This window comes from Oncorhynchus gorbuscha, linkage group LG15 (assembly GCF_021184085.1).
Source record: "Oncorhynchus gorbuscha isolate QuinsamMale2020 ecotype Even-year linkage group LG15, OgorEven_v1.0, whole genome shotgun sequence".
Lineage (NCBI taxonomy): Eukaryota > Metazoa > Chordata > Actinopteri > Salmoniformes > Salmonidae > Oncorhynchus > Oncorhynchus gorbuscha.
In genome coordinates, this window is record NC_060187.1 from 82,032,172 (window position 1) to 82,104,260 (window position 72,089).

At 43.5% G+C, this 72,089-nt stretch overlaps 3 protein-coding genes and 1 pseudogene across 4 annotated transcripts; all 4 read right to left on the bottom strand.

Annotated features, from left to right (window-relative positions):
* Positions 1-10,882: 10,882 nt before the first annotated feature.
* LOC123996416 lies at positions 10,883-12,050 on the bottom strand (annotated as a pseudogene).
* A 3,873-nt stretch (positions 12,051-15,923) lies between these two features.
* On the bottom strand, positions 15,924-20,130 carry LOC123998219 (protein S100-A1-like). Its single transcript, XM_046303251.1, has 3 exons — positions 19,972-20,130; positions 18,481-18,640; positions 15,924-16,192 (listed from the first exon to the last, which is right to left on the bottom strand). Exons 2-3 carry the CDS (start codon positions 18,619-18,621, stop codon positions 16,028-16,030), a joined length of 306 nt encoding a protein of 101 aa, XP_046159207.1. The 5' UTR covers positions 18,622-18,640; positions 19,972-20,130; the 3' UTR covers positions 15,924-16,027.
* Positions 20,131-39,687: 19,557 nt separating this feature from the next.
* On the bottom strand, positions 39,688-47,080 carry LOC123998220 (protein S100-A1-like). Of its 2 annotated transcripts, none has more exons than XM_046303253.1 (3): positions 47,043-47,080; positions 40,293-40,454; positions 39,688-39,997 (listed from the first exon to the last, which is right to left on the bottom strand). In XM_046303253.1, the coding sequence occupies exons 2-3, from the start codon at positions 40,431-40,433 to the stop codon at positions 39,833-39,835; spliced, it is 306 nt and encodes a 101-aa protein (XP_046159209.1). In that variant the 5' UTR covers positions 40,434-40,454; positions 47,043-47,080; the 3' UTR covers positions 39,688-39,832. The 2 variants fall into 2 exon arrangements, with proteins under 2 accessions (XP_046159209.1, XP_046159208.1); XM_046303252.1 differs by lacking the exon at positions 47,043-47,080 and adding an exon at positions 46,316-46,460.
* Positions 47,081-69,056: 21,976 nt separating this feature from the next.
* Positions 69,057-70,678, bottom strand: LOC123998222 (protein S100-A1-like). The gene is made up of 3 exons (XM_046303254.1): positions 70,532-70,678; positions 69,518-69,704; positions 69,057-69,361 (listed from the first exon to the last, which is right to left on the bottom strand). The coding sequence occupies exons 2-3, from the start codon at positions 69,656-69,658 to the stop codon at positions 69,197-69,199; spliced, it is 306 nt and encodes a 101-aa protein (XP_046159210.1). The 5' UTR covers positions 69,659-69,704; positions 70,532-70,678; the 3' UTR covers positions 69,057-69,196.
* Between the last annotated feature and the right edge of the window lie 1,411 nt (positions 70,679-72,089).

Here is a 72,089-nt window from a genome sequence, read left to right on the forward strand (position 1 = left end):
AGTAGTACTACTATTAGTATGCCTGCTCTAGTAGTACTATTAGTATGCATGCTCTAGTAGTACTACTATTAGTATGCCTGCTCTTATAGTACTATTAGTATGCATGCTCTAGTAGTACTACTATTAGTATGCATGCTCTAGTAGTACTACTATTAGTATGCCTGCTCTAGTAGTACTATTAGTATGCATGCTCTAGTAGTACTACTATTAGTATGCATGCTCTTATAGTGCTATTAGTATGCATGCTCTTATAGTACTACTATTAGTATGCCTGCTCTTATAGTACTATTAGTATGCATGCTCTTATAGTACTACTATTAGTATGCCTGCTCTTATAGTACTATTAGTATGCATGCTCTTATAGTACTATTAGTATGCATGCTTTTATAGTACTACTATTAGTATGCCTGCTCTTATAGTACTATTAGTATGCATGCTCTTATAGTACTATTAGTATTCATGCTCTTATAGTACTACTATTAGTATGCCTGCTCTTATAGTACTATTAGTATGCATGCTGTAGTAGTACTATTAGTATGCATGCTCTAGTAGTACTACTATTAGTATGCCTGCTCTTATAGTACTATTAGTATGCATGCTCTTATAGTACTATTAGTATGCATGCTCTTATAGTATTACTATTAGTATGCCTGCTCTTATAGTACTATTAGTATGCATGCTCTTATAGTACTAATAGTATGCATGCTCTTATAGTACTACTATTAGTATGCCTGCTCTTATAGTACTATTAGTATGCATGCTCTAGTAGTACTATTAGTATGCATGCTCTAGTAGTACTACTATTAGTATGCCTGCTCTTATAGTACTATTAGTATGCATGCTCTTATAATACTACTATTAGTATGCCTGCTCTTATAGTACTAATAGTATGCATGCTCTTATAGTACTACTATTAGTATGCCTGCTCTTATAGTACTATTAGTATGCATGCTATAGTAGTACTATTAGTATGCATGCTCTAGTAGTACTACTATTAGTATGCATGCTCTAGTAGTACTACTATTAGTATGCCTGCTCTAGTAGTACTACTATTAGTATGCCTGCTCTAGTAGTACTACTATTAGTATGCATGCTCTAGTAGTACTACTATTAGTATGCATTCTCTAGTAGTACTACTATTAGTATGCCTGCTCTTATAGTACTATTAGTATGCATGCTCTAGTAGTACTACTATTAGTATGCCTGCTCTTATAGTACTATTAGTATGCATGCTCTAGTAGTACTATTAGTATGCCTGCTCTAGTAGTACTACTATTAGTATGCATGCTCTAGTAGTACTACTATTAGTATGCATGCTCTAGTAGTACTACTATTAGTATGCCTGCTCTAGTAGTACTATTAGTATGCATGCTCTAGTAGTACTACTATTAGTATGCCTGATCTTATAGTACTATTAGTATGCATGCTCTTATAGTACTATTAGTATGCATGCTCTTATAGTACTACTATTAGTATGCCTGCTCTTATAGTACTATTAGTATGCATGCTCTTATAGTACTACTATTAGTATGCATGCTCTAGTAGTACTACTATTAGTATGCCTGCTCTAGTAGTACTATTAGTATGCATGCTCTAGTAGTACTACTATTAGTATGCATGCTCTAGTAGTACTACTATTAGTATGCATGCTCTAGTAGTACTACTATTAGTATGCATGCTCTAGTAGTACTACTATTAGTATGCCTGCTCTAGTAGTACTATTAGTATGCATGCTCTAGTAGTACTACTATTAGTATGCCTGCTCTTATAGTACTATTAGTATGCATGCTCTAGTAGTACTACTATTAGTATGCCTGCTCTTATAGTACTATTAGTATGCATGCTCTAGTAGTACTACTATTAGTATGCCTGCTCTTATAGTACTATTGGTATGCATGCTCTAGTAGTACTACTATTAGTATGCCTGCTCTAGTAGTACTATTAGTATGCATGCTCTAGTAGTACTACTATTAGTATGCCTCCTCTTATAGTACTATTAGTATGCATGCTCTTATAGTACTATTAGTATGCATGCTCTTATAGTACTACTATTAGTATGCATGCTCTAGTAGTAGTACTATTAGTATGCCTGCTCTAGTAGTACTATTAGTATGCATGCTCTAGTAGTACTACTATTAGTATGCCTGCTCTTATAGTACTACTATTAGTATGCCTGCTCTTATAGTACTATTAGTATGCATGCTCTTATAGTACTACTATTAGTATGCCTGCTGTTATAGTACTATTAGTATGCATGCTCTTATAGTACTATTAGTATGCATGCTTTTATAGTACTACTATTAGTATGCCTGCTCTTATAGTACTATTAGTATGCATGCTCTTATAGTACTATTAGTATGCATGCTCTTATAGTACTACTATTAGTATGCCTGCTCTTATAGTACTATTAGTATGCCTGCTCTTATAGTACTATTAGTATGCATGCTCTAGTAGTACTACTATTAGTATGCCTGCTCTTATAGTACTATTAGTATGCATGCTCTTATAGTACCATTAGTATGCATGCTCTTATAGTACTATTAGTATGCATGCTCTAGTAGTACTACTATTAGTATGCATGCTCTAGTAGTAGTACTATTAGTATGCCTGCTCTAGTAGTACTATTAGTATGCATGCTCTAGTAGTACTACTATTAGTATGCCTGCTCTTATAGTACTATTAGTATGCATGCTCTTATAGTACTATTAGTATGCATGCTCTTATAGTACTACTATTAGTATGCATGCTCTAGTAGTAGTACTATTAGTATGCCTGCTCTAGTAGTACTATTAGTATGCATGCTCTAGTAGTACTACTATTAGTATGCCTGCTCTTATAGTACTATTAGTATGCATGCTCTTATAGTACTACTATTAGTATGCCTGCTCTTATAGTACTATTAGTATGCATGCTTTTATAGTACTACTATTAGTATGCCTGCTCTTATAGTACTATTAGTATGCATGCTCTTATAGTACTATTAGTATGCATGCTCTTATAGTACTACTATTAGTATGCCTGCTCTTATAGTACTATTAGTATGCATGCTGTAGTAGTACTATTAGTATGCATGCTCTAGTAGTACTACTATTAGTATGCCTGCTCTTATAGTACTATTAGTATGCATGCTCTTATAGTACTATTAGTATGCATGCTCTTATAGTACTACTATTAGTATGCCTGCTCTTATAGTACTATTAGTATGCATGCTCTTATAGTACTACTATTAGTATGCCTGCTCTTATAGTACTATTAGTATGCATGCTCTAGTAGTACTATTAGTATGCATGCTCTAGTAGTACTACTATTAGTATGCCTGCTCTTATAGTACTATTAGTATGCATGCTCTTATAGTACTATTAGTATGCATGCTCTAGTAGTACTATTAGTATGCATGCTCTAGTAGTACTACTATTAGTATGCATGCTCTTATAGTACTACTATTAGTATGCCTGCTCTTATAGTACTATTAGTATGCATGCTCTAGTAGTACTATTAGTATGCATGCTCTAGTAGTACTATTAGTATGCATGCTCTAGTAGTACTACTATTAGTATGCATGCTCTTATAGTACTACTATTAGTATGCCTACTCTTATAGTACTATTAGTATGCATGCTCTAGTAGTACTATTAGTATGCATGCTCTAGTAGTACTATTAGTATGCATGCTCTAGTAGTACTACTATTAGTATGCATGCTCTAGTAGTAGTACTATTAGTATGCATGCTCTAGTAGTACTACTATTAATATGCATGCTCTTATAGTACTACTATTAGTATGCCTGCTCTTATAGTACTATTAGTATGCATGCTCTTATAGTACTATTAGTATGCATGCTCTAGTAGTACTATTAGTATGCATGCTCTAGTAGTACTATTAGTATGCATGCTCTAGTAGTACTACTATTAGTATGCATGCTCTTATAGTACTACTATTAGTATGCCTGCTCTTATAGTACTATTAGTATGCATGCTCTAGTAGTACTATTAGTATGCACGCTCTAGTAGTACTATTAGTATGCATGCTCTAGTAGTACTACTATTAGTATGCATGCTCTAGTAGTAGTACTATTAGTATGCATGCTCTAGTAGTACTACTATTAATATGCATGCTCTTATAGTACTACTATTAGTATGCCTGCTCTTATAGTACTATTAGTATGCATGCTCTTATAGTACTATTAGTATGCATGCTCTTATAGTACTACTATTAGTATGCATGCTCTAGTAGTACTACTATTAGTATGCATGCTCTAGTAGTACTACTATTAGTATGCCTGCTCTTATAGTACTATTAGTATGCATGCTCTAGTAGTACTATTAGTATGCATGCTCTAGTAGTACTACTATTAGTATGCATGCTCTAGTAGTACTACTATTAGTATGCCTGCTCTAGTAGTACTATTAGTATGCCTGCTCTAGTAGTACTACTATTAGTATGCCTGCTCTTATAGTACTACTATTAGTATGCCTTCTCTTATAGTACTACTATTAGTATGCCTGCTCTTATAGTACAACTATTAGTATGCCTGCTCTAGTAGTACTACTATTAGTATGCCTGCTCTAGTAGTACTATTAGTATGCCTGCTCTAGTAGTACTACTATTAGTATGCCTGCTCTTATAGTACTACTATTAGTATGCCTTCTCTTATAGTACTACTATTAGTATGCCTTCTCTTATAGTACTACTATTAGTATGCCTGCTCTTATAGTACAACTATTAGTATGCCTGCTCTAGCGGTACTACTATTAGTATGCCTTCTCTTATAGTACTACTATTAGTATGCATGCTCTAGTAGTACTACTATTAGTATGCATGCTCCAGTACTACTATTCGTTTACCTGCTCTAGTGGTACCTTTATTAGAATGCCTGCTCTAGTGGTACTACTATTAGTATGCCTGCTCTAGTAGTTCTACTATTAGTATGCCTGCTCTAGTAGTACTACTATTAGTTTCACTGCTCTAGTTTTACTACTATTAGTATGCATGCTCCAGTACTACTCTTCGTTTACCTGCTCTAGTGGCACCTTTATTAGAATGCCTGCTCTAGTGGTACTACTATTAGTATGCCTGCTCTAGTAGTTCTACTATTAGTATGCCTGCTCTAGTAGTACTACTATTAGTTTCACTGCTCTAGTTTTACTACTATTAGTATGCATGCTCCAGTACTACTACTACTAGTACTACTACTTGTGCAGCTTAACTAGGTATTTCCTTGCAGATCATCTCTTTATTATGGCTAGACCTCTAACCATCTTTCCAAACATAGAATCTAAGGTATCGCCAAGTAATTTAGTCTCCTCAACTTGCTCAGCAACCACACCATTCATTTCCAGATTCAGCTGAGGTCTAGCACTTAAGGAATGATTTGTACCTAATACTATGCTCTTCGTTTTAGAGATGTTCCCACAGTTGATTTCTTCAGTTTCAGTTTCAGTTTCAGATTCAGTTTTCCCAGCCTGGTGCAGGTCTACAATTTTGTTTCTGGTGTCCTTTGACAGCTCTTTGGTCTTGGCCATAGTGGAGTTTGGAGTGTGACTGTTTGAGGTTGTGGACAGGTGTCTTTTATACCGATAACAAGTTCAAACAGGTGCCATTAATACAGGTAACGAGTGGAGGACAGAGGAGCCTCTTAAAGAAGAAGTTACAGGTCTATGAGAGCCAGAAATCTTGACGTCATAGGTTATAAAACGTCCTTTCTCCCAACAGTTCAAAGGTTTATTCCCACCCCTTCTCTCTCTCACTCCAGACACACAGTTAAATCGAGATTAAACTTGTGAAGTCTTCATCCATCACCATTCAGCAGACAGTTCCAGCTAATGGAAAACCTAAGAAAACACACACTGCCTTATCTAAACATCCAAGAGCTAAGTTGAGTCGTTTCGGCCATAGGTTAACGACCCTTTTTGCTTACTTAAAAACCCACAATTCCAGTCCTCTACAACCTGGCTGGAATGGTATTTATTGTATTTAATTACCCCCTGTTTCATGCTCCACAATCCCTTCCTTATGAATTAATATTATTCATCAGATATAATAAAACAGAGTACAGTTTAATTAGTTATAGTTATATTTAAAATGTAGATATTGTTTAGTCATTATTCATAAAATTCCTAACATGCAGTCAGTCTCTCCTCGACTCTTAGCCAAGAGAGACTGGCATGCATAGTATTTATGTAAGCCCTCTGATTACGATTAAGAGCAAAACATTCTGGGCCAGCTGCAGCTTAACTAGGTATTTCCTTGAGGAGCATCTCTTTATTATGGCTAGACCTCTAGCACTTAAGTAATGATTTGTACCAAATACAATGCTCTTAGTTTAAGAGATGTTCAGGACCAGTTTATTACTGGCCACCCATTCCAAAACAGACTGCAACTCGTTGTTAAGGGTTTCAATGACTTTACTAGCTGTGATTACTGATGCCTATATGATTGAATCATCAGCATACATGGACATACATGGTGTGTTTAATGCCAGTGGCAGGTCATTGGTAAAAATAGAAAAGAGTAAAGGTGCTAGACAGCTGCCCTGCGGTGCACCACACTTTACATGTTTGACATTAGAGACACTTCCAATAAAGAAAACCCTTTGAGTTCTATTAGATAGATCAGAATCCACATTATAGGTTGAAAAGACACAGCATTGACGTTTTTTCAACAACAGGTTACGGTCAATAATATCAAAGGCTGCACTGAAATCTAACAATACAGCGACCCAGAATCTTCTAATTATCGATTTATTTCAACCAATCATCACTCATTTGTGTCAGTGCAGTACATGTTGATTGCCCTTCTCTATAAGCATGCTGAAAGTCCGTTGTTAATTTGTTTACAGATAAATAGCATTGTATTTGGTCAAACACTATTTTTTCCAACAGTTTGCTAATAGCTGGCAGGAAGGTTATAGGTCTGCTGTTAGAACCAGTAATGGCAGCTTTACCACTCTTGGGTAGAGGAATTATTTTGGCTTCCCTTCAGGCCTGAGGACAAACACTTTCCTCTAGGCTCAGATGAAAGATGTGACAGATAGGAGTGGCTATAGAGTCAGCCACCATCCTCAGTAGCTTTCCATCTAAGTTGTCAATGCCAGGAGGTTTGTCATTAATGATGGATAACAATAATTTTCCCACCTCTCCCACACTAACTTTACAAAATTCAAACTTGCAATGCTTTTCTTTCATTATTAGCTTTTTTATGCATGAATACAATTGCTCACTGTTCGTTGCTGGCATTTCCTGCTTAAGTTTGACCACTTTGCCAATGAAATAATCATTCAAATAATTGTCAACATCAAATGGTTTTGTAATGAATAAGCCATCTGATTAGAAGAAAGATGGAGTTGAATGTATCCTTCTGTCCATCATTTCATTTACAGTACTCCGTTTCTTTACCATCATTCTTTATATCATTGATCTTGGCTTCATGAAAACCCTAAAATACACAGAATCATTTTAATACCAAAAACCCAAATACACATATATTTGGACCCAGGTCTCCTCTCTACAAACTGTGGTCTACAAGTTTTTACTTCAATTTAGAAATTATGTTGTTTAATTGAATTGCATTGCTGGCTGTACAATTGACCCTTGTGGGATGAATAAAGTACAGGGTACTGTCACGACTTCCTCTGAAGTTGGTGCCTCTCCTTGTTCGGGCGGCGTTCGGCGGTCGACATCACCGGCTTTCTAGCCTCCACCGATCAACATTTCTTTTTCCATTTGTTTTGTCTGTATTGTACACACCTGGCTCCCATTACATTTGAATTATTTCCCTATTTAACCCTCTGGAGCCATCATGGTTTTGCACGCGTTTATTGTTGTCAGTTGTCTCGTTTATGTGATTCTGGATTTTCGTTCTTCATGTTGTGTTGGAAGTTTATTTTTGAGTACAGTTACTATTGTGTCCTGCGCCTGACTCCGCCTTACCCACATCACCTAGACTCTGACAACAAGAAGGAACGACACAATCCATTTTGTCAAGGGCCTTTTCTCAATTGGGTTTCCTAATTCCTCCGTCCTCTCGGATCCTTTTGAAAAAGGTCAAAGGTAAATCGAGGAGAGGGGGCGAGGCGAAGGAACGTGGATGGAAACAGTCGATTCAAAGGGGGTGTGGCAGATATCAACACTATTCTGTGGTAGGATCCCCTTGCGTTTCCTCGCAAAAGGAGGCTATCGAGGAGGGAAGAACCATCTTCTGCTTGCTTACTAATTAATTGACATACTCCTCGACTACTTATCAGTTTCCGGGACACAGAGGAAAGGACAGAGGAGAGAGGACAGAGGAGAGAGGACAGAGGAAAGGACAGAGGAGAGAGGACAGAGGAGAGAGGACAGAGGAAAGGACAGAGGAGAGAGGACAGAGGAAAGGACAGAGGAGAGAGGACAGAGGAGAGAGGACAGAGGAGAGAGGACAGAGCAAAGGACAGAGGAGAGAGGACAGAGGAAAGGACAGAGGAGAGAGGACAGAGGAAAGGACAGAGGAGAGAGGAGAGAGGAGAGAGGAGAGAGGAGAGAGGAGAGAGGAGAGAGGAGAGAGGACAGAGGAAAGGACAGAGGAGAGAGGACAGAGGAAAGGACAGAGGAGAAAGGACAGAGGAGAGAGGACAGACGAGAGAGGACAGAGGAAAGGACAGAGGAGAGAGGACAGAGGAGAAAGGACAGATGAGAGAGGACAGAGGAAAGGACAGAGGAGAGAGGACAGAGGAGAGAGGACAGACGATAGAGGACAGATGAAAGGACAGAGGAGAGAGGACAGAGGAGAGAGGACAGAGGAGAGAGGACAGAGGAAAGGACAGAGGAGAGAGGACAGAGGAAAGGACAGAGGAGAGGGGACAGGGGAGAGAGGACAGACGAGGGAGGACAGAGGAAAGGACAGAGGAGAGAGGACAGAGGAAAGGACAGAGGAGAGGGGACAGGGGAGAGAGGACAGATGAGAGAGGACAGAGGAAAGGACAGAGGAGAGAGGACAGCTCAAATAAGAAAGACCCTTTGAATGGAAGGGAAGCAGTGATTGCTGAAGCTTTCTCACCCTCTAGTGGACAATATACAGTACTGAAAGCCCTCACATCCACAAAAGAGGATGGGAATGTTTCCAACTACTCATCATTGTCCTCAATATAGGCCTTTTTGGAAGATGGTTTATCAGAACAGGTCTGCTGTGATTACAATCCTGCAGGATTAATGAATAATGATAACACGGGCAAATACAGTTGTTTCAGCCAGAGGGCTCTGGGGTTGTATATATAAAGCACCTCAGATTAATAGTGCTGATCTAGGATCAGGTCCCACTGTCCATGTAATTTCATTTATTGTGATCTAAAAAGGCAAAACTGATCCTTAAATCACCACTCCTAACCTAAGACACTTGAAACACAGGACCCACTACGAGGAACTTTGAGCCAGTGATAATAACACTCCTATGAAACAGACAAGGCTTTTTTGAACAGTTTAGATTTACAGCTGAACCGAGACATGACAGAGACAATGCTAATCATATGATTTTTTTTTCTTCATTTTTTGAAATGTAAAACATTTTATTTCTGAAAACACTCAGTGCAGCATGCCAAATACAGGGTGTGTAAGCTACTGTGTAGTTATTCAAAGAATACAAATACATTTGTAAAAAACAGACAAAATGTCTGAATGGGATTCAAGTTTCAGGTGATAGACTGATCCATAATTACACAATATTTTACAAAAACATTCATATATATATATACACACACACTTACTTATTCACCCAGATTTTGTGTAAATTCACACACTCATCAACTACGTAGAGCATGCAGACAAACCTTAGAATCTAAACGATATTTCCATCCAAACATCCAAATTTCACAAAGTTTCCTTTTCAAATCGTCATCAAAAGGGGTTCTGGTCATTCTTATTTTCAGTCACCAGGGAGAGTATGACCCCCGGATGAAAATACTGGTTTATTTACAGGCACACTGTCTGGGCCGTGTCCCCTTTGCTTGAACATGTGTAGAACAGAAACTCAAATTTATACAAATCTTCCATTGCTTTGAATAGAATATTTGCCATTGAGTAATGCAAGCATAAAGCAAGCTCCTGGGTGGCACAGCGGTCTAAAAGGCACTGTATCTCAGTGCAAGAGGCGTCACTACAGACACCCTGGTTCGAATCTAGGCTGTATCACACCCGGCCGTGATTGGAAGTCCCATAGGGCGCCGCACAATTGGCCCAATGTTATCCTTAAGCTGACTTGCCTAGTTAAAAATTATTTATTTATTTATTTTAAAGCAAGGAATGTGACTCTCAGATGTAACTGAAGAAAAACAAATACAGAAATAGAATGAGTGGAAAGGACATTCACATTCAAGTCAATGGTTGATGGGTGGCATTCTATTCTATAGATCTATATGACTAGACTACTACCTCACAATCCAGCTATAGGATCTGTACTGCACGTCAAAATATTGCTGTCAAGCTAAATAATAAATACCCTAAAGTTTGTTGGAAGCGGACCAGGTTAATTCACATTGATGCTCCAGTGCGTTTGTGAAGTCCCAAGGTGTTCGCCTGTGGCAGTGTTGGAGCAAAGTTCTGCAGGAGTAAACAACAACATATCTAGACGCTAGAGCAGAGTGATGGCTGCAGCACAGACAGAGGGACAGAGGCAGAGGGTGAGAGGAAAGGGAGGGAGGCTGGCTGGCCCTTAGCACCAGTCTGTTTGTACAACTCCTTGTCACTCGTTGTCATGACAAACATGGTTGGCTTGACAATGACATCACTGGAGTTGTCAAGAGCACAAAATGATCTGGGACCAGGCTTGTTTGTCCTGTACTCCACTGATGGATAGGGGTGGCTGTGTTCGTATAGGGCAGACTGTTCGTCGTGTGTCTGTGACCTTCCTCCTCCGTTATCACTTGTCCCGTAGAAGGTAAAACACCATGGGCTTCAGGTAATGTCCACAGGCGCAGGCAGCAGACATCAACCAATGGGAGCGGAAGCTGGGTGTCTGTGTTCACCACGCACTTTGTGATATGAGCCCATCCTCCTCTCCTCTTCAACCAGGAGACCAAGCTCTTGCAGACAAGCTTCCCCATGCAGTCTACGATGGTGTGGACCATTGCTGGGTGACCATGCCTCACGCAGTCCACGGCCAGGGCACCGGCTACCGCATACAGGGATACCACCTTCCCCCACGTTATACCAGTGGAGAACATCTCTGCAGCCACAGCCAGGAAGGCATCAGAAAACACCATACTCAACGGTGATGTTCAGCTGACGAGCTACGTTAGGGTAGATGTTGGGCTGCAGGTACTCCAACTCATCAACTAACCACATGAGGACAGAGGATACCTGTCCAAGCATCCCACCAGATGTTCAGCTGACGAGCTACGTTAGGGTAGATGTTGGGCTGCAGGTACTCCAACTCATCAACTAACCACATGAGGACAGAGGATACCTGTCCAAGCATCCCACCAGATGCTGACAGCTGATGCTTAGGTTTGGACCACCCTATCCCGGTTCGGTTCAGCCTGGAATGGATGTAGTCCCTGTATAGAGCCTTCGCCTGTAACACCAACTCCTTGTCTGTGGGGGAGAGGTCAAATACTTCCATCACTTCAGCCGCGAATACTGAGGAGCGACGCAACATCTCCATACCCCAGTCCCCAGCAGCAGTTAATGACATCTCCATACCCCAGTCCCCAGCAGCAGTTAATGACATCTCCATACCCCAGTCCCCAGCAGCAGTTAATGACATCTCCATACCCCAGTCCCCAGCAGCAGTTAATGACATCTCCATACCCCAGTCCCCAGCAGCAGTTAATGACATCTCCATACCCCAGTCCCCAGCAGCAGTTAATGACATCTCCATACCCCAGTCCCCAGCAGCAGTTAATGACATCTCCATACCCCAGTCCCCAGCAGCAGTTAATGACATCTCCATACCCCAGTCCCCAGCAGCAGTTAATGACATCTCCATACCCCAGTCCCCAGCAGCAGTTAATGACATCTCCATACCCCAGTCCCCAGCAGCAGTTAATGACATCTCCATACCCCAGTCCCCAGCAGCAGTTAATGACATCTCCATACCCCAGTCCCCAGCAGCAGTTAATGACATCTCCATACCCCAGTCCCCAGCAGCAGTTAATGACAAACAACCCGCCTGGCACTGGCCCTGATCCACCTCAATCTTCAACCTCGGTCACCGTGTGTGGTCCTCTTTGTCACCAGAATGCTACTTCTCTACTGCCCTCCCTCGGACTGAGGGCTTTAGAAGAGACTTTCGATTCCAGTCCTGTAGTCTACAGGCACACGGTCTGCGCCGACGGGATTATAGTCTACAGGATATCCACGTCTACCACTTGGTCATTACGCATATATTAAAACAGTTCATTCTCTGTTCAAAAACAAACAACTGCTGTGAAGTCTTCATGGTGTCAGTTCCTTACTGATAATAATATGATTTAATAGGATGTCGGTTCAGGTTCATCAATCTGAACCTGGACACATGGACAAGCAAACAACATTTAAGTAGAGAAGGAAGTGCACCCCAAACCCAATGGGGACAGTCCTAAATGAACCAATGTAGCTTACTGACATACATGGGGATGGTCCATATTAGAGAGAAATATTGTAGGAATATTGAACTATTGTCCAATCATTTGAAAAGGCTGTGTGATGAGCTGTAATAATATACATCCTGGAAACTTCATGTTGTTTTTTTCTTGCTGGTAAACGAATCACATTGCAGCACAGTACAATAGAGAAAAGGTACTACATGACTGTCAGTGACAAGAACTAAAATAAGTTGAATCAGATTCGCACACTCAGAAATGAGACTATCGTATGCGATGACCGGGGAACACCTTTTCAAACGTTCTCTTCTTGATTAGTAATTAAGTAATAGCGTTATTCGTTCGTCACCGATATGTCCCCCATGGCCAGAGGAGGAGGGCACACCATCAACCTACAACACAACCGTCCATTGATTACCATCCGGAACAAACACAAACACATTAGAATTCTACTTATGACAGGGTTGTTTGTATTCATTAGGGCACACCGAAGCAAAATGCTTTGCAACAGAAAATGAAAACGAGCGTTTCTTATTGGACAATTTCAGATAATCCCGCCCTATTTCAGTCATTTTTTCTGTTTGGTGCCCAATGAACATGACCCAGGACTAGGAGATAGATAAACCTCATACTTTACGGTTGGTCCAGTGAAGATGGGTTGGAGCTCAGCCATAATATCGTCTCCGTCATAAGAATCTTGGTGAAGGGATTGTTTAAAATAAATTGTTAGTTGAAAATCTGATTTCGAAGAAAGTAACAGGCGCAACTAATTTTGTTAGCTAGTCTCAAAAGGCTCTAAGATGCTAATCTTCCATGGAGAGAGGGCTCACCCTTTCTTTTGTTGCTTTGTTATAGTTGACCAATCTCCTGGCAGCTTCATCAAATGAGTTTGTTGGGGAACTTGTTGACATTTTGTTGAACGTGAGGTAACAGACTTGGTTTATTTAGCAAAAATATATGACAGAAAGGATTCTCCAAACAGAGAGTCGATGTTGATAAGTTTTGTAAACAAACATTCATCCATCTATGAACAGACTACTGATGTTAGTAACTGGCATGGGTTGTTCACAGTTTGACTGACACCTGTATGTAGAGCGTCTGCAGGCCTCGTACCTCCCCCGTGGTGGGTCATTTTGAACTAGGTGGGGAGCGGCAGACATTCCTCTGGGCTGGTCTGGAAGAAGAGAACGGGCAGCTTCCTCAAGCTGCAGCCTCACCTTCTCCAGAGTGTCCCCCTCAGGACTTGGGTAATAAAGCACTAGAACATCACATACTGTTAGGTTGGCTAAATTCCAGTAACTTTTGTAAAATTCCAAGGTTCTCCTGAAAACACAGTTGGAAGATTCCAGAAAACAGGAGGGGATAAGCAGGAGTATTACAATGACCAGCTGGGTCAGCATCCTGCCAAGAGTCCCTATTCTCACACTACTACAGTCCAGGATGATGCGGTCTAACTTGTAGCGAAAGATCCTGTGTTTTTTCCTGAGTGTTGAGTCATCGGGTATTTGGTCTCCAAACTGTACTTGACTTGCCAACACCACCTGATTCCTCCTCAACTGGTCATTTAGATTCAGCTGCCTAATTCATTTTTCAGCTAGATGTCAGGAACAGTATGTTTCTCAAAGGTAAACTTTATGATCCTGAACACACAAAAAGTAAGAGGGGACTTAGTCACAACACCCGACAAAAACAACTTAAGAACCCTATCTTGTTGAATACAAAACCACCCAGTAATGTAATTTTCTGCCTAGCAAAACAACCCACAAGGTTAACTTGAGAGAGCCGATCAAGTTGAGTCCTCAAAGACATTGTGACAGACTCAATAAAGCCAGAGTCCATGTTCTTTATAAGTCACTATCCTAAGGTGGTGTGTATAACAGCTCAGGATAAGACCCAGATGCAGACCGTTCAAAATAACTAGTTTATTTACACACAGGGTGCAGGCAAACGACAGGTCCAGGGCAGGCAGAGGTCAGTAATCCAGAGCAGAGTCCGAGAGGTACAGAACGGCAGACAGGCCCAGGCTCAGGCTCAGGGTCATTGTCAGGCTCAGGGTCAGGCTCAGGGTCAGGCTCAGGGTCAGGCTCAGGGTCATTGTCAGGCTCAGGGTCAGGGCAGGCAGAGGTCAGTAATCCAAAGCAAAGTCCGAGAGGTACAGAACAGCAGACAGGCTCAGAATGTTCAAAACTGGGAAAACTGCAAAACAGGGACTAGAGTGAAAACAGGAGTACAGGAAAACCGCTGGTAGGCTTGACTAGAGAAGACGAACTGGCAACAGACAAACAGAAAACACAGGTAGGAATGCACTGGGGTTAACGGGGAAGATGGGCAACACCTGGAGGGGGGCGGAGACAATCACAAAGACAGGTGAAACAGATCAGGTTGTGACAGTGGGTTTTTCCTTAAAATGTTATTTTCTAAGGAAAATCTAGCGGGCATCCTTTGTGGGTGTCTTTTAGGACCCTGTTTTAGTTGCTTTGCCAACTTTCAGTGTCTTTCATGGGTGTCTTTCAGTACCCGTTTGAAACCCATTCTCTTTTGGTTCGGGTGTTTAAGTGCCACCTTTCCGAATGTTATTGTGTTACAGCGTTAAAATTGATTACATTTAGATGTTGTGTCACTGGCCTACACACAATACTCCATAATGACAAAGTGGAATTATTATTTATAGAAATGTTGACAAATGAATTAAAAATGAAAAGCTGAAATGTCTTGAGTCAGTAAGTATTTAACTCCTATGTTAAGGCAAGCCTAAATAAGTTCAGGAGTAAAAATGTGCTTAACAAATCATAATAACTTGCATGGAATCTGTGTGCAATAGTGTTTAACATGATTTTTGAATGACTTCCATCTCTGTACTCCACACATACAATGACCTGTAAGGACGGGGGAATAATGGGACATTGTCTGATTGTCATGTTTTGTTGATGATTGTTAAATTGTAAAAATATATATATATATACAATTAGCTATAAGTTCCCTCAGTCGAGCAATGAATTTCAAACACACATTCAACTACAAAGAGGTTTTCTAATGCCTCGCAAAGAATGTCACCGAGTGGTAGATGGGTAAAAATAAAAAAGCAGACATTTAATATCCCTGTGAGCAAGAAGTTATTAATTACACTTTGAATGGTGTATTAATACACCCAGTCACTACAAAGATAAAGGCGTCCTTCCTAACTCAGTTGCCGGAGAGGAAGGAAACTGCTCAGGGATTTCACCATGAGGCCAATGGTGACTTTAAAACAGTTACAGAGTTTAATGTCTGTGATAGGAGAAAACTGAGGATGGATGGATCGTGACTGACACTGTCTATTCTGTCTTACACGTACGGGACAAATTACAGGCCAAATACAACACATGTGACAAACAGAGATACAGAGTGGGAAAGCCAGTGTTTATTCACAACAAGACTTATTTATAAAAATGACACATATACAAACAGATCTCTGCTTGTCTTTGTCCTTGTCCTGTCCTCCTTCACTTCTTGGCAGAAGCCTTCATGGTGTGGAGCTGGTAGATCTGTTCACAGGCGATGGAGAGGCCCACCACCAGGGAGACAAACTCCTCAAAGTTTACCTTCCCATCACCATTCTGGTCCAGATCCTTCATGATCTTGTCTATGGCGGCTGGGTCCTTCTGGGACTGAGAGGGAAGGAGAGATGAAGGAGATGAAGTGAGTGAGTGAGTGAGTGAGTGAGTGAGTGAGTGAGTGAGTGAGTGAGTGAGTGAGTGAGTGAGTGAGTGAGTGAGGGAGTGAGTGAGTACGTGAGTGAGTGAGTGAGTGAGTGAGTGAGTGAGTGAGTGAGTGAGTGAGTGAGTGAGTGAGTGAGTGAGTGAGTGAGTGAGTGAGTGAGTGAGGGAGGGAGGGAGTGAGTGAGTGAGTACGTGAGTGAGTGAGTGAGTGAGTGAGTGAGTGAGTGAGTACGTGAGTGAGTGAGTGAGTGAGTGAGTGAGTGAGTGAGTACGTGAGTGAGTGAGTGAGTGAGTGAGTACGTGAGTAAGTGAGGGAGTGTGTGAGTGAGTGAGTGAGTGAGTGAGTGAGTGAGTGAGTGAGTGAGTGAGGGAGTGTGTGAGTGAGTGAGTGAGTGAGTGAGTGAGTGAGGGAGTGAGTGAGTGAGTGAGTGAGTGAGTGAGTGAGGGAGTGTGTGAGTGAGTGAGTGAGTGAGTGAGTGAGTGAGTGAGTGAGTGAGTGAGTGAGTGAGTGAGTGAGTGAGTGAGTACGTGAGTGAGTGAGTGAGTGAGTGAGTGAGTGAGTGAGTGAGTGAGTGAGTGAGTACGTGAGTGAGTGAGTGAGTGAGTGAGTGAGTGAGTGAGTGAGTGAGTGAGTACGTGAGTGAGTGAGTGAGTGAGTGAGTGAGTGAGTGAGTGAGTGAGTGAGTGAGTGAGTACGTGAGTAAGTGAGGGAGTGTGTGAGTGAGTGAGTGAGTGAGTGAGTGAGTGAGTGAGTGAGTGAGTGAGTGAGGGAGTGTGTGGGTGAGTGAGTGAGTGAGGGAGTGTGTGAGTGAGTGAGTGAGTGAGGGAGTGAGTGAGTACGTGAGTGAGTGAGTGAGTGAGTGAGTGAGTGAGTGAGTGAGTGAGTGAGTGAGTGAGTACGTGAGTGAGTGAGTGAGTACGTGAGTGAGTGAGTGAGTACGTGAGTAAGTGAGGGAGTGTGTGAGTGAGTGAGTGAGTGAGTGAGTGAGTGAGTGAGGGAGTGTGTGAGTGAGTGAGTGAGTGAGTAAGTGAGGGAGTGTGTGAGTGAGTGAGTGAGTGAGTGAATGAGTAAGTGAGGGAGTGTGTGAGTGAGTGAGTGAGTGAGTGAGTGAGTGAGTGAGTGAGTGAGTGAGTGAGGGAGTGAGTGAGTACGTGAGTGAGTGAGTGAGTGAGTGGTGGTGAGTGAGTGAGTGAGTACGTGAGTGAGTGAGTGGTGGTGAGTGAGTGGTGAGTGAGTGAGTGAGTGAGTGAGTGAGTGAGTGAGTGAGTGAGTACGTGAGTGAGTGAGTGAGTGAGTGAGTGAGTGAGTGAGTGAGTGAGTGAGTACGTGAGTAAGTGAGGGAGTGTGTGAGTGAGTGAGTGAGTGAGTGAGGGAGTGTGTGAGTGAGTGAGTGAGTGAGTGAGTGAGTGAGTGAGTGAGTGAGTGAGGGAGTGTGTGAGTGAGTGAGTGAGTGAGTGAGTGAGTGAGTGAGTGAGTGAGTGAGGGAGTGAGTGAGTACGTGGTGAGTGAGTGAGTGAGTGAGTGAGTGAGTGAGTGAGTGAGTGAGTGAGTGAGTGAGTGAGTGAGTGAGTGAGTGAGTGAGTGAGTGAGTGAGTGAGTGAGTACGTGAGTGAGTGAGTGAGTACGTGAGTAAGTGAGGGAGTGTGTGAGTGAGTGAGTGAGTGAGTGAGTGAGTGAGTGAGTGAGTGAGTGAGTGAGTGAGGGAGTGTGTGAGTGAGTGAGTGAGTGAGTGAGTAAGTGAGGGAGTGTGTGAGTGAGTGAATGAGTAAGTGAGGGAGTGTGTGAGTGAGTGAGTGAGTGAGTGAGTGAGTGAGTGAGTGAGTGAGTGAGTGAGTGAGTGAGTGAGTAAGTGAGGGAGTGTGTGAGTGAGTGTGCTAGAGGCGTCACTACAGACACCCTGGTTTTATTCCAGGCTGTAGAGCGGCCCACATTTGGCCCAGCGTCGTCCAGGTTTGGCCGGTGTAGGCCGTCATTGCAAATAAGAATTAGTTCTTAATAACTTGCCTAGTTAAATAAAGGTTCAATGTAAAAAATAAAAATAAAAATAAAAAAGAGAGATAAGAGGAGGTTTGATTAACTTTGGGTGCTTTTTATTCTAATATAGTGACAGAGAAAAATCTGAAAGAAAGTGAAAGGGGGACAAGAAATACAGGGAAAGTATAGAGGGACAGTGAGATAAAAACAGAGAGAGAGAGAGAGAGAGAGAGAGAGAGAGAGAGAGGGGTGTCAGGGTTACCTTCAGGAAGCTGGCCAGTTCTGTCTGCATCAGTTCTTTCAGCTCCTTCTTGCTCAGTGTGTTGCAGTCACCGTCCTTGTCGGCATAGCGATGGAACGCCGTGATCAGGGACTCCATGGAGCGCTCCAACTCAGACGGCATGGCTACAGAGAAGGACACACTGAGGAGGGGAGAGAGGAAGGGGAGATGAGAGGGGAGATAGAGGGAGGTGGGAGGGGAGGGGAGAGAGGGAGGGGAGATGGGAGGGGAGAGAGGGAGGGGGAGATGGGAGGGGAGAGAGGGAGGGGAGATGGGAGGGGAGAGAGGGAGGGGGAGATGAGAGGGGAGATAGAGGGAGGTGGGAGGGGAGGGGAGATAGAGGGAGGTGGGAGGGGAGGGGAGAGAGGGAGGGAGGGGAGATGGGAGGGGAGAGGGAGGGGGAGATGGGAGGGGAGAGAGGGAGGAGAGATGGGAGGGGAGAGAGGGAGGGGGAGATGAGAGGGGAGATAGAGGGAGGTGGGAGGGGGGGAGAGAGGGAGGGGAGATGGGAGGGGAGAGAGGGAGGGGGAGATGGGAGGGGAGAGAGGGAGGGGAGGGGAGAGAGGAAGGGGAGATGGGAGGGGAGAGAGGGAGGGGGAGATGGGAGGGGAGAGAGGGAGGGGGAGATGAGAGGGGAGATAGAGGGAGGTGGGAGGGGAGGGGAGAGAGGGAGGAGGGAGATGGGAGGGGAGATAGAGGGAGGGGGAGATGAGAGGGGAGATAGGGAGGAGGGAGATGAGAGGGGAGGGGAGATAGGGGGAGGGAGGGGAGATGGGAGGAGAGGGGAGAGAGGGAGGGAGGGAGGGAGGGGAGATGGGAGGGGAGGGGAGATGGAGGGAGGGGGAGATGGGAGGGGAGATAGAGGGAGGTGTAAATTGAAGTAGCAGATACATATTCAGTACAGTGAGTGTCTTGATATCACTAATATGTTGACTAATGGTGAACTATCCCTTTGCAGAAAACAAATGAACAATGCACATTTAGGGAGGATGGGAGTTGGCTTTCTTTGTCTGTGTAAGCAGTCTTTGGCTGGTGTTACTTCCTGGCATTTAAACTGTGATCTTCCACTCCTTTACACATTCCTTCTATCTCAGACCCCTCCTCTTTCTTTTGGTGCCTCCCACATTCTTTGGTAACATCCAGCTAGGTCTAATAGAGTTCTAAAATGAAAACATTGCTTCAATGTTCAAAGGTTTTCTTAAAAATAGACTACATTATGTCTTCATCAGTAAATAGTATGGCCCGTCATCCTGCATAGCAAACCATAGAAGAACTGATTTTTGAATCAAAGCAAGCGAAGACTAATGAACATTATAGCCTACAAGTCTGCCTGACGAGACAGATCAGTAGCTAGTCACACTTGGAAACAGTTGTTACAGTTGTGTGAGACCTGTTTATTACACTAGATAACCGCCTCTGTTAAACCAAAGACACCAATAGTAATAGTAGAATAGGTGAAGAACGGTTACTTACCAAACAGAAGAGAGATGCTAACAGAACAGGGTGGGGAAGTAGGGTTCTGCTGAATATATACCAATGATGCTGAATCTACTGCACACGAACTGTGGGAAAGATTGTTCAGGAATGTATAAAGAACAGGCAACGCCCTTCTGATTATGAGTGTGTGTAGCCTATAGTGGAGGTGTGTGTGTGTGAGAGGGAGGGAGGGAGGGGGTTCGAGTTTAGACTTGATGTCTTTCAGTCCTCATCCTTGATTTCAACATGATAAAATAGACATGGATCACCTAGAATGTTTTCATAAGGCATTAACACACGGATCTCATTCACACAAATCTATACCAATGATGCTGAACACAGACGGATAGAGGCGTGACAAGAGTACTTTGGTCATGTATATTGGTCATGTTTGGCATCATCAGTTTAATACAGCATACAGTAGTCCTCCTGACCAGAAGAAAAAGTAATTGGCAAAGCATGTGTTCTTCTGACACCATTGTGATGGATATTCCAAGCTGATGTTCTGTTGCTCCCCGTCATTTAGTAGGTCGTCATGGTAAATAAGAATTTGTTCTTAACTGACTTCCCAAGTTAAATAAAGAAAGTATATATAACATAACAGCCAGTCACTGATAGTCATGAGACTCTCCTTCTTCTGGGTCTTGTGTTACACACAGTAGTATAAGTAGCCTTTCCTGCAGTCAAATGAACAAAGGCGCCCTCTAGTGGTCTCATGGGTGAAATGTTATTAATCATTTTCATAATTTCATAATTGATCAGAAATAAATACAAATTAAAACACAGAAAGTCTGGTGTTTCAATGTCAAACGGTGTTGTTATATTTCAATCTTATATGATGTATAAAAAGTGTAATATAGGGATGGAAACTCAAAATTGAATACATTTTAACTCTATTTCTGACACAAGCCTATAACCATGTGTGTTAGGTATATACTTTTGTTTCAAAGTAGATTTGTTTAAGACCACCAAGAAACAGTCTTGACCCTGATGTATCCCAGTGCAGTAATGGGCTGCCCCTTACCTCTTTCTATATCCAGATATTATTGACCTCTTCTTCTATCTTTCTTTCATTCTGCAAAATACACATTAACTAGTCGACTGTATGTGACTGTATTACAACACTCAAGTGTTAAAGAACAAGAAACATATGTATTTAAATTCTTACTAAATTATCAGTAAACTCATTAGTAAAGGTGTCAAGCATGACAAATAGCATATCAACTTCAAAGTCATTTCAGTGCCTGGGGACATCCTGTGGATTATGTAAGAGCGTACATCCCAGCTCCTCTTGGAGTATGTGGAGGTCTGAGATTCCTCCCCACCCTCCCTGCTTCTCTTACTGGACTGGGACAGCTGGTCCTGACAGATCTCTCTGGATCTCTCCATGTGTCTGTGGTAGGAGGGGTGGGTCTGCTGGTTCTCTCTGGATCTCTCCATGTGTCTGTGGTAGGAGGGGTGGGTCTGCTGGTTCTCTCTGGATCTCTCCATGTGTCTGTGGTAGGAGGGGTGGGTCTGCTGGTTCTCTCTGGATCTCTCCATGTGCCTGTGGTAGGAGGGTGGGTCTGCTGGTTCTCTCTGGATCTCTCCATGTGTCTGTGGTAGGAGGGTGGGTCTGCTGGTTCTCTCTGGATCTCTCCATGTGTCTGTGGTAGGAGGGTGGGTCTGCTGGTTCTCTCTGGATCTCTCCATGTGTCTGTGGTAGGAGGGTGGGTCTGCTGGTTCTCTCTGGATCTCTCCATGTGTCTGTGGTAGGAGGGGTGGGTCTGCTGGTTCTCTCTGGATCTCTCCATGTGTCTGTGGTAGGAGGGGTGGGTCTGCTGGTTCTCTCTGGATCTCTCCATGTGTCTGTGGTAGGAGGGGTGGGTCTGCTGGTTCTCTCTGGATCTCTCCATGTGTCTGTGGTAGGAGGGGTGGGTCTGCTGGTTCTCTCTGGATCTCTCCATGTGTCTGTGGTAGGAGGGGTGGGTCTGCTGGTTCTCTCTGGATCTCTCCATGTGTCTGTGGTAGGAGGGTGGGTCTGCTGGTTCTCTCTGGATCTCTCCATGTGTCTGTGGTAGGAGGGGTGGGTCTGCTGGTTCTCTCTGGATCTCTCCATGTGTCTGTGGTAGGAGGGGTGGGTCTGCTGGTTCTCTCTGGATCTCTCCATGTGTCTGTGGTAGGAGGGGTGGGTCTGCTGGTTCTCTCTGGATCTCTCCATGTGTCTGTGGTAGGAGGGGTGGGCCTGCTGGTTCTCTCTGGATCTCTCCATGTGTCTGTGGTAGGAGGGGTGGGCCTGCTGGTTCTCTCTGGATCTCTCCATGTGTCTGTGGTAGGAGGGGTGGGTCTGCTGGTTCTCTCTGGATCTCTCCATGTGTCTGTGGTAGGAGGGGTGGGTCTGCTGGTTCTCTCTGGATCTCTCCATGTGCCTGTGGCAGGAGCGGGGTCGTTCCCAAGTTAATTTACTGCATTTCCATACAGTTAGAAAACTTTCAAATGCTATTTAGAGAACAGCAAAAACAAGCAAAATGACCCCAGCCATTATCACCTTGGCTGCTGTAGGTTCATTCAGCTCAGTCGATCTACAAACACATAGTCTATTAGCTATACAATTGATTTAGTCAGAGTCAGCAGTAGCCTATAGGTCCATACTAACCTGTCATTTTTGTCATATAAAAACATATTTTTTGCTAATGTCTCCAGTCATATAAAGTGTCGTAGAATTGCATGAAATGTGTTTATAAACACAGAAAGAAAGGAGAAGAAAGGTACCTGACATAGCCTATAGCGTAGGCCTCCTCTACGCCAATACAGGGGCAGCCATGCATTGAACACTGCAGTCTTTTAACACAAACAGTGATTGAGTTGTATTATTAGCCTAAATGATCTAATCCTCTCATCACATTAGGAATAGTAGGCTTACTAGGATATTTTACATAAGTCTGCAAAAGCGATGACAGACAGATGCATGGAATGCTTTATTATAAAGGTGTATTTTTATGGTGAACATTAGCTTCCCAAAACCTGAAACACACGCGCTGCCTATAAGAGAGGGGAGAAGGACAGAGAGAGAGAGAGACCTGATTTAACTCAAACTAAACTGTCCATTGTACAGCAGAGTGGGTGTCCAACTCCAAACCCCCATAACTGAATAGATAGGAGCATGTCATGAGCGCACCACTTACATAACAGCGCTGAGAGCTCTCCGTACAGAACAGGGACCATATACACTGCTCAAAAAAATAAAGGGAACACTTAAACAACACAATAACTCCAAGTCAATCACACTTCTGTGAAATCAAACTATCCACTTTGGAAGCAACACTGATTGACAATACATTTCACATGCTGTTGTGCAAATGGAATAGACAACAGGTGGAAATGATAGGCAATTAGCAAGACACCCCCAATAAAGGAGTGGTTCTGCAGGTGGGGACCACAGACCACTTCTCAGTTCCTATGCTTCCTGGCTGATGTTTTGGTCACTTTTTTAATGCTGGCGGTGCTTTCACTCTAGTGGTAGCATGAGACGGAGTCTACAACCCACACAAGTGGCTCAGGTAGTGCAGCTCATCCAGGATGGCACATCAATGCGAGCTGTGGCAAGAAGGTTTGCTGTGTCTGTCAGCGTAGTGTCCAGAGCATGGAGGCGCTACCAGGAGATAGTCCAGTACATCAGGAGATGTAGAGGAGGCCGTAGGAGGGCAACAACCCAGCAGCAGGACCGCTACCTCCGCCTTTGTGCAAGGAGGAGCAGGAGGAGCACTGCCAGAGCCCTGCCACAAATGTGCATGTGTCTGCTCAAAAGGTCAGAAACAGAGGGTGGTATGAGGGCCCGACGTCCTCAGGTGGGGGTTGTGCTTACAGCCCGACACCGTGCAGGACGTTTGGCATTTGCCAGAGAACACCAAGATTGGCAAATTCGCCACTGGCGCCCTGTGCTCTTCACAGATGAAAGCAGGTTCACACTGAGCACATGTGACACAGTCTGGAGACGCCGTGGAGAACGTTCTGCTGCCTGCAACATCCTCCAGCATGACCGGTTTGGTAGTGGGTCAGTCATGGTGTGGGGTGGCATTTCTTTGGGGGGCCGCACAGCCCTCCATGTGCTCACCAGAGGTAGCCTGACTGCCATTAGGTACCGAGATGAGATCCTCAGACCCCTTGTGAGACCATATGCTGGTGCGGTTGGCCCTGGGTTCCTCCTAATGCAAGACAATGCTAGACCTCATGTGGCTGGAGTGTGTCAGCAGTTCCACCAAGAGGAAGGCATTGATGCTATGGACTGGCCCGCCCGTTCCCCAGACCTGAATCCAATTGAGCACATCTGGGACATCATGTCTCGCTCCATCCACCAAAGCCACGTTGCACCACAGACTGTCCAGGAGTTGGTGGATGCTTTAGTCCAGGTCTGGGAGGAGATCCCTCAGGAGACCAGGCTACGTGGCAGGGTAGCCTAGTGGTTAGAGCGTTGGACTATTAACCGGAAGGTTACGAGTTCAAACCCCCGAGCATGCAAATCTGTCGTTCTGCCCCTGAACAGGCAGTTAACCCACTGTTCCCAGGCCGTCATTGAAAATAATAATATGTTCTGAACTGACTTGCCCAGTTAAATAAAGGTAAAAAAATACAAATTAAAAAAAATCTGCCACCTCATCAGGAACATGCCCAGGCGTTGTACGGAGGTCATACAGGCACGTGGAGGCCACACACACTACTGAGCCTCATGTTGACTTGTTTTTAAGGACATTACATCAAAGTTGGATCAGCCTGTAGTGTGATATTCCACCTTAATTTTGAGTGTGACTCCAAATCCAGACCTCCATGGGTTGATAAATTTGATTTCCATTGATAATTTTTGTGTGATTTTTTTGTCAGCACATTCAACTATGAAAAGAAAAAAGTATTTAATAAGAATATTTCATTCATTCAGATCTAGGATGTGTTATTTTAGTGTTCCCTTTATTTTTTTGAGCAGTGTATAAACATCCCATGTTTTTTCTCTCTCCTAACCCAATCCCATGGTCATTTATATCAATAATGCAATGGCAAAACATTTAATAATTTTTATACAACCCAAATTCTTCCTATTTTCCTATTTCACTACCAGGAGTTTTATGCACATCCAAAATGACAACAAATGCTGCCTAAAATAATGTAGAATAGAAAGATAAAATAACGTAGAATACATAGATAAAATAACGTAGAATACATAGATAGAATAATGTAGAATACATAGATAAAATAATGTAGAATACATAGATAAAATAATGTACAACAATACATATATAAAATAATGTACAAAACACAGATAAAATAATGTAGAATACACAGATAAAATCATGTAGAATACATAGATAGAATAATGTAGAATACATAGATAAAATAATGTACAACAATACATAGATAAAATAATGTACAATACATAGATTAAATAATGTACAATACATATGTCACGCCTTGGTAATTGTATTTTGTGTTTTCGTTATATATTTGGTCAGGCCAGGGTGTGACATGGGTTTATGTTGTTGTATTTCGTATTGGGGTTTGTAGTATTTGGGATCGCGGCTGATTAGGGGTGTTGTATAGGCTTGGCTGCCTGAGGCGGTTCTCAATCAGAGTCAGGTGATTCTCGTTGTCTCTGATTGGGAACCGTATTTAGGTAGCCTGGGTTTCACTGTGTATTTCGTGGGTGATTGTTCCTGTCTCTGTGTAGTTTCACCAGATAGGCTGTTATTAGGTTTCACGTTCCGTTTGTTGTTTTGTATTTTGTATAGTTATTTCATTTGTCACTTTTTCCATTAAAGTCATGAGTAACCACTACGCTGCATTTCGGTCCGACTCTCTTTCTACAAACGAAGAACGACGTTACAACATAGATAAAATAATGTAGAATACATAGATGAAATAATGTACAATACATAGATAAAATAATGTAGAATACATAGATAAAATAATGTACAATACACAGATAAATAGGGATGTCCACTCAAGGGCGCCGACTGAGATGGCCGCCTCGCTTCGCGTTCCTAGGAAACTATGCAGTTTTTTGTTTTTTTACGTGTTATTTCTTACATTAGTACCCCAGGTCATCTTAGGTTTCATTACATACAGTCGAGAAGAACTACTGAATATAAGATCAGCGTCAACTCACCATCAGTACGACCAAGAATATGTTTTCCGCGACGCGGATCCTGTGTTCTGCCTTACAAACAGGACAACGGAATGGATCGCATGCAGCGACCCAAGGAAACGACTCCGAAAAAGAGGGAAACGCGGCGGTCTTCTGGTCAGACTCCGAAAAAGGGCACATCGCGCACCACTTCCCAGTATTCTTCTTGCCAATGTCCAGTCTCTCGACAACAAGGTTGATGAAATCCGAGCAAGGGTGGCATTCCAGAGGGACATCAGAGACTGCAACGTTCTTTGCTTTACGGAGACATGGCTTACTGGGAAAACGCTATCCAGGGCGGTGCAGCCAACGGGTTTCTCCACGCATCGCGCCGACAGAAACAAACATCTCTCTGGTAAGAAGAGTGGCGGGGGCGTATGCCTCATGACTAACGGGACATGGTGTGATGAAGGAAACATACAGGAACTCAAATCCTTCTGTTCACCTGATTTAGAATTCCTCACAATCAAATGTAGACCGCATTATCTTCCAAGAGAATTCTCTTCGATTATAATCACAGCCGTATATATCCCCCCCAAGCAGACACATCGATGGCTCTGAACAAACTTTATTTAACTCTTTGCAAACTGGAAAACATTTATCCGGAGGCTGCATTCATTGTAGCTAGGGATTTTAACAAAGCCAATCTGAAAACAAGACTCCCTAAATTTTATCAGCATATCGATTGCGCAACCAGGGGTGGTAAAACCTTGGATCATTGTTACTCTAACTTCCGCGACGCATATAATGCCCTGCCCCGCCCCCCTTTCGGAAAAGCTGACCACGACTCCATTTTGCTGATCCCTGCCTACAGGCAGAAATTAAAACAAGAGGCTCCCATGCTGAGGTCTGTCCAACGCTGGTCAGACCAAGCTGACTCTACACTCCAAGACTGCTTCCATCACGTGGACTGGGACATGTTTCGTATTGCGTCAGATGGGAATATTGACGAATACGCTGATTCGGTGTGCGAGTTCATTAGAACGTGCGTCGAAGATGTCGTTCCCATAGCAACGATAAAAACATTCCCTAACCAGAAACCGTGGATTGATGGCAGCATTCGCGTGAAACTGAAAGCGCGAACCACTGCTTTTAATCAGGGCAAGGTGTCTGGCAACATGACTGAATACAAACAGTGCAGCTATTCCCTCCGTAAGGCTATTAAGCAAGCTAAGCGTCAGTACAGAGACAAAGTGGAATCTCAATTCAATGGCTCAGACACAAGAGGCATGTGGCAGGGTCTACAGTCAATCACGGACTACAAGATGAAATCCAGTCCAGTCACGGACCAGGATGTCTTGCTCCCAGGCAGACTAAATAACTTTTTTGCCCGCTTTGAGGACAATACAGTGCCACTGACACGGCCTGCAACGGAAACATGCGGTCTCTCCTTCACTGCAGCCGAGGTGAGTAAGACATTTAAACGTGTTAACCCTCGCAAGGCTGCAGGCCCAGACGGCATCCCCAGCCGCGCCCTCATAGCATGCGCAGACCAGCTGGCCGGTGTGTTTACGGACATATTCAATCAATCCCTATACCAGTCTGCTGTTCCCACATGCTTCAAGAGGGCCACCATTGTTCCTGTTCCCAAGAAAGCTAAGGTAACTGAGCTAAACGACTACCGCCCGTAGCACTCACTTCCGTCATCATGAAGTGCTTTGAGAGACTAGTCAAGGACCATATCACCTCCACCCTACCTGACACCCTAGACCCACTCCAATTTGCTTACCGCCCAAATAGGTCCACAGACGATGCAATCTCAACCACACTGCACACTGCCCTGACTCACCTGGACAAGAGGAATACCTATGTGAGAATGCTGTTCATCGACTACAGCTCGGCATTCAACACCATAGTACCCTCCAAGCTCGTCATCAAGCTCGAGACCCTGGGTCTCGACCCCGCCCTGTGCAACTGGGTACTGGACTTCCTGACGGGCCACCCCCAGGTGGTGAGGGTAGGCAACAACATCTCCTCCCCGCTGATCCTCAACACGGGGGCCCCACAAGGGTGCGTTCTGAGCCCTCTCCTGTACTCCCTGTTCACCCACGACTGCGTGGCCACGCACGCCTCCAACTCAATCATCAAGTTTGCGGACGACACAACAGTGGTAGGCTTGATTACCAACAACGACGAAACGGCCTACAGGGAGGAGGTGAGGGCCCTCGGAGTGTGGTGTCAGGAAAATAACCTCACACTCAACGTCAACAAAACTAAGGAGATGATTGTGGACTTCAGGAAACAGCAGAGGGAACACCCCCCTATCCACATCGATGGAACAGTAGTGGAGAGGGTAGCTAGTTTTAAGTTCCTCGGCATACACATCACAGACAAACTGAATTGGTCCACTCACACTGACAGCGTCGTGAAGAAGGCGCAGCAGCGCCTATTCAACCTCAGGAGGCTGAAGAAATTCGGCTTGTCACCAAAAGCACTCACAAACTTCTACAGATGCACAATCGAGAGCATCCTGGCGGGCTGTATCACCGCCTGGTACGGCAACTGCTCCGCCCTCAACCGTAAGGCTCTCCAGAGGGTAGTGAGGACTGCACAACGCATCACCGGGGACAAACTACCTGCCCTCCAGGACACCTACACCACCCGTTGTTACAGGAAGGCCATAAAGATCATCAAGGACATCAACCACCCAAACCACTGCCTGTTCACCCCGCTATCATCCAGAAGGCGAGGTCAGTACAGGTGCATCAAAGCTGGGACCGAGAGACTGAAAAACAGCTTCTATCTCAAGGCCATCAGACTGTTAAACAGCCACCACTAACACTGAGTGGCTGCTGCCAACACACTGTCATTGACACTGACCCAACTCCAGCCATTTTAATAATGGGAATTGATGGGAAATGATGTAAATATATCACTAGCCACTTTAAACAATGCTACCTTATATAATGTTACTTACCCTACATTATTCATCTCATATGCATATGTATATACCGTACTCTACATCATCGACTGCATCCTTATGTAACACATGTATCACTAGCCACTTTAACTATGCCACTTTGTTTACTTTGTCTACACACTCATCTCATATGTATATACTGTACTCGATACCATCTACTGTATGCTGCTCTGTACCATCACTCATTCATATATCCTTATGTACATGTTCCTTATCCCCTTACACTGTGTATAAGACAGTAGTTTTGGAATTGTTAGTTAGATTACTTGTTGGTTATCACTGCATTGTCGGAACTAGAAGCACAAGCATTTCGCTACACTCGCATTAACATCTGCTAACCATGTGTATGTGACAAATAAAATTTGATTTGATTTGGTTTGATTTGATTGATTTGATTTGTTTTTCTGCTCCCAAACTTGATATTTTAATAAAGCTTTGGTGATTAAGATTTATTTGGGGAATGCATTGGGCATGACAAAAAAAGGGCTTCATTGAGACTGATCTTGTTTTTTTAACCAAATGAAACTTAATGGCAAAAAAACTATTGTTATTTTTTTTCTAAATACGAGGTTTACGGGCACAAAAAATGTGCATATTGGCACTGCGCATCACAGCTGGATAGGCTGCTCTTCCGCTGTCAAAATCCATACCATAACCAACCGTGTTAGGACCGCAAAGTGTTTAAGGACACTCATCAGATATTGCCAGCCCTCCCACCTAAGCGAGAGCGAGATCACATGAGACAGGTCAATTATCAATCCAAGCGTTAGAAAATAGAAGAGTGCCTGCTTTAAAAGGTCGAAATGGCCAAGCATGTGTTTGACACCTGCACTGACTGAAAGTCAGCCCAAAATAGAGCCCATAGTGCCGTGCTTCCCAAACTAGGTGTCACTACCCCATGTGGGGTCACCTGATTTGAAAATGGGGAGAAAATGTGCACTTGGTTCATAGAACCGAGGTTACATCTTCCTTCAAGTGTTGCTCTACCTTTTGAATGGTTTAAGCCACAAAGTATTGTGATGCCATCACTGAATATAAGACTCTCAGGAACACGTTGGCAGGGTTGGGGAATAACAGATTACATGTCATCTGGAATAACAGAATAACAGATTACACGTCTATCCTGCAATAGATGTTCAATTGGTAACATAAATGTTGTCTTCTGCTAATGCATTTTAAACAGAAAGTAATCTAAATGGAATGTAATCAGATTACGTCACTGATTTTGGGTTATCCAGAAGTTATGTTACCGATTACAATTTTGGACAGGTAACTTGTAACTGTAACAGATTACATTTAGAAAGTAACCTACCCAACCCTGCATGTAGTTACGTACTATTTATCTTTACTATGACCACAAGTCGTTAGCACCAAGTTGGCAAGATGGGGCAATAAATCAGATTGAGGTGAAAAGATAATCAATGATGTTCTTTTCTACACAGAAAATCATACAACATGATTGCCTAATGATCTTTGGAACTTCCCAATACCTTTCTGATGCATTTCAGTCACTTCAAACCATTCTGTCTTCAGATTTAATTACTGTCAAAAATACTGTCAGACAGATTCGCAATAGACTGTCATAGTCCAAAATAACAAACAAACAGAAACTGTGGCATAGCGATGTCATCATTGAGGGAGAAAGGAAAGAGAGGGAGGAGAGATGGAGGACAAGCAGTACTTTAAGAGTTCTCATGACATCTAGTGGTGAGTTTTGGATTATTTTGATCTCCACAATCAACACATTGAACATTGATGATATCAACTTAAACCACAGAGCTGCAGACAGACAGACAGACAGACAGACAGACAGACAGACAGACAGACAGACAGACAGACAGACAGACAGACAGACAGACAGACAGACAGACAGACAGACAGACAGACAGACAGACAGACAGACAGACAGACAGACCTGCAGACGGACAGACGGACGGACGGACGGACGGACGGACGGACAGACAGACAGACAGACAGACAGACAGACAGACAGACAGACAGACAGACAGACAGACAGACAGACAGACAGACAGACAGACAGACAGACAGACAGACCTGCAGACAGACAGACCTGCAGACAGACAGACAGACAGACAGACAGACAGACAGACAGACAGTCAGACAGACAGACAGACAGACAGACAGACAGACAGACAGACAGACAGACAGACAGACAGACAGACAGACAGACAGACAGACAGACAGACAGACAGACCTGCAGACGGACGGACGGACGGACGGACGGACCGACCGACAGACAGACAGACAGACAGACAGACAGACAGACAGACAGACAGACAGACAGACAGACAGACAGACAGACAGACAGACAGACAGACAGACAGACAGACAGACAGACAGACAGACAGACAGACATGAAGTCACCCTCACAAAGATACAATAAAGTATAAATAAAATTATTTGTGTATCATGAGTTAATATTACAGGGAACAAAGGGATATGTGTAATCTTGGTTAACCCAGGTAATTGTTCACCCAGGTAATTGTTCAGCTGCTCGCTTACTAGAACGAGGAGGAGAACCGGAACGAGGACCTCCAACCTCTCTTTTTGCAAGTTACGGGCAGAATATCTCCTCCCCTTCAAAATTCGAAAGATGCTGACACCTGTGAAATCATGATTTGTCCAAATAAACAGTGAGGAAAAAACCCAAAAGCAGAACTACTGCTGCTCGTTATCCTACACTTCCTGTTCAGCCTCATACAGATTCTACGGTACCAGTAGATCTGTCCATGAGAGATTAGACTATGTGTGACATGTCATGTTAAGTATTCCCTGATGAGTTTGTTTAAGTTTGTAACTGTTTACAGCCAGATCATTTCAACGTGGAGAACTGGGTAATATTTGGTGTATATGTTGATCAATAAGATTACCACCTATTTTCACCCACTAAAAATAATAGCCAAAATCAAATGTTATTGGTCACATACTCATATTTAGCAGATGTTGTTGAGGGTGTAGAGAAATGATTGTGTTCCTACCTACCTCCAACAGTGCAGTAGTATCTATAATTCACAACAGTACACACAAATCTCAAAGTAAAAGAATGGAATTATAAATATTACGTTGAGCAATGTTGGAGTGGCATTGACTAGAATACAGTATATACATATGAAATGATTAAACAGTATGTAAACATTATTAAAGTGAACAGTGTTCCATTATTAACGTGACCAGTGATTCCACGACTATGTACATAGGGCAGCAGACTCTGAGATGCAGGTGTGAGTGACCAGGTGGTAGCTAGCTAGTGACAGTGACTAAGTTCAGGGCAGGGTACTGGGTGGAGGCTGGCTAGTGATGACTATTTAACAGTCTGATTGCCTTCAGATAGAAGCAGACTTTCAGTTTCTCTGTTCTCTGTTCCAGCTCTGTACTCACCTTTCCTTCTGGATGATAGTGGGGTGAACAGGGCATGGCTCGGGTGGTTGATGTCCTTGATGATCTTTTTGGCCTTCTTGTGACATTGGGTGCTGTAGGTGTACTGGAGAGCAGGTAGTTTGCACCATCTTGAGAGCCCTGCGGTTGCCGGCGGTGCCATTGCCGTACCAGGCTGTGATACAGCCCGACAGGATGCTCTCAATGGTGCATCTGTAAAACTTGTGAGGGTCTTAGGGACCAAGCCTTATTTCTTCAGCCTCCTGAGGTTGTAGAGACACTGTTGCGCCTTCTTCACAACACTGTCTGTGTGGGTGGACCATTTCAGATTGTCAGGGATGTGTATGCCAAGATACTTGAAGCTTTTCACCTTCTCTACTGCGGTCCCGTCGATGTGGGCGTGCTCCCTCTGCTGTTTCTTGAAGTCCATGATCAGCTCCTTAGTTTTGTTGACATTGAGGGAGAGGTTATTTTCCTGGCACCACTCCACCAGGGCACTCATCTCCTCCCTGTAGGCTGTCTCGTCATTGTTGGTAATCAGACCTACAATGGTAGTGTTGTCTAAAAACATAATGATTGAGTTGAAGACGTGCGTGGCCACAAAGTCATGGGTGACCAGTGAGTACAGGAGGGGCTGAGCACACACCCTTGTGGGGCCCCTGTGTTGAGGATCAGCATAGTGAGGGTGTTGTTTCCTACCTTCACCACCTGGGGGCGGCCCGTCAGGAAGTCCAGGACCCAGTTGCACAGGGTGGGGTTCAGACCCAGGGCCCAGCTTAATGACGAGCTTGGAAGGAACTATGGTGTTGAAGGCTGAGCTGTAGTCAATGAACAGCATTCTTACGTAGGTATTCCTCTTGTACAGATGGGATAGGGCAGTGTGCAGTGCAATGGCAATTGCATCGATTGTGGATCTATTGGGGCGGTATGGAAATTGAAGTTGGTCTAGGGTGTCAGGCAAGGTGGAGGAATTTGGAATTTTATTAATATTCCCAAAAGCAGCAGCTACTCTTCCTGGGGTCCACACAAAACATGAAACATAATACATAATGACATATTACAGAACATCAATAGACAAGAACAGCTCAAGGAAAGAACTACATACATTTTTTTAAAGGCACACGTAGCCTACATATCAATACATACACACAAACTATCTCGGTCAAATAGGGGAGAGGCGTTGTGCCGCGAGGCGTTGCTTTATCTGTTTTTTGAAACCAGGTTTGCTGTTTATTTGAGCAATATGAGATGGAAGGGCTCTATATAATACTATATAATACTATATGTTTTATTGAATTTGTTCTGGATTTGGGAACTATGAAAAGATCCCTGGTGGCATTTCTGGTGGGATACGTGTGTGTGTCAGAGCTGTGTGTAAGTTACCTGTGCAAACAATTTGGGATTTTCAACACATTAATGTTTGAAGTGATGCAGTCAGTTTCTCCTCAACTCTTAGCCAAGAGAGTCTGGCATGCATAGTATTTATATAAGCCCTCTGCTTACAATTAAGAGCAAAACGTGCCACTCTGTTCTGGGCCAGTTGCAGCTTAACTTGGTCTTTCCTTGCTGTACTGGACCACACGACTGGACAATAATCAAGGTTAGACAAAACTAGAGCCTTCAGAACTGGCTTTCTGGAGTGTGGTGTCAATAAAGCAGAGCATCTCTTTATTACAGACAAACCTCTCCCCATCTTTACAACCATTGAATCTATATGTTTTGACAATGACAGTTTACAATCTAAGGTAACACCAAGTAATTTAGTCTCCTCAACTTGTTCAACAGTCACACCATTCATTACCAGATTCAGCTGAGGTCTAGAACTTAAGGAATGATTTGTACCAAATACTATGCTCTTAGTTTTAGAAATATTCAGGACCAGTTTATTACTGGCCACCCATTCCTAAACAGACTGCAACTCTTTGTTAAGGGTTTCAGTGACTTCATTAGCTGCGGTTGCTGATGCGTATATGGTTGAATCAGCATACATGGACACACACGCTGTGTTTCATGCCAGTGGCAGGTCATTTGTAAAAATAGAAATGAGTAGAGGGCCTAGAGAGCTGCCCTGCGGTACACCACACTTTATATGTTTGACATTAGAAACGCTTCCATTAAAGAAAACCATTTGAGTTATATTAGATAGCTCTGAATCCACAATATGGCAGAGGTTGAAAAGCCATAGCACTTCAGTTTTCTCAACAGGTTACGGTTAATATCAAAGGCTGCACTGAAATCTAACAATAAAGCTCCCACAATCTTCTTATTATCAATTTCTTTCAGCCAATCATCACTCATTTGTGTCATTGCAGTATGTTGAGTGCCCTTCTCTATAAGCATGCTGAAAGTATGTTGTTAATTTGTTTACAGAGAAATAGCATTGTATTTGGTCAAACACTATTTTTTCCAACAGTTTGCTAATAGCTGGCAGGAAGCTTATAGGTCTGCTGTTAGAACCAGTAATGGCAGCTTTACCACTCTTGGGTAGAGGAATTATTTTGGCTTCCCTTCAGGCCTGAGGACAAAGACTTTCCTTTAGGCTCAGATTAAAAATATAACAGATAGGAGTGGCTATAGAGTCAGCCACCATCCTCAGTAGCTTTCCATCTAAGTTGTCAATGTTTGTCATTATTGATCTTTAACAATAATTGTTCCACTTCTCCCACACTAACTTTATGTCATGAACCGGCTCAAAGCCCATAACAAAAGGGAGACAACGTGGAGATAAGGAGTAACAAAACATATATTTATTAAATACAGTAACTAAGTATAATATACAATGGTGTGTGTAATCAGTAATCAGTAGTGTAAGTGAGTGTTTTGCATGCATGAATGTGATATTGCAGGGTGTTGAAAGATGCCAAAGCAACCAATCAAAAACCACCAAGAAACACAACAACATCTATAAAGATGTTTGCATGGAGAGAGTCTCGTCCATGAATGGGGAAGTGGTTTATTTATCCTGGGACACACCTGGCCCAGGTGTTTCCCATGTAGCTGACGACCCTCCCAACTCCGCCCACCGGCATCCTAATAAGGAAACAACAAGAGAGAGAGAGAATACAGCAGACAGAGTGGGAGGGTCGTCACACTTTAAAAAATTCAAACTTGCACTGCTTTTCTTTCATTATTAGTTTATTTTTATTTTTATGCATGAATATAATTGCTTACTGTTTTGTCGAATAATCTTTAAAATAATTAGCAACATCAAATGGTCTTGTGATGAATAAGCCATCCGATTCGATTAAAGATGGAGATTAATTTTTCTTTCTGCCCATAATATAATTTAAAGTACTCTAAAGGTTTTTTCCATCATTCTTTATATCATTGATCTTGGCTTCATAATGAAGTTTCTTCTTCTTTTTGTTGAGTTTAGTCACATCATTTCTCAATTTGCAGTAAGTCAGCCAGTCAGATGTACAGCCAGACTTATTAGCCATTCCTTTTGCCCCATCTCTTTCAACCATACAGTTCATCCATTCCTCATCAATCCATGGAGCCTTAACAGTTCTAACAGTCAGTTTCTTAACAGGTGCGTGTTTATCAATAATTGGAAGAAGCAATTTCATAAATTGATCAAGTGCAGCGTCTGGATGCTCCTCATTAATCACATCAGACCAACAAATAATTTGAACATCATCCACATAAGAGTCACAGCAAAATCTTTTGTATGATCTCTTATACACTATTTTAGACCCAGCTGATGGAACTTTGTCTTTCCTGGATATAGCCACTATATTGTGATCACTGCATCCAATGGGTACGGATGCAGCTTTAGAACAAAGTTATACAGCATTAGTAACAATGTGATTGAGGCATGTGGATGATCTTGTTCCTGTAGTGTTTGTAAACACCCTGGTAGGTTGATTAATAACCTGAACCAGATTACAGGCACTGGTTACAGTAAGAAGCTTCCGCCCGACGGAAGTCACTCCTCAGTAAAAGGCACATGACAGCCCGTTTGGAGTTTGCCAAAAGGCAACTAAAGGACTCTGACCATGAGAAACAATATTCTCTGGTCTGATGAAATCAAGATAGAACTATTTGGCCTGAATGCCAAGTGTAACTTCTGGAGGAAACTTGGCACCATCCCCACGGTAAAGCGTGGTGGTGGCAGCAACATGCTGTGGGGATGTCTTTCAGTGCCAGGGACTGGGAGACTAGTCAGGATTGAGGAAAATATGAACGGAGCAAAGTACAGAGAGATCCTTGATGAAAACCTGCTCCAGAGAGCTAAGGAGAGCTTTTCCCAGGCTCTCTTTTCTCATCCTCCTGGTTTTGACCCTTGCCTGTCCTGACTCAGAGCCCACCTGCCTGACCTGTCTGCCTGTCCCTGAGCCAGCCTGCCGATCTGTACCTCTACCCCCCTCTGGATTACCGACCCCTGCCTGTCCCTGAGCCTGCCTGCCGACCTTTACCTCTGTCCCTCGCTGGATTACCGACCCCTGCCTGTTCCTGAGTCTGCCTGCCAACCTTTACCTCTGTCCCTCTCTGGATTACCGACCCCTGCCTGTCCCTGAGTCTGCCTGCCGACCTTTACCTCTGTCCCTCTCTGGATTACCGACCCCTGCCTGTCCCTGAGCCTGTCTGCCGACCTTTACCTCTGTCCCTCTCTGGATTACCGACCCCTGCCTGTCCCTGAGCCTGTCTGCCGACCTATACCTCTGTCCCTCTCTGGATTACCGACCCCTGCCTGTCCCTGAGCCTGTCTGCCGACCTTTACCTCTGTCCCTCTCTGGATTACCGACCCCTGCCTGTCCCTGAGCCTGTCTGCCGACCTATACCTCTGTCCCTCTCTGGATTACCTCTGTCCCTCTCTGGATTACCGACCCCTGCCTGTCCCTGAGCCAGCCTGCCGACCTTTACCTCTGTCCCTCTCTAGATTACCGACCCCTGCCTGTCCCTGAGCCTGCCTGCCGACCTTTACCTCTGTCCCTCTCAGGAATATCGACCCCTGCCTGTCCCTGAGCCTGCCTGCCGACCTTTACCTCTGTCTCTCTCTGGATTACCGACCCCTGCCTGTCCCTGAGCCTGCCTGCCGACCTTTACCTCTGTCTCTCTCAGGAATATCGACCCCTGCCTGTCCCTGAGCCTGTCTGCCGACCTTTACCTCTGTCTCTCTCTGGATTACCAACCCCTGCCTGCATTGACCTGTCTTTGCCTGCCCCGTTGCTACAATAAACATTGTTACTTTGACAGTCTGCATCTGGGTCTTACCTTGGTTCTGATAGTAGTGGATATAACACTGGAGATCTGATGTTGTTTCAAAGTAATGCATTCAACATAAGATGCATTCAACATGCATGCATTCAACATAAGATTTGTCTGTTTAAATTTGGTTAACATGATGGTGTAATCCTGTGGTTGGAATTTCACCCTCAAAACAGTTCACGTCAATTACTTTTTGCAAATCCAAAATATTTTCCACATCACAATAAGTTCACAAATTACATTGAAACAATGTTGATTTAACCAGTTTGTGCCCAGTGGGTAGTTAAAGTTCAGTGCCTTGCGAAAGTATTCGGCCCCCTTGAACTTTGCGACCTTTTGCCACATTTCAGGCTTCAAACATAAAGATATAAAACTGTATTTATTTGTGAAGAATCAACAACAAGTGGGACACAATCATGAAGTGGAATGACATGTATTGGATATTTCAAACTTTTTTAACAAATCAAAAACTGAAAAATTGGGCGTGCAAAATTATTCAGCTCCCTTAAGTTAATACTTTGTAGCGCCACCTTTTGCTGCGATTACAGCTGTAAGTCGCTTGGGGCATGTCTCTATCAGTTTTGCACATCGAGAGACTGAAATTGTTTCCCATTCCTCCTTGCAAAACAGCTCGAGCTCAGTGAGGTTGGATGGAGAGCATTTGTGAACAGCAGTTTTCAGTTCTTTCCACAGATTCTCGATTGGATTCAGGTCTGGACTTTGACTTGGCCATTCTAACACCTGGATATGTTTATTTTTGAACCATTCCATTGTAGATTTTGCTTTATGTTTTGGATCATTGTCTTGTTGGAAGACAAATCTCCGTCCCAGTCTCAGGTCTTTTGCAGACTCCATCAGGTTTTCTTCCAGAATGGTCCTGTATGTGGCTCCATCCATCTTCCCATCAATTTTAACCATCTTGCCTGTCCCTGCTGAAGAAAAGCAGGCCCAAACCATGATGCTGCCACCACCATGTTTGACAGTGGGGATGGTGTGTTCAGGGTGATGAGCTGTGTTGCTTTTACGCCAAACATTACGTTTTGCATTGTTGGCCAAAAAGTTCAATTTTTGTTTCATCTGACCAGAGCACCTTCTTCTACATGTTTGGTGTGTCTCCCAGGTGGCTTGTGGCAAACTTTAAATGACACTTTTATGGATATCTTTAAGAAATGACTTTCTTCTTGCCACTCTTCCATAAAGGCCAGATTTGTGCAATATACGACTGATTGTTGTCCTATGGACAGAGTCTCCCACCTCAGCTGTAGATCTCTGCAGTTCATCCAGAGTGATCATGGGCCTCTTGGCTGCATCTCTGATCAGTCTTCTCCTTGTATGAGCTGAAAGTTTAGAGGGACGGCCAGGTCTTGGTAGATTTGCAGTGGTCTGATACTCCTTCCATTTCAATACTATCGCTTGCACAGTGCTCCTTGGAATGTTTAAAGCATGGGAAATATTTTTGTATCCAAATCCGGCTTTAAACTTCTTCACAACAGTGTGTTCCTTGTTCTTCATGATGCTCTCTGTGCTTTTAACGGACCTCTGAGACTATCACAGTGCAGGTGCATTTATACGGAGACTTGATAACACACAGGTGGATTGTATTTATCATCATTAGTCATTTAGGTCAACATTGGATCATTCAGAGATCCTCACTGAACTTCTGGAGAGAGTTTGCTGCACTGAAAGTAAAGGGGCTGAATAATTTTGCACGCCCAATTTTTCAGTTTTTGATTTGTTACAAAAGTTTGAAATATCCAATAAATGTCGTTCCACTTCATGATTGTGTCCCACTTGTTGTTGATTCTTCACAAAAAAATACAGTTTTATATCTTTATGTTTGAAGCCTGAAATATGGCAAAAGGTTGCAAAGTTCAAGGGGGCCGAATACTTTCGCAAGGCACTTTAGTTTTAGCATAGGATCTAGAAAGGCTTTGCACCAGTTGTGTCAATACTGAACTAAGAAGTGACTGGTACTGTCTATTCTGTCTTACACTTATTGGACAAATACAACAGACAGACACACTTCAGACACATGTGACAAACAGAGAGAGTGGGAAAGCCACTGTTTATTCACAACAGTAAGACTTCTTATAAAGTGACTTATTTGACGTATAGAGAAGCAAAATGACATATAGAAAAGCATCCATTTCTGCTTCTCTTTCTCCTTGTCCTGTCCTTCTTCACTTCTTGGCAGAAGCCTTCATGGTGTGGAGCTGGTAGATCTGTTCACAGGCGATGGAGAGGCCCACCACCAGGGAGACAAACTCCTCAAAGTTTACCTTCCCATCACCATTCTGATCCAGATTCTTCATGATCTTGTCTATGGCGGCTGGGTCCTTCTGGGACTGAGAGGGAAGGAGAGATGGAGGAGATGAAGAGAATGAGTAAGAGAGAGAGAGAGCGAGAGTGAAAGAGAGATAGATGGGAGGAGGGGAGAGAGGGGGTTAGATTGACTTTGGATACTCTTTAATAAAGTGAAAGAGAAATCAGAACAAAAGGGAAAGAGGGTGAGAACGTGTTGAGGGACAGTGAGATAAAAACAGAGAGAGAGAGAGAGAGAGAGAGAGAGAGAGCGAGAGAGCGAGAGAGCGAGAGAGCGAGAGAGCGAGAGAGCGAGAGAGAGAGAGAGATCTATGGTACCTTCAGGAAGCTGCCCAGTTCTGTCTGCATGAGTTCTTTCAGCTCCTTCTTGCTCAGTGTGTTACAGTCACCGTCCTTGTCGGCATAGCGATGGAACACCGTGATCAGGGACTGCAAGGATCTCTCCAATTGAGACGGCATGGCTGCAGAGAGCAGGATACACTGAGGAGGGGAGAGAGGGAGCGGGGAGATGGTAGGGGAGAGAGGGAGGAGGGAGATGGGAGGGGAGGGGAGAGAGGGAGGAGGGGAGATGGTAGGGGGGACAAGGCGGAAGGGGGTGTAAATTAAAGTGACAGATTAAGATTAAGACTAAGATTGAATCGTAAAGCACTGGCTCTGACACTCGCCGGATGTGGCAGGGCTTGCAAACCATTACAGACTACAAAGGGAAGCACAGTGACATGAGCCTACCTGATGAGCTAAACTGCTTCTATGCTTGCTTTGAGGCAAATAACACTGAAACATGCATGAAAGCACCAGCTGTTCTGGAAGACCGTGTGATCACGCTCTCCGCAGCCGATGTGAGTAAGACCTTTAAAAAGGTCAACCTTCACAAGGCCGCAAGGCCAGATGGATTACCAGGACGTGTACCCCGAGCATGCGCTGACCAACTGGCAAGTGTCTTCACTGATATTTTCAACCTCTCCCTGTCTGAGTCTATAATACCAACATGTTTTAAGCAGACCACCATAGTCCCTGTACCCAAGAACACTAAGGTATCCTGCCTAAATGACTACCGATCCATAGCACTCACATCTGTAGCCATGAAGTGCTTTGAAAGGCTGGTCATGGCTCACATCAACAACATTATCCCAGAAACCCCAGACCCACTCCAATTTGCATACCAGCCTAACAGATCCACAGATGATGCAATCTCTATTGCACTCAACAATGCCCTTTCCCACCTGGACAAAAGGAACACCTATGTGAGAATGCTATTCATTGACTACAGCTCAGTGTTCAACACAATAGCGAGCTCATAGCTCATCAGTAAGCTAAGGACCATGGGACTAAACACCTCCCTCTGCAACTGGATCCTGGACTTCCTGACGGGCCGCCCCCAGGTGGTAAGGGTAGGTAACAACACATCCGCCACGCTGATCCTCAACACATGGGCCCCTCAGGGGTGCATGCTCAGTCCCCTCCTGTACTCCCTGTTCACTCATGACTGCACGGCTAGGCAAGACTCCAACGCTACCATTAAGTTTGCCGATGACATAACAGTGGTAGTCCTGATCAAAGGAGACAAAGGAGATGATTGTGGACTACAGGAAAAAGAGGACCGAGCATGCCCCCATTCTCATCGACGGGGCTGTAGTGGAGCAGGTTGAGAGCTTCATGTTCCTTGGTGTCCACATCACCAACAAACTAACATGGTCCAAGTACTCCAAGATAGTCGTGAAGAGGGCATGACAAAACCTATTCCCCTTCAAGAGACTGAAAGGATTTGGCATGGGTCATCAGATCCTCAAAAGGTTCTACAGCTGCACCATCGAGAGCATCCTGACTGGTTGCATCAATGCCTGGTATGGCAACTGCTCGGCCTCCGACCGCAAGGCACTACAGAGGGTAGTGCTTACAGCCCAATACATCACTGGGGCTAAGCTTCCTGCCATTCAGGACCTCTATACCAAGCGGTGTCAGTGTAAGGGCCTAAAAATTGTCAAAGACTCCAGCCGCCCTAGATTGTTCTCTCTGCCACTGCACAGCAAACGGTACCGGAGCTCCAAGTCAAGGTCCAAGATGCTTCTAAACAGCTTCTACCCCCAAGCCATAAGACTCCTGAACATCTAATCAAATGGCAAATGGCCCCCCTTTACACATCTGCTACTCTCTGTTGTTAAAATCTATGCAAAGTCACTTTTATAAATCTTCCTACATGTACATATTACCTCAACTAACCGGTGCCTCAGCACATTGACTTTGTACCAGCACCCCCCTGTATATAGCCTCCACATTGACTCTGTACCAGCACCCCCCTGTATATAGCCTCCACATTGACTCTGTACCAGCACCCCCCTGTATATAGCCTCCACATTGACTTTGTACCAGCACCCCCCTGTATATAGCCTCCACATTGACTTTGTACCAGCACCCCCTGTATATAGCCTCCACATTGACTCTGTACCAGCACCCCCTGTATATAGCCTCCACATTGACTTTGTACCAGCACCCCCTGTATATAGCCTCCACATTGACTCTGTACCAGCACCCCCTGTATATAGCCTCCACATTGACTTTGTACCAGCACCCCCTGTATATAGCCTCCACATTGACTCTGTACCAGCACCCCCTGTATATAGCCTCCACATTGACTCTGTACCAGCACCCCCTGTATATAGCCTCCACATTGACTCTGTACCAGCACCCCCTGTATATAGCCTCCACATTGACTTTGTACCAGCACCCCCTGTATATAGCCTCCACATTGACTCTGTACCAGCACCCCCTGTATATAGCCTCCACATTGACTCTGTACCAGCACCCCCTGTATATAGCCTCCACATTGACTCTGTACCAGCACCCCCTGTATATAGCCTCCACATTGACTCTGTACCAGCACCCCCTGTATATAGCCTCCACATTGACTTTGTACCAGCACCCCCTGTATATAGCCTCCACATTGACTCTGTACCAGCACCCCCTGTATATAGCCTCCACATTGACTTTGTACCAGCACCCCCCTGTATATAGCCTCCACATTGACTCTGTACCAGCACCCCCCTGTATATAGTCTCACTATTGTTATTTTACTTGTTACTTTTATTACTTATTCTTATTTTATTTTTACCTGCATTGTTGGTTAGGGGCTTGTAAGTAAGCATTTCACTGGAAGGTCTTCCTACATCTGTTGTATTCGGCACATGTCACTAATAAAATTTGATTTGATATCAGCTGATGTAAGAAGGGTTTTCTAAATACATTTGATTTTGATTTCATTATGATAGATACTCAGTACAGTTGTTGGTGTCAAACCCTGATCTGTTTCACCTGTCCTTGTGCTTGTCTCCACCCCCCTCTAGGTGTTGGCGATCTTCCCCGTTTATCCCCTGTGTACTTATACCTGTGGTTTCTGTTTGTCTGTGCCAGTTCATCTTGTTTGTTCAAGTCAATCAGCGTTTCATGTCTCAGCTCCTGGTTTTTCCAGTCTCTCTTTTCTCGCCTTCCCGGTTTTGACCCTTGCCTGTCCTGACTCCGAGCCCACCTGCCGATCTGTACCTCTGCCCCCCTCTGGATTACTAACCTCTGCCCTACCCCGACCCTGAGCCTGCCTGCCGTCCGGTACCGTTGCCCCAGCTCTGGTTTACTGACCCCTGTCTACCCTGACCCTGAGCCTACCTGCCGTCCGGTACCGTTGCCCCAGCTCTGGTTTTCTGACCCCTGCCTGCCCTGACCCTACCTGCCGTCCGGTACCGTTGCCCCAGCTCTGGTTTACTGACCCCTGTCTACCCTGACCCTGAGCCTGCCTGCCGTCCGGTACCGTTGCCCCAGCACTGGTTTTCTGACCCCTGCCTACCCTGACCCTGCCTGCCGTCCGGTACCGTTGCCCCAGCTCTGGTTTACTGACCCCTGTCTACCCTGACCCTGCCTGCCGTCCGGTACCGTTGCCCCAGCTCTGGTTTTCTGACCCCTGCCTGCCCTGACCCTACCTGCCGTCCGGTACCGTTTTCCCAGCTCTGGTTTTCTGACCCCTGCCTGCCTGCCCTGACCATGAGCCTACCTGCCGTCCGGTACCTTTGCCCCAGCTCTGGTTTTCTGACCCCTGCCTGCCTGCCCTGACCCTACCTGCCGTCCAGTACCGTTGCCCCAGCTCTGGTTTTCTGACCCCTGCCTGCCTGCCCTGACCCTGAGCCTACCTGCTGTCCGGTACCGTTGCCCCAGCTCTGGTTTTCTGACCCCTGCCTGCCTGCCCTGACCCTGAGCCTACCTGCTGTCCGGTACCGTTGCCCCAGCTCTGGTTTTCTGACCCCTGCCTGCCTGCCCTGACCCTGAGCCTACCTAATATAATAATAATATATGCCATTTAGCAGACGCTTTTATCCAAAGCGACTTACAGTCATGTGTGCATACATTCTACGTATGGGTGGTCCCGGGGATCGAACCCACTACCCTGTTGTTACAAGCGCCATGCTCTACCAACTGAGCTACAGAAGGACCACCTGCCGTCCGGTACCGTTGCCCCAGCTCTGGTTTTCTGACCCCTGCCTGCCTGCCCTGACCCTGAGCCTACCTGCCGTCCGGTACCGTTGCCCCAGCTCTGGTTTACTGACCCCTGCCTGCCCTGTTTATTGCCTGCCCCTGTTTGCATGATCTGCATCTGTGTCTTCCCTTCATACCTGATAGATGGTACTAATATGCTGACTAATAGCAAACTATCCCTTTGAAGCAAACTAATTAACAATGCACATTCAGGGAGGATGGGAGTTGGCTTTCTTTGTCTCTGTAAGCACAGTCTGTTACTTAGTGGCATTTAAGCTGTCATCTTACACTCCTTTACACATTCCCTCTACCTCTGACTCCTCCTTTTTCTTTTGGTGCCTCCCCATTTCTTTGGGAACATCCAACATCTCCAGCTGTGTTGACTGTCCTTTAACCAAGTTTGGCCCAGGATAGGCCGTCATTGTAAATAAGAATTTGTTCTTCACTGACTTGCCTAGTTAAATAAAGGTGAAATAGCTTGACCATGTGACATATCATTATAACTACCTCATGCCTTTTGCACACAATGTATATAGACTCCCCCTTTTTTTTATTCTTCCTATTGTGTTATTGACTTGTTAATTGTTTACTCCATGTGTAACTTTGTGTTGTCTGTTCACACTGCTATGCTTTATCTTGGCCAGGTCGCAGTTGCAAATGAGAACTTGTTCTCAACTAGCCTACCTGGTTAAATAAAGGTGTTCTCAACTAGCCTACCTGGTTAAATAAAGGTGTTCTCAACTAGCCTGCATGGTTAAATAAAGGTGTTCTCAACTAGCCTACCTGGTTAAATAAAGGTGTTCTCAACTAGCCTACCTGGTTAAATAAGTGTGTTCTCAACTAGCCTACCTGGTTAAATAAAGGTGTTCTCAACTAGCCTGCCTGGTTAAATAAAGGTGTTCTCAACTAGCCTACCTGGTTAAATAAAGGTGTTCTCAACTAGCCTACCTGGTTAAATAAAGGTGTTCTCAACTAGCCTACCTGGTTAAATAAAGGTGTTCTCAACTAGCCTACCTGGTTAAATAAAGGTGTTCTCAACTAGCCTACCTGGTTAAATAAAGGTGTTCTCAACTAGCCTGCCTGGTTAAATAAAGGTGTTCTCAACTAGCCTACCTGGTTAAATAAAGGTGTTCTCAACTAGCCTACCTGGTTAAATAAAGGTGTTCTCAACTAGCCTACCTGGTTAAATAAAGGTGTTCTCAACTAGCCTACCTGGTTAAATAAAGGTGTTCTCAACTAGCCTACCTGGTTAAATAAAGGTGTTCTCAACTAGCCTACCTGGTTAAATAAAGGTGTTCTCAACTAGCCTACCTGGTTAAATAAAGGTGAAATAAAAATATATATAAAAAAATGAATAAGAAACTGTCAAAGGTGGGTATTTGGGGATGGAGAGGGGTGTGACAGGAGAGGAAAGGGTTTTGCAACAGTTCAGGGTAAAGAGATGATAATTGGTGAGTAATGCCTATAAAATGACTTGAACCTGCTGAGAAAAACTTTGTAGACCTAATAGAGTTCTAAAACAAAAACATTGCTTCAATGTTCAAAGGTTTTCCAATAAACTATGACATAATGTAATCAGTAAATAGTATGGCCCGTCATCCTGCATAGCAAACCATAGAAGAACTGATTTTTGAATCAAAGCAATCGAAGACTAATGAACATTATAGCCTACAAGTCTGCCGGACAAGACAGATCAGTAGCTAGTCACACTTGGAAACAGTTGTTACAGTTGTGTGAGACCTGTTTATTACACTAGATAACCTCCTCTGTTAAACCAAAGACACCAATAGTAATAGTAGAATAGGTGAAGAACGGTTACTTACCAAACAGAGGAGAGACGCTAACAGAACAGGGTGGGGAAGTAGGGTTCTGCTGAATATATACCAATGATGCTGAATCTACTGCGCACGAACTGTGGGAAAGATTTTATAAAGACAAAGAATTTATAGAGAACAGAACGCCTGCCTAATTGTGAGTGTTTGTAGCCTATAGTGGAGGTGTGTGTGTGTGAGAGGGAGGGAGGGAGGGAGTTAGAGTTTAGGCTTGATGTCTTTCAGTCCTCATCTTTGAATTCAACATGATAAAATAGACATGGATCACCTAGAATGTTTTCATATCGCATTAACACACTGAGAACTCAATGATCTCATTCACACAAATCTATCCCAATGATGCTGAATCTATACCAATTATGCTGAATCTATCCAATTATGCTGAATCTATCCCAATGATGCTGAATCTAATATACCAATGATGCTGAATCTATTATACCAATGATGCTGAATCTATACCAATAATGCTGAATCTATACCAATAATGCTGAATCTATACCAATAATGCTGAACACAGGCGTAGTGAGGGGTGACAAGAGTACACACTAGTATGTTTGGAAGAATAGCTCTATGGATGAAGAGGATGGGATGAAGTTTCTTGAATTAAATGCCATTTTGTCACGTACACTCCCTCTATGGTTTTCGAGGTCGCCAGTCTGGTCATCATTACGCACACCTGTCACCATCGTTAAGCGCACCAACGCCTCATCAGACTCACCTGTGCTCCATCACCTCCCTGATTACCTCCCCTATATCTGCCACTCCTCTTGGTTCCTTCCCCAGGCGTTATTGTTTCTGTTTCAGTGTTTCATGTCTGTACGCTACTCGTGTTTCTTGTTTTGTTCCTTGTGTTATTTATTATTAAAGTCACTCCCTGTACTTGCATCCCGACACCCAGCGTCCACAAGTTACACTCTGCCTCAGCACACAGTGGCCTACCACTCCCTGTGTGTTATGGAACAGTCAAGCAGATCAGTATCTACTATTTTCTAGAACAGTCAGCTTGGCAACACCATACAGAGAACAGAGAGAGAGAGAGAGATGGGAGCATAACTCTCTCATGCAGGCTGAAACATGCAGAAAAACAGGAAAAGTCACATAGGCCACTCAGGACTCAACTCCTAATGTTGGCATAGCATTGGCTTTGAGACAGTCATGAAGGCGTACATTTAACTGGCACAACCAGATAACGATAAAAAGCAACAAAATCGCATATAGATTGTTCAATCTCCAAAATGAAGATTGGTGAACTGCAATGCGCTATGCACACTTATCAGGAGTTGGCTGTACATTGGTCATGTTTGGCATCATCAGTTTAATACAGCATACAGTAGTCCTCCTGACCAGAAGAAAAAGTAATTGGCAAAGCATGTGTTCTTCTGACACCATTGTGATGGATATTCCAAGCTGATGTTCTGTTGCTCCCCGTCATTTAGTAGGTCGTCATGGTAAATAAGAATTTGTTCTTAACTGACTTCCCAAATTAAATAAAGAAAGTATATATAACATAACAGCCAGTCACTGATAGTCATGAGACTCTCCTTCTTCTGGGTCTTGTGTTACACACAGTAGTATAAGTAGCCTTTCCTGCAGTCAAATGAACAAAGGCGCCCTCTAGTGGTCTCATGGGTGAAATGTTATTAATCATTTTCATAATTTCATAATTGATCAGAAATAAATACAAATTAAAACACAGAAAGTCTGGTGTTTCAATGTCAAACGGTGTTGTTATATTTCAATCTTATATGATGTATAAAAAGTGTAATATAGGGATGGAAACTCAAAATTGAATACATTTTAACTCTATTTCTGACACAAGCCTATAACCATGTGTGTTAGGTATATACTTTTGTTTCAAAGTAGATTTGTTTAAGACCACCAAGAAACAGTCTTGACCCTGATGTATCCCAGTGCAGTAATGGGCTGCCCCTTACCTCTTTCTATATCCAGATATTATTGACCTCTTCTTCTATCTTTCTTTCATTCTGCAAAATACACATTAACTAGTCGACTGTATGTGACTGTATTACAACACTCAAGTGTTAAAGAACAAGAAACATATGTATTTAAATTCTTACTAAATTATCAGTAAACTCATTAGTAAAGGTGTCAAGCATGACAAATAGCATATCAACTTCAAAGTCATTTCAGTGCCTGGGGACATCCTGTGGATTATGTAAGAGCGTACATCCCAGCTCCTCTTGGAGTATGTGGAGGTCTGAGATTCCTCCCCACCCTCCCTGCTTCTCTTACTGGACTGGGACAGCTGGTCCTGACAGATCTCTCTGGATCTCTCCATGTGTCTGTGGTAGGAGGGGTGGGTCTGCTGGTTCTCTCTGGATCTCTCCATGTGTCTGTGGTAGGAGGGGTGGGTCTGCTGGTTCTCTCTGGATCTCTCCATGTGTCTGTGGTCGGAGGGGTGGGTCTGCTGGTTCTCTCTGGATCTCTCCATGTGTCTGTGGTAGGAGGGGTGGGTCTGCTGGTTCTCTCTGGATCTCTCCATGTGTCTGTGGTAGGAGGTGTAGGTCTGCTGGTTCTCTCTGGATCTCTCCATGTGTCTGTGGTAGGAGGGGTGGGTCTGCTGGTTCTCTCTGGATCTCTCCATGTGTCTGTGGTAGGAGGGGTGGGTCTGCTGGTTCTCTCTGGATCTCTCCATGTGTCTGTGGTAGGAGGGGTGGGTCTGCTGGTTCTCTCTGGATCTCTCCATGTGCCTGTGGCAGGAGCGGGGTCGTTCCCAAGTTAATTTACTGCATTTCCATACAGTTAGAAAACTTTCAAATGCTATTTAGAGAACAGCAAAAACAAGCAAAATGACCCCAGCCATTATCACCTTGGCTGCTGTAGGTTCATTCAGCTCAGGCGATCTACAAACACATAGTCTATTAGCTATACAATTGATTTAGTCAGAGTCAGCAGTAGCCTATAGGTCCATACTAACCTGTCATTTTTGTCATATAAAAACATATTTTTTGCTAATGTCTCCAGTCATATAAAGTGTCGTAGAATTGCATGAAATGTGTTTATAAACACAGAAAGAAAGGAGAAGAAAGGTACCTGACATAGCCTATAGCGTAGGCCTCCTCTACGCCAATACAGGGGCAGCCATGCATTGAACACTGCAGTCTTTTAACACAAACAGTGATTGAGTTGTATTATTAGTGTAATATTTGTGTTGTTGAGAAATGACCAGGCAGGAGACGGGAGTACAGTTAGTTTTTCGTTTAGTCAAAACCCCTCGTGCTCTACAGTTCCCGGCACCCCATTGCGCATGTGCATTTCCTATTAGGTGTAGTAACGTAACACTGCCGTAATGCATTACTGCTTAGTAACAGCATACTAACTAATATAAACAGATGTAGATCCCAGATACTACACTCCTCCTCCATAGTGTTTAACTCCCAGAGAACAAGGTAAATATGTTAGGTAACTACTCATGCAATATCTGAACAATGCATTCTTAAACATTTTTCAACTACTGGGTTGAAGCAGACTTTTCAGAGCCCAGCACAAATCCAGGGGATTATTCTGCCCCGAAGATGGAGTTTGTGTCCTAATAACTAACCCAGGTAATGTCCTTTTTCTTTCCTTTTATCTAGGACATATTCAAGTGTTTGTTTTACTGTCTGTTACCTCCTTAACCAGCTAAACTCACAGGTCAAGCTTTTGAGGTGCCCTTCGCTGTCGAATAGGATATCTCCGCTCCTCCTGGGCTTCCTGTGGTGGGCCAGGTTCGGGTGGAAGGTCAGGCTCTGTCTCTCCCGTACGTCCACAGTCAGGAGAATAGTCCTGGGGGTCGTGATTGTTCTTGTTCTCTCGGCATGTCTCTGCTGGGGCATTGGACCGTAGCAGATGATCCACATGAACGTTGACCTGTCGATGACCAATTTGGAATTGGTAAGTCAAAGGTCCTCTGCTTTGCAAGATCACACCTGAGTTCCACAGGCGCTTAGGGTGTCTGAAATCACGTACCATCACCCTCTCTTCCTCTTTGAATTCTCTGACAGTCTTTGAGTGTCTGTCATGAGCTTTCTTCTGCTGTAGCTGGTGCTTTGCCACAGTGCTTGACAGGTCTGGTTTCAACAATGTCAGGCGGGTACGTGGTTGGCGTTTCAGAAACAGTTCAGCTGGAATACTGTCTCAGCCTCCAGTATTTATGCTGCAGTAGTTTATGTGTCGGGGGGCTAGGGTCAGTTTGTTTATCTGGAGTACTTCTCCTGTCCTATTCGGTGTCCTGTGTAAATCTAAGTGTGCGTTCTCTAATTCTCTCCTTCTCTCTTTCTTTCTCTCACTCGGAGGACCTGAGCCCTAGGACCATGCCCCAGGACTACCTGACATGATGACTCCTTGCTGTCCCCAGTCCACCTGGCCATGCTGCTGCTCCAGTTTCAACTGGCCTGGGCCCTAGGACCATGTCCCAGGACTACCTGACATGAGGACTCCTTGCTGTCCCCAGTCCACCTGGCCATGCTCCTGCTCCAGTTTCAACTGTTCTGCCTTACTATTATTCAACCATGCTGGTCATTTATGAACATTTGAACATCTTGGCCACGTTCTGTTATAATCTCCACCCGGCACAGCCAGAAGAGGACTGGCCACCCCACATATGCTCTCTCTAATTCTCTTTCTTTCTCTCTCTCGGAGGACCTGAGCCCTAGGACCGTGCCCCAGGACTACCTGACATGATGGCTCCTTGCTGTCCCCAGTCCACCTGACTGTGCTGCTGCTCCAGTTTCAACTGTTCTGCCTTATTATTATTTGACCATGCTGGTCATTTATGAACATTTGAACATCTTGGTCATGTTCTGTTATAATCTCTACCCGGCACAGCCAGAAGAGGACTGGCCACCCCACATAGCCCGGTTCCTCTCTAGGTTTCTTCCTAGGTTTTGGCCTTTCTAGGGAGTTTTTCCTAGCCACCGTGCTTTTACACCTGCATTGTTTGCTGTTTGGGGTTTTAGGCTGGGTTTCTGTACAGCACTTTGAGATATCAGCTGATGTACGAAGGGCTATATAAATAAATTTGATTTGATTTGATTTGTGTACATTCCGTTACTGTGTGTGGGGTGTTACGGTAAGTAAACAGGAACGGGGGAAGCCTTTGGTGGACGGGCACAGACTGAACCTCGAGTCTAGTCCAGGCCTTCTTAAAGGTTTGCACGGCTCTCTCCGCTGCTCCGTTTGATGCCGGATGGTAAGGTGGTGACAGGATGTGCCTTACTCCGTTGTTCTTGAGAAACATTTCAAAATCGTTTGACGTGAACGGAGGGCCATTGTCTGATACGAGCGCCTTGACTAGTCCAAAGGATGCAAACAGATGTCTGAGAAGATTGATGGTCTTCTCAGCTGTGGTCAGTTGAGTAGGGAACACTTCCATCCACTTGGAATGGACATCGACGACAACAAGGATATGTTGCTTGTCAATTTCGGTGTAATCCACATGGATGCGTTCCCAAGGTGTAGCAGCCCAGGACCATGGATGGAGAGGTGCAACAGCAAGCTTGTTGCGAACAGCTTCACAAGGTGAGCAGTGGCCTAAATAGTGTTGAATGTCCTGATCCAGTCCAGGCCACCACAGATAACTGCGAGCGAGTGCTTTCATTCGAGTGATCCCTGGATGTCCCTCATGCAGGTCAGATAGCAGTTTCCTCTGGAAATTGTGAGGTACCACCACCCTTGATCCCCACAGAACACACCCTTCATCAGTGGACAACTGGTTTTTCTTGTCGATGAATGGACGAAGGTTATCGTCATTTACGAAGGATGGCCAACCGCCTAATGTTAAGTCCAAGACTTTGGAAAGCACTGGGTCTTTCCTTGTTTCCTCTGCTATGTCAGAAGCAGATATAGGCAGTTCATCAATGAGAGAGATCTGTAAGACTGCTCTATCATCTTCACTGTCGGAGTCACTATTGCACGGTAGTCTCGATAGTGCATCGGCATTTGCGTGATCACTGGATCATCTGTACTCAATCTCGTAGTCGTAGGCTAACAATATCAGAGCCAACGTTGCATTCGAAGTGCAGCAAGGGTTGGTATAGCTGATTTTGGTCCAAGGCTGGCCAACAGAGGCTTGTGATCTGTCAGCAGTTGGAACTTCCTTCCGTAGAGGTATTTGTGAAACTTCTTCACTCCGAATATTATGCTCAGGGCTTCCTTCTCAATTTGAGCATAATTTTTCTCACTTAGTGACAGAGTCCGTAATGTAAATGCAATAGGGTGTTCTTCACCTGATGGTAGAACATGTGAGATGACGGCTCCTACTCCGTATGGAGATGCATCACACGCGAGTCTCAGCTTCATCTCTGTGTTATAGTGGGCAAGCCACTTGCTCTTTAGCAGACGCTGTTTGCAAGTCTTGAATGCTTCTTCGCATTGTGGGGACCAATTCCACTTTGTATTGGCCTGCAGCAGTTGGTGAAGCGGATGCAACAATGTGGACAAGTTTGCCACAAACTTTCCATAATAGTTCAGGAGCCCCAAAAATGACCTCAGCTCTGAGATATTTGTGCGTGCTGGTGTGTTTACGATTGCTTCCACCTTGCTGTTGGTTGGGTGCAGGCCTTGTGCATCAATTTTGTATCCGAGATACTCCACTGAGTCCTGGAGGAACTCACACTTGCTGCATTTCATTCTCACTCCGTATTTCTCCAGTCTTGACATCACTTTGTCCAGCACTACAAGGTGCTCTGCAATGTTTGGTGCTGACACGAGGATGTCGTCCATGAAGCACACAACATTGTCTATACCGTCCAAGATCTGATCCATTGTGTGTTGGAATATAGCTGGAGCTGTCGAGATTCCATAAGCCAAGCGATTGAATCTGAATAGCCCCTTGTGTGTATTGATGGTCAGATACTGTTCTGACTCCGGATCCAGCTTCAGTTGCTGATAAGCGAATGCCAGGTCCAGCTTACTGAAAACCTTCCCACCAGCTAGAGTGGCAAACAGATCTTCAGTGTTTGGTAGTGGATATTCCTCTGGTAGTATGCAGCGATTTACTGTGACCTTGTAGTCACCGCACATTCTGACGGTCTTGTCTTTCTTTGGGACTACAACAATCGGAGCGGCCCAGTCGCTCCTCGCTACTTTCGTGATTATGTTATTCTTCTGTAGGCGGTCCAGTTCCTTCTCTACTGCTTCCTTAAGAGCATAGCGAACCGGACGTGGCTTGTGAAATATAGTCATGGTTCCTTCTTGCACTCTGACTTTTGCTGTGAAATCTTGTATTTCGAGGCTTTACACACTCTCTGTAAATGTCCAACCTTTCCACAATTGTGGCACTTTTCCTTTTGGAATCGACATTCACTGTGCTGATGATTATCTCCCCCACATCTGTAGCAACTTGGCTTAGACCTTTGAGATGTGGGCTGCTTTGTTCTTGTGTAACCTTGAGGACGGGACTGAAAAAAATGTGACTTTTGTGAGCTTTTTTCACCACGTGCATCACTGACCTTGTGAACACCTTTCTGACGTCCTGCATGTCCCGATAGCTCAATAGTATCCCTGTGGGCAAGCTCGAGTCCAAGTGCTATATCACAGGCTTTCTTAAAGGTCAGGTCTTTCTCTGACAGGAGCCTTCTGTGATATGCTTCACCTGTGAGACCACATACAAACTTGTTTCAGAGAGCATCATCAAGAAATTGTGCAAACTCACATGTACTTGCCAGCCTTTTCAAAGCAAGGATGTAGTCAGCCACGGTTTCCCCTTGACCCTGGTGACGTTGGTCAAATCTGAAACGTTCTGCAATGAGAATTGGCTTAGGCTTGAAATACCTTGAAAGAGTTTCAGTCAGTTCTGCATAGTTCAACTCCACTGCTTTCATTGGTTCAATGAGAGCTTTCAGCAATCCATACTCAGTTGGACCCAAAACACTGAGAAATACATCTGCTTTCTTTCCATCTTTGATTTCATTTGCAGCCAGCTAACGCTCAAAACGCTCCAAATAGGAATCAAAATCCTCTTTTGTAGCCTCAAACCCTGGTACTCGACCAATGGTTGCCATTTTCACAGTTAATTGTTTAGTTTCCTTATTCCTTGTAATTCCTTCATTTTCATCTAATTCTTCACTTCAGAAGTTTCTGCAAATACTTCATTCACTGCACTCATTTGTAATAATGTACACACCGTGTTACGTTCCTTCTTCCTTTTTTTTCCTTGCCAATATTTCTCCACTAAGATCGCCTAATTTCAATGGGTTCAATGAGACCGTTTTTAAAAAGTTGACCACCAGAGGGCAGTGTCGCTATTCTGGACTCCAATAGTCTTGCTACTTGGCAGCTCCTGAATACTGTACTAGCAGTGCTAGCAGTGCTTAGCCTTCTATACTGGCGAAAGAAAATAAAAAAATAGCTGACGAATTACATAATTATTTTGAGTTTCATTACTCACGCAACATTCTTCCCTTCAAACAATGTCCGTTTATGTAGTTTAATCACCTCGTCGCCACTGTGATATTTGTGTTGTGGAGAAATGACCAGGCAGGAGTCGGGAGTACAGTTAGTTTTTCGTTTAGTCAAAACCCCTCGTGCTCTACAGTTCGCGGCACCCCATTGCGCATGTGCATTTCCTATTAGGTGTAGTAACGTAACACTGCCGTAATACATTACTGCTTAGTAACAGCATAGTAACTCATATAAACAGATGTAGATCCCAGATACTACAATTAGCTGACACATTCGTTGGAAAGAAAACCGGACCAAGGCGCAGCGGATGTTGAGTTCCACATCATTTTAATGATAAAGTGAAACTTAACAAAGACAAAAAACAAATAAACAATAAACTAACAATGACCTGTGACAACAGAGATGCTACGTGCACTAACTCAAAACAATATCCCATAACACACAGGTGGAAAAAATGTTATTTAAGTATGATCCCCAGTTAGAGACAACGATATATCAATAATGCAATGGCAAAACATTTTATAATTTTTTACAACCCAAATTCTTCCGGTTTTCCATTTCACTACCAGGAGTTTTATGCACATCCAAAATGACAACAGATGCTGCCTAAAATAATGTACAATACATAGATACAATAATGTACAATACATAGATAAAATCATGTAGAATACATAGATAAAATAATGTACAATACACAGATAAATAGGGATGTCCACTCATTGTTTTTCTGCTCCCAAACTTGATATTTTAATAAAGCTTTGGTGATGAAGATTTATTTCAAAGAGGTCTCATTAGCCGAGCCCTTTGTCGATAGTCTTGTCTACTTGGGGAATGCATTTGGCATGACAAAAAAAACAAAGACAAGTTTAAGTTTGTTCCACCTGAGCGAGTCTGACCACAAGTCAGAGATCACTATGATGACACACCAAATGTGTTTGATGTATTGCGGGAAAAGAGCAGGAATGGGCTTTTGTAGGGTCCAGTCCAAGCTGCTATCGGCATCCAAAGATTATCCAACTTGAATAAACGCTTGGAGGTAAGGACGACTGGCGCAATGTAGTTTACGGTGATACGAATATCACTTATGATTGATATCTACATAGCGCATTGATGTGAATCACACTGCTGCTCTCTCATTTAGCTATTTGTGATTGTTGTGGATGGCAGTTCACAAATCTATATGTGTATTTGAACCCAATAATGGTTGAATTCAAGAAGTTTAAACTGCCTATGAATCATTGATTTTGAAACCAGTGGACAGCCAGTGATATTGCGCTCTTGCAACAGCTGCATAGCGCGGTTCCAAGCTTATGGGGATTTTATTGCTCAATCTAATTAATACTCATAAAAAACTCATCCATAGGCCTAGTGGACACATGCTCAACCTTGCAGACGTTTGATAGACTTAAAGGGACAATCTGTATGTCACGCCTTGGTCATAGTGTTTTGTGTTTTCGTTATATATTTGGTTTGGCCAGGGTGTGACATGGGTTTAAATGTTGTGTTTCGTATTGGGGTTTTGTAGGCATTGGGATTGCGGCTGAGTAGGGGTGTAGCATAGGTTGGCTGCCTGAGGCGGTTCTCAATCAGAGTCAGGTGATTCTCGTTGTCTCTGATTGGGAACCGTATTTAGGTAGCCTGGGTTTCACTTTGTATTTTGTGGGTGATTGTTCCTGTCTCTGTGTTAGTTATTTCACCAGACAGGCTGTAATTAGGTTTCACGTTCCGTTTGTTGTTTTTGTATTTATTAAGTTATTTCATGTATCGTCGTTTCCTCATTAAAGAACATGAGTAACAACCACGCTGCATTTCGGTCCGGCTCTCTTTCGACAGACGAACGCCGTTACACTGTAGTTGCGATATAGATCATATATACAGTACCAGTCAAACGTTTGGACACACCTACTCATTCAAGTGTTTTTATTTATTTGTACTATTTACTGTAGAATAATAGTGAAGACATCAACTATGAAATAACACATGAGGAATCATGTAGTAACCAAACAAGTGTTAAGCAAATCCAAATAGATTTTAGATTTTAGATTCTTCAAAGTAGCCACTGTTTAACTTGATGACATATTTGCACACTCTTGGCATTTTTCAACTAGAATCAATGAGCCCAATCAGTCCTCATTGACAACAAAAACATAAACAACAGAGTAGGGCTGGCTAATAAGGCTAATACTTCAATATTTCCAAGTCCAACCCATAAGTAAAATGTAAAATGCATATTTGGCCAGCTATGTAAACTTTAAAACATTGATTTATCATTCATTAGATATTGTTCAATTGGTAACATACGTTTTTCTTCTTCTAATGCCTGTTAAGGGGAAAGTCATCTAAAAGTAATGGAATGTAATCAGATTACGTTACTGAATTTGGGTAATCCAAAAGTTACCGATTACAGTTTTGGACAGGTAACTTGTAACTGTAACAGATTACATTTAGAAAGTAACCTACCCAACCCTGCATGTAGTTACGTACTATTTATCTTTACTATGACCACAAGTCGTTAGCACCAAGTTGGCAAGATGGGGCAATAAATCAGATTGAGGTGAAAAGATAATCAATGATGTTCTTTTCTACACAGAAAATCATACAACATGATTGCCTAATGATCTTTGGAACTTCCCAATACCTTTCTGATGCATTTCAGTCACTTCAAACCATTCTGTATTCAGATTTAATTACTGTCAAAAATACTGTCAGACAGATTCGCAATAGACTGTCATAGTCCAAAATAACAAACAAACAGAAACTGTGGCATAGCGATATCATCATTGAGGGAGAAAGGAAAGAGAGGGATGAGAGATGGAGGACAAGCAGTACTTTAAGAGTTCTCATGACATCTAGTGGTGAGTTTTGGATTATTTTGATCTCCACAATCAACACATTGAACATTGATGATATCAACTTAAACCACAGAGCTGCAGACAGACAGACAGACAGACAGACAGACAGACAGACAGACAGACAGACAGACAGACAGACAGACAGACAGACAGACAGACAGACAGACAGACAGACAGACAGACAGACAGTATAAATTAAATAAAGTATAAATTAAATAAAGTATAATTAAATACTATAATAAAGTATAAAAATACATGATTTTGAGTAAAGGTTTGTAAAGGTTTGTGTATCATGAGTTAATATTACAGGAAGGGATATATGTAATCTTGGTTAACCCAGGTAATTGTTCACCCAGGTAATTGTTCAGCTGCTCGCTTACTAGAACGAGGAGGAGAACCGGAACGAGGACCTCCAACCTCTCTTTTTGCAAGTTACGGGCAGAATATCCCCTCCCCTTCAAAATTCGAAAGATGCTGACACCTGTGAAATCGTGATTTGTCCAAATAACCAGTGAGGAAAAAACCCAAAAGCAGAACTACTGCTGCTCGTTATCCTACACTTCCTGTTCAGCCTCATACAGATTCTACGGTACCAGTAGATCTGTCCATGAGAGATTAGACTATGTGTGACATGTCATGTTAAGTATTCCCTGATGAGTTTGTTTAAGTTTGTAACTGTTTACAGCCAGATCATTTCAACGTGGAGAACTGGGTAATATTTGGTGTATATGTTGATCAATAAGATTACAACTTATTTTCACCCACTAAAAAAAGACAGCCAAAAGTTTCAAATCAAATCAAAATAAAATTGTATAGGTCACATACACATATTTAGCAGATGTTATTGCAGGTGTAGTGAAAAGCTTTTGGTCCTAGCTCCAACAATGCAGTAGTATTTTTCAATTCACAACAATACACACAAATCTCAAAGTAAAATAATGAAATATATAAATATTACAATGATCAATGTCGGAGTGGAATTGACTAGAATACAGTAGAATACAGTACATACATATGAAATGAGTAAAACAGTATGTAAACATTATTATAGTGACAAGTGTTCCATTATTAAAGTGACCAGTGATTCCATGTACATTAGGCAGCAGCATCTAAGGTGCAGGGTTGAGTAACCGGGTGGTAGCCGGCTAGTGACAGTGACTAAGTTCAGTGATTAAGTTTCAGTTTCTCGGTCCCAGCTTTGATGCACCTGTACAGACTTTTGTCTTCTGGATGACAGCGGGATGAACAGGCCGTGGCTCAGGTGGTTGATGGCTTGATTATCTTTGTGGCCTTCCTTTGACATCGGGTGCTGTAGCTTTCCTAGAAGGCAGGCAGTGTGCCCCCGGTGATGCATTGGGCATACCGCACCACCCTCTAGAGAGCCCTGCGGTTGCAGGTGGCCCAGTTGCCGTACCAGGCGGTGATACAGCCCGACAGGATATTTTCAATTATTATTTTTATTTCACCTTTATTTAACCAGGTAGGCCAGTTGAGAACAAGTTCTCATTTACAACTGCGACCTGGCCAAGATAAAGCAAAGCAGTGTGACACAAACAACAACACAGAGTTACACATGGAATAAACAAGCGTACAGTCAATAACACAATAGAAAGAGAGAAAAAAAGTCTATATACAGTGTGTGCAAATAGCGTGAGGAGGTAAGGCAATAAATAGGCCACAGTAGCGAAGTAATTACAATTTAGAAAATTAACACTGGAGTGATAGATGTGCAGAATGATGTGCAAGTAGAAATACTGGTGTACAAAATAGCAAAAAAGTAAATAAAAACAACATGGGGTTGAGGTAGGTAAATTGAATGGGCTATTTACAGATGGGCTGTGTACAGCTGCAGCGATCGGTTAGCTGCTCAGATAGCTGATGTTTAAAGTTAGTGAGGGAGATATCAGTCTCCAACTTCAGGGATTTTTGCAATTTGTTCCAGTCATTGGCAGCAGAGAACTGGAAGGAAAGGCGGCCAAGGGGGGTGTTGGCTTTGGGGGTGACCAGTGAGATATACCTGCTGGAGCGCGTGTTACAAGTGGGTGTTGTTATGGTGACCAGTGAGCTGAGATAAGGTGGAGCTTTACCTAGCAAAGACTTGTAGATGACCTGGAGCCAGTGGGTCTGGTGATGAATATGTAGTGAGGGCCAGCCGACGAGAGCATACAGGTCGCAGTGGTGGGTAGTATATGGGGCTTTGGTGACAAAACTGATGGCACTGTGATAGACTGCATCCAGTTTGCGTAGAGGTGGATCAGGGAATCACCCGCAGCAAAAGTGACATCGTTGATATATACAGAGAAAAGAGTCAGCCCGAGAATTGAACCCTGTGGTACCCCCATAGAGACTGCCAGAGGTCCGGACAACAGGCCCTCCGATTTGACATAACTGAACTCTATCTGAGAAGTAGTTGGTGAACCAGGCGAGGCAGTCATTTGAGAAAACAAGGCTGTTGAGTCTGCCGATAAGAATACGGTGATTGACAGAGTCGAAAGCCTTGGCCAGGTCGATGAAGACGGCTACACAGTACTGTCTTTCATCAATGTTTAGTACCTTGAGCGTGGCTGAGATGCACCCGTGACCAGCTCAGAAACCCGGACTGTACAGCGGAGAAGGTAAAGTGTGATTTGAAATTGTCAGTGATCTGTTTATTAACATGGCTTTCGAAGACTTTAGAAAGGCAGGGCAGGATGGATATAGGTCTGTAACAGTTTGGGTCTAGAGTGTCACCCCTTTTGAAGAGGGGGATGACAGTGGTAGCATTCCAATCTATAGGGATACGAAAGAGAGGTTGAACAGACTGGTAATAGGGGTTGCAACAATGGCGGCGGATACTTTTAGAAAGAGAGAGTCCAGATTGTCTAGCCCAGCTGATTTGTACGGGTCCAGGTTTTGCAGCTCTTTCAGAACATCTGCTATCTGGATTTGGATGAAGGAGAAGCTGGGTAGGCTTGGGCAAGTAGCTACGGGGAGTGCGGAGCTGCTGGCCGGGGTTGGGGTAGCCAGGAGGGTTGGGGTGGCCAGCCGTAGAGAAATGCTTATTGAAATTCTCGATTATTGTGGATTTATCGGTGGTGGCAGTGTTTCCTATCCTCAGTGCTGTAGCCTTAGCTTTCCTAACTGACTGAGTGTATTGTATACAGACCTGGAATGTATGACAGAACTTTGCAGGCAATCTCTGCAGTAGATTGCAACTCCTCCCCCTTTGGCAGTTCTATCTTGATGGAAAATGTTGTAGTTTGGGATGGAAATATAGATAGGAATCTCATAATTTTTGGTGGCGTTCCTAAGCCATGATTCAGACACGGCAAGGACATCAGGGTTGGCGGAGTGTGCTAAAGCAGTGAGTAAAACAAACTTAGGGAGGAGGCTTCTGATGTTAACATGCATGAAACTGTTAATGTAATTTAATTATGCCAATGTGCTTTCATTAATTGAAAACCCTTAATCTATTTTATGAGAATTTGTAAGATTCTTGTTTGCATAAAATAGACGCAGACCAGTCTTTCAATAATAGGTAACAGAATTTATACTCGGAGTGCGCTGCCACTTAACCACGAACAACAGTTTATATACAGATCATGACGTCATTTCATTGCTTTAACAGAATCCCCTCCTCTCGACCGTGACAAAGTGAGGTGAAAAGTTCATTCTAACTTACTAACACATTCCCTGGTAACTTTTGACCCCTCAACATTATCACCACTGAGCTGACAGATCTAATTAACAGAAAACTTAGGAATGACCTCACTGTCTTATCTAAAAACCCCAGAGCTAAGATTCTGTAGGGTCAAACATTGGCTAACAACCTTATCTGTTTTCACAGTCCCCAACCCATTTGTTTCTTCCTAGCCCATAACACAGTAATCATAATATTTTTCCATCTTCCAAACACACTGTCAACCCAATTAGTCAGAGAAGTATCCACCCCTGAGTTTACTGCCAACTCGCGAACTAGGGTGTGTAAACCAGACAAGGCCTTGATCACTGATCCATCCGAAACTATATCCTTGGAGTCCAAATTACCTCCATACACTCCCACCCTTTTCAGCCAGCAAACATCCAAGACTATTCTATTCTGCCAAGTAATTAATTACATCTCTAATATAATTGGTGAAGCGCTGTGGATTTTTAATATATATAATTGATCCAATCCACATTCTCATTGAGAGTGGAACACCAAAAAATACTTGACTCTAATCCTGCCAGGATCTAATTTATAGCTTTGATTTCATCTGCCTCCCGGGTGGCGCAGTGGTCTAGGGCACTGCATCGCAGTGCTAGCTGTGCCACCAGAGAGGGGTTGGCGGGTGGGACAATGCCAATAGTCCAGGTAGCCATTTGATTACCTGTTCGGGAGTCTTATGGCTTGGGGGTAAGCTGTTGGTACGGCAACAGCCTTTTGGTCCTAGACTTGGCGCTCCAGTACCGCTTGCCATGCGTCAATAGAGAGAACCGTTTATGACTGCAGGGGTCATGGAGTCTTTGACAATTTTTAGGGCCTTCCTCTGACACTGCCTGGTGTAGAGCTCCTGGATGGCAGGCAGCATAGCCCCAGTGCACACTACCCTCTGTAGTGCCTTGATGCAACCAGTAAGGATGTTCTTGATGTTGCAGCTGTAGAACCTTTTGAGGATCTGACAACCCATGCCAAAGTTTCCTGAGGAGGAATAGGCGTTGTCGTGCCCTCTTCACTACTGTCTTAGTGTGTTTTTACCATTCTAGTTTGTTGGTGGATGTGGACACCAAGGAACTTGAAGCTCTCAACCTGCTCCACTACAGCCCCGTCGATGAGAATGGGGGCGTGCTCGGTTCTCCTTTTAGGGATAGGTAATTATTCCGGCATCACTCGGCCAGGTCTCTGACCTCCTCCCTATAGGCTGTCTCGTCTTTGTTGGTGATCTGGCACTATTGTGTCGCCTGCAAACTTAATGTGGTAGGGTAGCCTAGTGGTTAGAGCATTGGACTAGTAACCGGAAGGTTGTGAGTTCAAACCCCCGAGCTGACATGGTACAAATCTGTCGTTCTGCCCCTGAACAGGCAGTTAACCCACTGTTCCTAGGCTGTCATTGAAAATAAGAATTTGTTCTTAACTGACTTGCCTGGTTAAATAAAGGTTAAAAAAAATAAAAAATAATGGTGTTGGAGTTGTGCCTGGCCATGCTGTCATGAGTGAACAGGAAGTACAGGAGGGGGCTGAGCACGCACCCCTGTGGGGCTCCAGTGTTGAGGATCAGCGTGGGGGATGTGTTGCTACCTACCCTCACCACCTGGAGGTGGCCCGTCAGGATGTCCAGGATCCAGTTGCAGAGGGAGGTTTTTAGTCCCAGGATCCTGATCTTAGCGATGAGTTTGATGGTCCTATGGTGTTGAATGGTGAACTCTAGTCAATGAATAGCATAGGTGTTCCTTTTGTCCAGGTGGGAAAGGGTAGTGTGGAGTGCAATAGAGATTGCATCATCTGTGGATCTGTTTGAGCGGTATGCAAATTGGAGTGTCTATGGTTTCTGGGATAATGGTGTTAATGTGAGCCATGAGTGCTACGGGTCTGTAGTCATTTAGGCAGGTTTCCTTGGTGTTCTTGGGCACAGGACTATGGTGGTCTGCTTGAAACATGATGTTATTACAGATTCAATCAGAGACATGTTGAAAATATGCCCGTTGGTCAGCACATGCCCGGAGCACACGTCCTGGTAATCCGTCTGGCCCTGCGGCCTTGTGAACGTTGACCTGTTTAAAGGTCTTACTCAATACCAACTCACGTCGGCTGAGGAGAGCGTGATCACACAGTCGTCTGGAACAGCTAATGCTCTCATGCATGCCTCTGTTTTGCTTTCCTCGAAGCGAGCATAGAAGTGATGTAGCTCGTCTGGTAGGCTCGTGTCACTGGGCATCTCACAGCTGTGCTTCTCTTTGTAGTCTGTAATAGTCTGCAAGCCCTGACACATAAGACGAGCATCGGATCCCTGTATTGGCGCTTTGCCTGTTTAATAGTTTGTTGGTGGGCATAGCAGGATTTCTTATAAGCTTCTGGGTTAGAGTCCCGCACCTTGAAAGCGGCAGCTCTGCCCATTAGCTTGGTGCGAATGTTGCCTGTAATCCATGGCTTCTGGTTGGGATATATAAACTCAGCATAAAAAGAAACATCCCTTTTTCAGGACCCTGTCTTTCAAAGACATTTGTAAAAACCCAAATAACTTCACAGATCTTCATTGTAAAGGGTTTAAACACTGTTTCCCATGCTTGTTCAATGAATCATAAACAATGAATGAACATGCACCAGTGGAACGGTTGTTAATAGACTAACAGCAAACAGACGGTAGGCAATTAAAGTCACAGTTATGAAAACTTAGGACACTAAAGAGGCCTTTCTAATGACTCTGAAAAACACCAAAAGAAAGATGCCCAGGGTCCCTGCTCATCTGCGTGAATGTGCCTTAGGCATGCTGCAAGGAGGCATGAGGACTGCAGATGTGGCCAGGGCAATAAATTGCAATGTCTGTACTGTAACACGCCTAAGACAGCACTACAGGGAGACAGGACGGACAGCTGATCGTCCTCACAATAGCAGACCATGTGTAACATCATCTGCACAGGATCACTACATCCGAACATCACACCTGCAGATGGCAACAACAACTGCCGGAGTTACACCAGGAATGCACAATCCCTGTATCAGTGCTCAGACTGTCCGCAATAGGCTGAGAGAGGCTGAACTGAGGGCTTGTAGGCCTGTTGTAAGGCAGGTCCTCACCAGACATCAACGGCAACAACGTCGCCTATGGGCACAAACCCATCGTTGCTGGACCAGACAGGACTGGAAAAAAGTGCTCTTCACTGACGAGTCATGGTTTTGTCTCACCAGGGGTGATGGTCGGATTTGCGTTTATCGTCGAAGGAATGAGCGCTACACCGAGGCCTGTTCTCACCGCTACACCGCATCATTGGACTGAGCTTGTTGTCATTGCAGGCAATCTCAATGCTTTACGTTACAGGTAAGACATCCTCCTCCCTCGTGTGGTACCCGTCCTGCAGGCACATCCTGACATGACCCTCCAGCATGACAATGCCACCAGCCATCCTGCTCGTTCTGTGCGTGATTTCCTGTAAGACAGGAATGTCAGTGTTCTGCAATTGCCAGCGAAGAGCCCGGATCTCAATCCTTTTGAACACGTCTGGGACTTGTTGGATCAGAGGGTGTGGGCTCGGGCCATTCCCCCCAGAAATGTCCGGGAACTTGCAGGTGCCTTGGTGGAAGAGTGGGGACACATCTCACAGCAAAAACGGGCAAATCTGGTGCAGTCCATGAGGAGGAGATGCACTGCAGTACTTAATGCAGCTGGTGGCCACACCAGATACTGACTGTTACTTTTGATTTCCACCCCCCCTTTGTTCAGGAACACATTATTGCATTTGTTAGTCACATGTCTGTGGAACTTGTTCAGTTTATGTCTCAGTTGTTGAATCTTTTTATGTTCATACAAATATTTACACGTTAAGTTTGCTGAAAATAAATGCAGTTGACAGTGAGAGGACGTTTCTTTTTTTGCTGAGTTTATGTACAATGTTAGGGTTCGTTCCTTACGTCCTTTGTCAATCATTGGTTGATTGGTGAAATTAGCATTATTACAATATCTTTAATTGAATCATTCAAAAACCTTTATTATTGCAATTGCAGACAGAAGTTGACAAACAGGAACATAGCATGCATGTTTCTGAGTAAGTTCTGCATCAAACAAAAGGTCTCCAGTTCTTTTATTAAAACCTGTCTAGGACACAGTTCCGCTAGCGGAACCCCCCGCCAACATTCCACTGAAAAGGCAGCGTGGGAAATTCAAGAATATTTTTTAGAAATATTTAACTTTCACACATCAACAAGTCCAATACAGCAAATGAAAGTTCACCATCTTGTTAATCTACCTTGTGTCCGATTTTTTAAATGTTTTTCAGCGAAAACACAACATATATTTATGTTCGATCACCACCAAATCCCAAAAAACACAGCCATTTTTCCCAGTCAAAGATAATCACAAAAGCAGAATTAGAGATAAAATGAATCACTAACCTTTGATAATCTTCATCAGATGACACTCATGTTACACAATACATTTATGTTTTGTTCGATAATATGCATATTTATATCCACAAATCTCGGTTTACATTGGCGCCATGTTCAGAAATGCCTCCAAAATATCCAGAGTAATTACAGAGAGCCATGTCATATAACAGAAATAGTCATCAGAAACTTTGACGAAAGATACATGTTTTACATATAATTAAAGAGACACTGGTTCTTAATGCAACCGCCGTGTCAGATTTTTTTTAAACTTTACGAAAAAAGCATACCATGCAATAATCTGAGACGGCGCTCAGACGTAAATATATTTCTCCGCCATGTTGGAGTCATGATCTTTCATCAGAATGCAGTGCAAGGAATCCTAGTTCCACAATAAATCACTGTTTTGTTCGATAATGTCCATTACTAGTGTCCAATTAACTACTTTTGCTAGCACGTTTAGTTCACATGTCCAAAAGCTGGCGCTGGTCCAGGCGAACTCGGACGAAAACTTCAAAAAGTTATATTCCAGGTCGAATAAACTGGTCAAACTAAGTAGAGAATCAATCTTCAGGATGTTATTATCATATATATCCAATAACGTTGCAACCGGAACATTCATTTTGTCTACAGGGTAATGGAACGCAAGGCGATATAATGACTACTGCGCGTAACCAAGAACTGGCATTCTGCCAGACCGGTGACTCAAATAGCTGCCATCCGGTCCCATATCACACTAGAGGCTTCATTCCACGTTCTGCTGACTGTTGACATCTAGTGGTCGGCGTAGAAAGTGCAAACAGATCCATATCTTATTTGGATGTGAATAGGCGATGAGTTGAAAATCAACCAGCACCAGAATTTCCACTTCCTGTTTGGAAGTTTGCCTGACCTATGAGTTCTGCTATACTCACAGACATAATTCCAACAGTTTTAGAAACTTCAGAGTGTTTTCTATCCAATAGTAATAATCATATTAGCATCTGGGACAGAGTAGGAGGCAGTTCACTATGGGCACGCAATTCATCCAAAGTGAAAATGCTGCCCCCTATCCCTAAAAGGTTCAACCCTAAGTCGCTGCTTATGTCATCATCCTCTACTCCTGGGACCAGAACCATGCCAACAAAGCTGTAGAAACAGTGCCTTTATTGTTAGCAAAACACTTAGCAGTAAATGTCCCCTTCCCCCAAAGTTGATTTATTGTGGAATGTTTGCCTAATCTTATCTCCTTCACTCCCTTGCAGAGTTCTGTCTAAGTCACATTTCTAAGAGGGGCCTCTTTATAATGAGGCAGAAAGAGAGAGAGAGAAAACTAAAATACAACTGTAGAACAATATTAAACTTCTACAATTAATATATGTTGTTAATCCATGTCATCATTCATGCACAATTCCTTGAAACACAAGATGTTACAGTTTTTGATGTCCCATTGGTAGGATTTTCATGATCGTACCTTGTCTAATTTATTTTCCAATGATTGTATATTAGCAAGTAATACTGACGTTAATGGCAGCTTTCCCACTCGCCGTCTGCGGATCCTTACGAGGCACCCTGCTCTGTATACTCTGTACCTGCGGCTCTTTATCTTGCCAATGACGGGGATGATGGCCTTGTCGGGTGTTCGAAGTACATCCTGTGCATTCTGTTTGTTGAAGAAAAAAATCTTTGTCTAATCCAAGATGAGTGATCGCTGTCCTGATATCCAGAAGCTATTTTTTGCATTAAGATATGGTGGTAGAAACATTATGTACAAAATAAGTTACAAATAATGCAAAAAAAAACACATAATAGCACAGTTGGTTAGGCACCCGTAGAAATGCTGCCATTTCCTCTGGCCCCATTTTACGTCATTCTGGAATAGGACAATGTGCAGTGAGTTGTATTTGAAGTTTGTATTTGAAGTTTAATTTCCAATGTGTTATGTTTTGTTTATTTATACAAGTTCATGTGTTATCACTGTGCCGAATCTAGTAGCACAACCAAATGACCTGGATTTCAGAGAATACTTTAAAGTACACGGTGCATGTTATCAATGCCATTCGTGATTCTGCTCAGATTATATTCATTGTGAAGATCTCCACACTCTGGTGATCTCTGCTCTTGAACATGCTTTCTGTGATTACATAAGACATTTGTTACTGTAAACTCAAAATGTGGAAATGGATGTGGGTTAATCATTAAGTTAAATACTGTTACATTGCAATTATATACATTAGTTTGTAAGAAAGCCTTAACTTTAGGCGATTTACTGTATTATAAAAGTAATATTGAATTGTTTTTGATTGACAATGCAACCAAATAATAACATTTAAAGGACATGTAACTGCTGCTTGAATAGTTCCATCTGAGACACAGCCTGTATTAATGGTTGAGATGGAGATGTGAATCCAACATATCATTTATCTTGTTGACAAGTTAGGCCATTTACTGTATTGCAAAAGTCATGTTGAATTGTGCTTGGTTGTCAATGGAACCAAATATTAACATTTGAGGGAGAAGCATCTTCTAATTGGATAGTTTCATCTGTGCCACGGAGTCTGGATTCAATTACAGTGTCTACAAATTCATAATTTATATGTTGGATTCATGTCTCCATTGCAACCAAAAATCTAAGTTAATTAGCACTAAATCAAATCATACTTTTTTTTTTTTATAGTTTGATTTAGTCCTATTCTTCAACTTGGATTGTTGGTTAACATGGAGACGTGAATCTGACATACTAACTTGTAGATTCCATTTGAAAAGCCGAGGCCTATATGTATAGTCTGTTTTTAGTAGAATATTGGGCTGAATTTAAACAGCTGTTGATGACTTCCCAATTCTATATAAGCAAATAACATTGATAAAGTATGGTTACATTTCATTTGCATCTACCCATTGGAATGACTTAAATGGCATTAGTGAATCTATTTAGTGGAAATTTCCCAACAAATCATGCTCAAGATAGCACAGTGGTAAATCAGTGACAAAACTAAGCAGGGCTTGGTTAGAACCCTGAATGGGTGCCCAAAGCGATAGCTGTAGAGAATTAAACTCTCCATCCAGTATGTGCTGCCCATCCCAGTGTATTTTCTTAGCTGAAGAGCTGACGTTGATTCAAAGTAATAAAGTCAACATATTTATATAAGTTTCTGTTGAAAATTGGTTAACATGATGACATAATCCTGTGGTTGCAATGTCACCCTCAATGACTTTTTGCAAACCCACATCACAATAGGTTAACAAATGACTTGAAACATTGATTTAATCAGTTGGTAATTATAGTGGTTTTAACATAGGAACTAGAAAGGCTTTATTCTAAGGTTTACTAAGAGGTTGTGTCAATATTGAACTAAGAAGTGACTGGTACTGTCTATTCTGTCTTACACTTATTGGCCAAATACAACAGACAGACACACGTCAGACACATGTGACAAACAGAGAAAGTGGGAAAGCCACTGTTTATTCACAACAGTAAGACTTCTTATAAAGTGACTTATATGACATATAGAGAAGCAAAATGACATATAGAAAAGCATCGTTCTCTGCTTCTCTTCCTCTTTCTCCTTGTCCTGTCCTCCTTCACTTCTTGGCAGAAGCCTTCATGGTGTGGAGCTGGTAGAGCTGTTCACAGGCAATGGAGAGGCCCACCACCAGGGAGACAAACTCCTCAAAGTTTACCTTCCCATCACCATTCTGGTCCAGATCCTTCATGATCGTGTCTATGGCGGCTGGGTCCTTCTGGGACTGAGAGATGGAGGAGATGAAGAGAATGAGTAGGGGAGGGGAGGGTTAGATTGACTTTGGATACTCTTTAATAAAGTGAGAGAGAGATCAGAATGAGAGGGAAAGAGCGACAGAGAAAGTGTAGAGGGACATAAAAGAGAAGAGAGACAGTGTTACCTTCAGGAAGCTGGCCAGTTCTGTCTTCATCAGCTCTTTCAGCTCCTTCTTGCTCAGTGTGTTGCCGTCACCATCCTTTTCAGAATAGCGATGGAACACCATGATCAGGGACTCCATGGAACGCTCCAACTCAGACGGCATGGTTGCAGAGAAGGATACACTGAGGAGGGGAGAGAGGAAGGATACACTGAGGAGGGGAGAGAGGAAGGGGAGATGGTAGGGGAAAGAGGGAGGAGGGAGATGGGAGGGGAGAGAGATTGTCATTTAGGGTGGGTGTACTACTGTAGTCCCTGTATCTAAGTACACTTACACACTGGAGATCCTGCATCACTACTTCTCAGCTCTATTAGACAGATAATATAACCTACCCCCACAATTAGTATTTTATGCAAACAAACAATGCACTTTTAGAGAGGATAGGAGTTGGCCTTCTTTGGCTCTGTAATCACATTCCTTGGCTGCTGTAAAGTTGTTCCATTCCTTATCACACATTCCCTCTGCTGTCAACCCCTCTTTCTTTTAGTGCCTACCCCATTTCTTTGGGAACAGCCAGCATATCGAACTGTGTAGACTGTCCTTTAACCTATGGTTTTGCAACAGTTCAGTGTAATGAAATCAGGCTGTTGAAAATTGGAGTAATAATGCCTATAAAATGACTCGAACCCGCTGAGAATAACATTTGTAGGTCAAAGAGTTCTAAAACAAAAACATTGCGTCAATGAAACATGAAAAGGTTAGACTATAGATATACTACATTATGTTAATCAGTAAATAGTATGGCCCATAAAACTGCATAACAAACCATAGAATTACTGATTTTTTAATCAAAGCAAGCAAAGACTGACGAACATTTAAGCCAACAAGTTTGCCATTGACGAGACAGATCATTAGCTAGGCACACTTTATAAACCCGAAACAGTTAAAGTTACTTGCGACCTGTTTATTACAGTAGATAACCTTATCCGTTAAACGATGGACGCTACTGTATAGAATAAGCGAAAAAGTGTTACTTACCGAACTGAGAGCTGCTGGAGAACAGGGTGGGGAAGTAGCGTAACTGCGCAAGGGCTACGAGAATTTAAAGCGTGCAGGCAACGCCCATCTGATTGTGTGTTTTATCCTGTGTTTCCAAGAGACGATGTCTGAGAGCATTTCGTACTATTATTTATGTAAATCCGAAACACACCATTTAGTATATGTTACGTTTCGTATGGTAACGTTATGTATTAAATTGTCGATTCATCCCCATTTCGTATGATATGTTACGAATTATAATTCTTATTATGTTTCGAATTTGCAAAATGTACAGTATGTTACGAATTTGCTAAACATATATGACAAGCATTTCGCTACACCCGCAATAACATCTGCTAAATATACTGAAAAAAATATATATAAACGCAGCATGCAACAATTGCAAAGATTTTACTGGGTTTTACAGTTCATATAAGGAAATCAGTCAATTGAAATACATTTATTTGGCCCTAATCTATGGATTTCACATGACTGGGCAGGGGTGCAACCATGGGTTGGCAGCCAGGCCCACCCACTGGGGAGCCAGGCCCAGCCAATCAGAATCCGTTTTTCCCCACAAAATGGCTTTATTACAGACAACAACCCCCTCTCAGACATCCCACAGGTGAAGAAGCCGAATGTGGAGATCCTGGCTGGCATGGTTACACGTGATCTATCTACGGTTGGACGTATTGCCAAATTCTCTAAAATGATGGAGGCAGCTTATGGTAGAAAAATAAACATTAAATTATCTGGCAACAGCTCTGGTGGACATTCCTGCATCCAGCATGCCAATTGCACACTCCCTCAACGCTTGAGACATCTGTGGCCTTGGGTTGTGTGACAAAACTGCACATTTTAAAGTGGCCTTTTATTATCTCCAGCACAAGGTGCACCTGTATAATAATCATGCTGTTTAATCAGCTTCTTGATATGCCACACCTGTCAGGTGGATGGATTATCTTGGCAAAGGAGAAATGCTCAGTAACATGGATGTAAACAAATTTGTGCACAAAATTTGAGAGAAATAACCTTTTGTGCATATGGAAATTAGCTAACATGCTAAGTAGTTGCAAAGTAGCTAAAAAGTAGTAAGTAAACTCAGCAACAAATGAAACGTCCTCTCACTGTCAACTGCATTTATTTTCAGCAAACTTAACATGTAAATATATGTATGAACATAACAAGATTCAACAACTGAGACATAAACTGAACAAGTTACACAGACATGTGACTAACAGAAATTGAATAATGTGTCCCTTAACACATGGGGGAGGGGCGGGGACAAAATCAAAAGTAACAGTCAGAATCTGGTGTGGCCACCAGCTGCATTAAGTACTGCAGTGCATCTCCTCCTCATGGACTCCACCAGATTTGCCAGTTCTTACTGTGAGATGTTACCCTACTCTTCCACCAAGGCACCTGCAAGTTCCCGGACATTTCTGGGGGGAATGGCCTTAGCCCTTACCCTCCAATCCAACAAGTCCCAGACGTGCTCAATGGGATTGAGATCCGGTCTCTTCGCTGGCCATGGCAGAACACTGACATTTCTGTCTTA

Excerpts from the sequence above, each read along its gene's own strand:
- LOC123998219 (XM_046303251.1), bottom strand. The coding sequence starts at position 18,621 with ATGCCGTCTGAGTTGGAGCGCTCCATGGAGTCCCTGATCACGGCGTTC. Across the intron at positions 16,193-18,480 it reads AACTGGCCAGCTTCCTGAAG|TCCCAGAAGGACCCAGCCGC; the intron begins GTAACCCTGACA and ends CTTCCCTCTCAG.
- LOC123998220 (XM_046303253.1), bottom strand. The coding sequence starts at position 40,433 with ATGCCGTCTCAATTGGAGAGATCCTTGCAGTCCCTGATCACGGTGTTC. Across the intron at positions 39,998-40,292 it reads AACTGGGCAGCTTCCTGAAG|TCCCAGAAGGACCCAGCCGC; the intron begins GTACCATAGATC and ends CTTCCCTCTCAG.
- LOC123998222 (XM_046303254.1), bottom strand. The coding sequence starts at position 69,658 with ATGCCGTCTGAGTTGGAGCGTTCCATGGAGTCCCTGATCATGGTGTTC. Across the intron at positions 69,362-69,517 it reads AACTGGCCAGCTTCCTGAAG|TCCCAGAAGGACCCAGCCGC; the intron begins GTAACACTGTCT and ends TCCATCTCTCAG.